This window comes from Balaenoptera borealis (genome assembly GCF_965194805.1).
Source record: "Balaenoptera borealis genome assembly, chromosome: 12".
NCBI lineage: Eukaryota > Metazoa > Chordata > Mammalia > Artiodactyla > Balaenopteridae > Balaenoptera > Balaenoptera borealis.
Genome location: NC_138869.1, coordinates 96,376,786 through 96,448,874, shown reverse-complemented (window position 1 = coordinate 96,448,874; position 72,089 = coordinate 96,376,786).

The following is a 72,089-nucleotide window of genomic DNA, read 5'->3' as shown; positions in this document are numbered from 1 at the left end:
TTATTTATGAGGCTAGTGAGTTACTTCTAATAAGGCCTGCTGATACCCCCAAGGAGAATGCAATGAAAGATAGATAGATGCATGCAGCATTTTCCTAAATAACATACTCAGGAATATGCATATAAAACAAATGCATTTCTCATTAAAAACATAAATCTCATATATGTTCTTAAACACGTAGAACGTGTACATTTTTATTCACACACACACTGATAAGGTAAACTCCACTTTTCTTGATCAATGACATGTATAGCCACGTGTCAAATAATGTTTGAAAGATACATATATTGTCTTTAAACATGACCTACCTTCAGTTATTATTTCGAAGTTACCTTGGCTATGCTGTTTCCTCAGCCTGCAACACCACCCCCCCCACCGCCCCTGCTCTTCTGCTGACAAAACGTACACACCTTTAAACCCCCCTCTTAAATTCTTCCTCTTCAGGAAACCTCTAGCTCCTGATTCTCAGTGATTATTTCTCTCCATTCAGAAACCCTGCAGCAATAAAAGTGGCTGATAGCACACACCTAGGAATAGCTTAGGTATGATGTGGCCGATATTTAACTGTTTATTACACCATAACTCCTGGAAAGCCAGGGCCAGTGTCTGGTATTTCAATTGTACATCATATGTACTTAGCACATATATTGCTTTAAGGACAATGGGAGAAATGAAAGGGACGAGGAAAAAAGAAAACTAACATTGATTGGATGCTTAGTAGGTACCAGCTACTGCACCGAGATTTCTATCGATTTTTTTTTTTTCATTTAAAACTCATAACAGCATTAGAGTGGAAGATGTGCTTTTCATCATTTTAAAGATAAGGAAGTGGAAGCTTAGAACAGTTATATAATTTACCCCAGATCAAACAGCCAGTAAGCAGAGGAACCAAGATTCAAGCACGGCTACAGGACTCCTTGCCCTTTGTACTACTCCCCGATTCCCAATCTTGGTTGATCAGCTTTTAGAAATTTCAGATGCCTAGCCCCACCCCTGAAGATTTGGACTCAGATTTCTAAGCCCAGGAGAGCAGGGAGTGTTTATTTCCTTAAGTGCTATGTTGCCAGCAAGGCCGGGCATATAGCAGCAGCCAGTACTTATTCGTTAAATGAATCAGTGAATTCAGTCCACCTGGAGGGGTGGTTCTCAGGCCTGGCTATATATTCAAATCACCTGGAGGGCTGATTAAGCAATGTCTCTCTCTCTAGGCCCTACCCCCCCGAGATTCTGATGCAATTGGTTTGGGGTGGGGCGGCCTGGCAGGCATCCTAATTCTCAAAAACTCCCCAGGCGATTCACATGTGCAGCACAGGCTGAGAACCATTGGTCTAGAGTGAGGTCATGGCATCTGCAGATTTTTTAAAGCTCCACAGGTAATTTTGAACTGAAGCCAGGGCTGAGAACTACCACCTACACATCATGCTGCCTCTCTCTGAGTTTTAGAAATGGGAAAGCATTACTTTCTAAAAATAATTCTGTCAACAAGTATGGGCGTGCTTACCCATGCACTGCAGTGTACCCGTTCTGGGTACATTCTAGAAGAAATAGTGGGGCCTGCTGTCACCTGATTTCTAATCTGTAATCGGTTCAGTGCTAACTTGCTCTTTGATTTTTGTCTGTCACGGACTAGTTGGAGAATGATTTATGAAACTGATAGATCAGGAGTCTTGTTTTGCAGGTAGGAGAGAGAGAATGAATATCTCGTCTACGAAGCTAACCTTCATAAGCTTCAGTAATCAATTTATGTGATGTTCGTGCACTGATGTGCATATTTTCGCTTAGGAATACATGGGGGGAGAGTGGGGAAGAAAACATATTAAAATGTACAGCTCTCTGCAAGTTGACAAATGGCAAGAGGAGGAAAAAAAAAGACCATGCCTTCATGGAAACCCCAGACACGTTTCATAAAGCCTCTAATGATCTGGAAATCAAGGAAAATTACATGCCATGAGTTTATACATTGTTAGCTTTAAACATTTCTTAAAGTGCATTATCTAGAATTTATCAGAAAACAATTTAATACTGGGGAGAGATCTTATTACTTGGTGTAATAAGCCCAACAAAACCTGATGCATTAAACATTTCGGTAAAAGTCGTCTTACCATTATATAATTATTATGAACACATAACAGCCACCGTTAAGAATCAAGCATTGGGAACATTTTAAAGAGCAAATTACCTTACAGTTGGGGAAAGCAACTTCTTATATGCGCCAGGGAATTTGTATGCAATTAATAAGAGGTGACATTATTGAGCCCTTAACTGTGTGCCTGGCAGTCTTTGACATGCTTCTCATCTACTCTCAATTAATCTTCACAACAAAGAGATGAAATAGGTACTATTATAATCTCCTTTTGCAGATAAGAAAACTGAGGCCCAGAGAGTCTAAGTAACTTGCCCAAGGACCCACAGCTAGTAAGTAGTAATTAAACCTGGATTCAGATTCAAGCAGTGTGATTTCATAGCGGATGATTTTAACCAGAAATACATGAGAAATAATATTTTCCTTATGCTGATTTTATGTTCTTTTAAGCAACTGCATCTTTTTCATTTTATGTGACCCTGACATATGGTAATCAGAGAAAACAGATTTCTGGAAGGAAAGCAACCATTGCTTCATCCCCAATTTCATTCCACACCCCACCCCCCGTTAGTTTCCGCTGCTAAACACAATTTCTAAAACACCTTACAGAACTGAAATGCAGTTCAACAAATATGTTAAGCACCAACTGTGTGTAATGTTACCAGGCAGGATTAGAAAATGAGCAAAATACAGCCTTGCCTTTAAGTATCTTTTAGAAATGAAGACAGATCCTGGCATCCCCATTTAAAATCCTCCTGTCACTTTTCTCTTTATGAGTTCCGAATCCCAACCCAGCCTTCGAGACCTGCCTGGCATGATTTGGTCCCTCCCCATTTTCCAGCTCTAGGTCCTTCCCTCCCCCTCATGGGAGTGAGCTTCAACCATATTGGGCTTCTCTTGGAGACATTAAATGCACCACATCCTTTCCAAGGTCAAGGTCACTGCAGGCGCTGTTCCCACCATCTCACACGTCCCTCCCTGCCCACTCCTGCAGCTGGAAACTCCTCTGCATCCCACAGATCTCAGGTCTAACATCACTTTCTCAGGAAAGCCCTCCCTGACCGGCAGGGACCAGGTCCCAGCCCTCTGCTGAAACCTCTCATAGCCTCCTCTTCTTTTCATTCATGGAACTTAACCACTGTCTGTGCTATTTATTTGTGGAGTCATTCGTTGAGTGTTTCTGTAAAGTCCCAAGAGGAGGGAGGAGAGTGTGTGTTACTCTGTTTCCTGAATTTAGCACCCTACATTCTACCATGTGATAGAATCCAAATATTTGTTTTAAGATATATTCTTCCATTTAAATGTCATCTGTCCCTTTGGTCCTAGGGCTAGTGATGGCTCTGAGGTCACTGATCTCAGGGTTCTGCTCAGCCCCTTGTTCTTCCCACATGCCCTGCTCACACCTCCTCAAATTATCCTGACGTTAGTGTGTCACTTGTTTCCTGCTGGGATTCTGATACAGGTAAGAATTAGATGGGCAAAAAATAAAATAAAATGAGTGGTTCAGATAAAAATAAATTAGTGGTTTTAGAAGCATAGAGAGAATTGAATACTCTTAACCATTTTAATCTTTTCATTTAAATTTCTAAACATCACAGTGGCTAAGCATTTACTTGAAAATTAAACGTATATTTGAAGAGTGAATTGATACCAAGTCAGGTTACAGCATTTTAGAGGCTGAAAAGCACAATTCAGTTCTTGTAAAACAGGCTCCAACTTAAGCTGAACCAGGTAAGGGGATCCAGATGCCCAAGTGCATCCTGGCTTCTACTTACAAAACCACTTGGGGATCAGAAGGGGGGCTTTTTAAAAATTATAAAGCAAATTCAACTTTATTTTTCTTAAGACAGAAATTCAATCTTTCCATAGTTTTCAAAGGCTAGAAATCTGAAACCAAGGTGTTGGCAGGGTCACGCTCCCTTTAAAGGCTCTCGTCTTTTCCGGCTTCTGCTGGTTGTTGGCAATCCTCAGCTTTCCTTGGCTTGTAGCTGCATCACTCCAGTCTCTGCCCTTGTTGCCGCATGGCCTTCTTCCCTCTGGGTGTGTCTGTGTTTCTCCAAATCTCTCTCTCTCCTTATAAGGACACCAGTCATTGGAGTTAGTCCCCATCTAATCCAGTATGACCTCATCTAAATTTGGTTACATAAGCAAAGACCATATTTCCAAATAAGGTCACATTCACACAGGTATTGGGATATTAGGACTTAAATACATCTTTTGGGGGGACACAATTCAACTCACAACACACATATACATGTATATAAAACCAATTCTTTTCCTCCTTTCTCCTTCTCCTATTTTATATAAGGAATGTTGGTGGTCGTTTGAGTCTCTCTCTCTCTTTTTATTGGTCAGTCTAGATACAGGTCTGTCAGTTTTGTTGGCAGTTGTTAACTTTACAATTTAATCTTCAGATTACAAAATATCCAGGTGGTATTGTGACTGAACTAGAAGCAGAATTAATATCTCCCAAATACGGATGTGGTAATGGACAGGATTTTGCACCTTCTCTTTTTGGGAAGAGGGTGAGGATATCTTTATCTTAATTCCAATAGTTGCATGCTGGTAGTGGATGCATGATGTTGCTACTGGTTTATTATATGGAAGTTTAATCAGGGTGAGAATGGTGCTAAGTAGCCAAAGGGGTAGACTATTTTGGTTATTTATGGGAAACTGATAGGAAATTGACTAAAGAGAGAAGTCTTTTTTTTTTTTTTTTTTTTTTTTCTGCTTCTGATGGAGCTTCTGAGTCAGGGCAGTTCCAGCAAACATTGTGGCAGAGTGCACCCTGCATTCATGGAGCTCTGATTGGCAGGTGACTTTGGGCTCATGGTCTCCTGCATCTTCTGTGTAAGTGTGGCTCCTGGTTTACTTCATTTACTCCTTCTCCAATGCTCTTCCTTTCTTTATATACACCTGAGTTTCTGACCTATATAATTTTCTTTTTTTTCTGAAGAATTTCTTTTAATGTTTCTTGCAAGGCAGGTCTACTTGTGACACATTTCCTAAATTTATGTTTGGCCTAAGAAAGTCTTTACTTCACTTCTGAAGGATCATTTCATTGGATACAGAATTCTAAGTTGTTGGATTTTTCTATCAACACTTTACGTATTTCTCTCCATTCTTTTCTTGCTGGCATGGTTTTTGAAGAGAAGTCTGATGTAATTCTTGTCCTGTTTCTCTGTAGGTAAGGTGATTTCTGGTTTTTGTTTTGTTTTGTTTTCATCTCCAGCTTCTTTCAAGAGTTTCTCTTTGTGTTTGGTTTTCTGCAGTTTGAATATGATATTTGGGGGTATTTATCTTGCCTGGTGTTTTCCAAGCTTCCTGGATCTGTGGTTTCGTATCTCTTATTAATTTTGGAAAATTCTCAGCCATTACTACTTCGAATATTTCTCCAGTTATTTTCTCTCTTTCTTCTCCTCCTGGTATTCCCTTTACATGTATGTTATACTTCTTGTAATTGTTCCACAGTTCTTGGATAGTCTGTTCTGTCTTTTTCATTTCTTTTTTCCTCTTTTCGATTCAGCTTTGGAAGTGTTTACTGACATATCTTCTAGCTCACTGATTATCTCCACGACCATGTCTAATTTACTGATGAGCCCATCAAAGACATTCTTCATTTTTGTTAGGGTATTTTTCTTTTGGCCACGCCGTGCAGCATGAGGGATCTTAGTTCCCTGACCAGGGATCGAACCCGTGCCCCCTGCATTGGGAGCGCTGAGTCTTAACCACTAGACCACCAGGGAAGTCCCCTTGTTAGGGTATTTTTGATTTCTAGCATTTCCTTTTGATTCTTTTTTAGCTGCTTACATTACCCATCTGTTCTTGTGTGTTGTCTACTTTTTCCATTAGAGCCCTTAGCATATTAATCAAAGTTATTTTTAAATTCCTGGTCTGACCATTCTCAAATCTCTGTCATATCTTGAGTCTGGTTCTGATGTTTGCTTGGTCTCTTCAGACCATGTTTTTTGCTTTCTACTATAGCTTGTAATTTTTTGTTGAGAGCTAGACATGATGTATGGTGAAAAAGAAATGGAGGTAGATAGGACTTTAACATGAGGTTTTATGTTTATCTGGCTAGGAGTTAGGCTGTGTTTACTCTTTGTTATAGCTGTGGTGTCAGAGGCTGAAGTTTCCTCTAATGTCCTTATTTTTGTCTCTCCTGTTATCTTTGGGTTTTCCTAGAGACTACTTAAATAGTGTCTGAGGTTTGCAGTTCTTTTCCCTGTAATACTTGTTATTTTACAGGAGCCCTAACTGATGTGGTGGTAAGGTATGAGGGGAGGGAACACATTTTATAGTCCTATCATTAGATCTCAGTCTTCCAGTGAGCCTGAGTGGGGTATTTCCCTTCCCCCATGTCAAAGGCTAAACCGGACTGGAGCTGGGTATTTCCCTTCCCCTGGGTTGGTTACCACCTGGTAAAACCCCAGTGAGTTACACTTAGTTAAACAGTGTCCCTTGAGAGCAGGCTTTACTGAGGGAACAGTATGCTCTGGGCTTATTTCAGAATGTTTACTTTCCCCCTGCCCCTGCTAGAAGCGTGAGGGGATTTTTCTCCCATTTTCACAGTGGGAACCTGGTAGAGCTCTTGGACGTAAAACTCAGGAAAGTGTGCGGGCCCCTAAACCTAGGCTGCCAGGAGTTTTTAACTCTAGAGCTACAATAGCCTGCGCCTCCGGTAATTTATAAATTACAGTTTTAAGTGTTCCTATAGATATTGGCTCCAGCCATGGGCTTCTGCTTCATATAAGCTGTGATTCTCTGTATCTGCCTGTCTGTCTCTCCAGTTTGGGGTCAGCAGTTTGCTCTGTGATCTCCATTCTCTGATGGATCTAAGAAGAGGCATTGAATTTTAGTTTGTGCAGCTTTTTTCTTATTGTGAGGACGGAAGTGAGAACTTCCAAGCTCTTTACAGGTAGGACTGGAAACTGGAAGTTCAAATACAACTTTTAAAGTTTTTAAGTTTTAAGATTTTAGAAAATCTGAAAAATACAGAAAATTCTTAAGTAGAATATAAAAATCACCAATACTTCCACTACCCAGAGATAATCACTGTTAAATTGTATATGTAATACACTTTCAATGCCTATAATGTGTATGTACTTAATATATGTAAAATACCTTTTAACAGAATTATGCTATGCTATCCATAGTTTTATAAGCTTATTTACCCACAAAACAATGTGTTACATATTTCCCCATGTCAGCAGCTGTTCTTACTTTTAATTGTTTATTAGTTGCAAACACTGCAAAATATTTGGTCATATGAGCATATCATTATTTAGTTCGCTTACTGAATTGGGGGTAACATAGCAGAGAGGTTAAGGTAATAAATTCTGGGATTAGATTGCCTGGCTCAAACCCTAGTTCTTCCACTTACATGATCTTAGGCAAATTATTTATCTCTCTATGCCTCAGTTTTCTCACCTGTTAAATAGAGACAATAATCCTTATTGTCGTGAGGATTTGACAGGATAATAAAGAGTATTAGAACAATCACTTATTCAAGCATTTATCATATTTCATTGGCAAAATTAATTTAATTTAATATTTTTCACATTAAGGTCTATAACTCACATGGAATGTACTGCTGTATTAGTGTAAACTGGGAGGAATTTGATTTCATATTTTTTCATATGGACACTTAGTTGTCCCAGAATTATTTATTTATTTATTTATTTATTTATTTATTTAGGCCACGCCATGCAGCTTGTGGGATCTTAGTTCCCTGACCAGGGATCGAACCCGTGCCCCCTGCCTTGGAAGCATGGAGTCTTAACAACTGGACCGTCAGGGAAATCCCTGGCAAGATTAATTTTAAAATAATCTATTTTGCATCTTGTTTGGGTACAAAAATGTAAAATATTTTAATGCATGCTACAATGTACTTGCCCTGTGGTAATTTTTCCGGGGTTGGGGGCGGGGGTAGGAGGGCAGTATTAGCTGTTTTAGCTGGCTTGCCAGCTTTAGTTGCTTCTCCGTCTCATTTTATGATCAAGGATATGCTTTGTCTTCTACTTATGGGAAAACTCAGTCCTGAAGACTTGTCAGACAAAAGATGTCAGAGGTCTGAAGGTACATACCTCCCACCTGAAACCATGAATAGTGTGGTGGAGAAATGATGGTTCTTTCAGAGTTGGAATGCTAATCCAGAGATCAAACTCAAACTCTGTTGTGTTATTATTGCATCATTTCCATTCTAAGGTTAATGACAATATTTTATGCAAACAAACAAGCATACAAAAATTACTAAACCAAAACAAAACAAAAAGCAAACAAAACCCTAAGCAAACAATAACTGCAAACTCTCTCAAAACCACTTTTTCTTAAAAGCTCATGGTTTCTTTGGATCATTTTATTATTCTCATGTCATTAATTTCTCACTGCCACGCAAAGTCTAAAGACATTAAGAATCTTTTTGTTTGTGGGTTTTATTTATTGAGCCCTTCTGACGTTCACTCACCTTTCCTAAGCACCACTTTTTTGTATAGCACAGGTTACCAGTGTCTGTAAGCATAAAAGAAACCAGTGTCCCTTGGGTCCCACTGTTCTAACCAAAACCTGAGTCTTTTTTTTCATGCCTCCCTCTCCCTGTCACTTCCCATATCTGATTGGCTGCCAAATTCGTGTGGGTTCTTCTTCCTCTGGAATGTCTCTCAAATCCATCCCCCCAGTACCATCCTAATACAGACCCTTATCACTTGCTACCTGGCCTGCTGTAACAGTCTCCAGGCCATTCTTCTGGCCTCCAGATTTTCCCTGTTCAAAACCTCTCTCCAGAACATTCTGGCCTCCCCCCAGTGCTAATCTGATCATGGAACTCTCCTGATTGAAGATGAAGCCCAAATGCTTTTGCATATCATTCAAAGCCCACTCACACTCTTATTCACATTTTCCAGATGCATTTTGTGGCAATTCTTCCCCTTTCCGACTCACCGTCCTCCCAATCCCCTGCTTTCCAGATCACCCTGCCTCACACTCCAGCTCCACCATCTTTCTTTACTTCATCCTACAAGGCCTGGTTCAGATGTCACCTCCTCCTCCTCCCCTTTTCCTTTCACATAGGATAAACCACTTGGTACCATATTATAGAGCAGATGTACATGTTCTGTATCCCCTGCTGGATCTGAGCTCTGAAGGCAGGGACCACACTGGTTTTTATCTTAGTAACTGCCCTTTACCTCCCAGACCCAAGTAAATAGTATGTACTAAGTAAAGCTTTTTGAATAATCGGCATTCATTCAAGCCCAGTGTGAGACACTGTATATTCTTGAAGGTAAACACGGATCTAATTTTGGAATCTAATGCTTATTGTTGTTGTTGTCATCATTAAGCTACTAGGAGTTTCAGGGACTGAAAATTGTGTTTCACTGGGGCAGGACCATCTAACTAGTGCAAGCTACGCTTACTTGCCTGCAAATGGCGATTCTTTTGCTTGAGGGCCACAGATAGACACATTAAAGAAAGTAAATACTGAGCTGGTAGCATCCCTAGAGGCAAGTTGGCTCAATACTCTTATTTTACAGGTGAGGAAACTGAGACCTGAAGAGGTTAATGATCTTGGCCAATGTGAATGGAGGAGGGAAATAGAATAGAGATCTCATTCCAATTCAGAGTACTTTTCGTTAAATCAGAGCTTTAAAAAACAAAAGCTGTGATTAAGACTTTTGCTAATTCAAATTAGTCTTTTCCCTAGTTAAGCTGAATTAAGGATCTATAGTTGTAGCTGATTTTTTTTTAACTTCTTCAATTTTTATTAGAAAGCACTGACCCACATATGTTAAGGTGAACATGGATCTTATCTTTTCTTACCACTTATCGTCAGAGGATGCTGGTAAAGTAAAGTGAAGTAAAGCACCCCCTGAACTTGAAAATATCAGCTTGGCAGCACTAAGAGTTCATACATAACTGGTGAGACCAACTGTAGGATTCACTTAGGAAAGAATATCTGAAAAACCATCAAGACTATTTGAAGTACATTGGTTATAATTTCAGGGACATGTGAGTAGAATGTGATTTTACTAAGCTGATAAGTTGTATTATACCATAGAGGATGGCCTGCTTAGAGTCTCTAAAAGGGAAGATTAGAGGGTTAGAATTGTGTTTATCCAGTATCATCCGAGGACCAAACCACTGGATCTGGGATTCACAAGCATCATGATCGCTAGAGAGGGGTACTCTAAGGTAAGGCACGGATGGTTCATCCACCAGGCTTTCCCACAGCCTAAATAAAGCTCTAAAGGATATCCAGCCACCCTCTTTGGTTCTGACTCTGTGCTCCCCAAGCAACTTTCTGGTTCCAAATGGACTTTTCTGATATTGAGAAGGTGATCTAGATCATAAACTTTAAATTTTTAGCCATAAGAAAGGAAGAGCTTCTATTACAAACTTTTAAATTGATATTACTGTTTATGCATCAGTCTCTTATGAGGTTGGTTAATGAGAACCAGACCTCCTGAATCTGTGTACACTGAAACAACTCAAATGTCCAGATCTGCAAAGTTGAAGACCAGACTTTAGAATGTCCTTGTTACTATAGGATATTTCCACTGATTGGGTACTCAGTGGTAGTTTTGTGTCTCCCTTCTCTAACTTCAACCCTAGGTTAGTACTATATTTTAAGTTGAAAGGAATCATTAAAAAAAATGGTAACAAGGGGGGGGCGCTTATTGATAGTATTTCCAATATCCACTTGCATTTTAGGTAGAAGTGTATATATTCTGCTGTTCTCTCTTCCTTCCTCCCCGGGACCCAAATTGGTAGCTGATTCCCAGTGTACCATGAATGGGTTATAGAAGAACCAAGAAAATTGACCTCCTTGGCCGATGTGAATGGAGAGGGAGGGCACTGAGCTCTTTGAACCAGCACCTGTGGTCTAAGGACTGCACCCAGGCTCCCTGATGTCCTTATACAAATACTGTTTGCAATGTTTTGTGATGGGACAAAAGGTGGAGGAGAAGCACTCGTAACCAGTCTTAACACACGAGAGAAGGGGAAGTACCAATACCCAACAGTCAGTCTCCTGGCCACGGCAATTCCTGAAGAAGATGGGCAGATGGCACCATTTTTCTCTTGAATTCCTACTGGCCCAAGGCCCACAACTTGAGGTTGGGCCTTTATGCTGTTCCTACCTCCTACTGCAATGGTGTCTGTGTTTAGCTTAGTTTTCCAACATCATTAATTAAACCACTACTCCCAGGGAAGGAAAAGCTATGGGAGCCAAATCATATTTTTCCCACCAGGAACCACAGATCTCTGAGTCTCTTAACTTTGCAAAAGAGCTCGTGGTGCATCAGATGCCAAGGACCGGGTACATTTGTTCCTCGGCACATGTACCAAAGGCCACTAGACAAAATGATTCCAACCTAGGCCTCCCTGGTGCTAGCTTCTGGCTTTTATTACATTTTTTTTTTCAAAAATAGGATTAAATAAATAAATAAATAAGTGGAAATAAATGAAAACCTCCTGGCTATTGAAATATGTTATGCAAATTCCACAGTGTTTTTATTAGACAGAATAAATGTCTGTGGCTGAGGCATCCAGGTTTGTTCCAACTACTAAACAGGCCTGGAAAAAAGCCATCTTTGGGGCAAAAATTAGACTATGACCAAGCATACAGAAAATTCTCCCTTGAAAAGGGTTCACTTTTTAATTTTTTTTTTTAGCTCTCCATAAAAATAGAGTCTTATGAGTAGAATTTCCAGAAGCCTTTAGTGAAAGTACAGGAACAAATTAGGACCATATACCCTAACACTGGAAAATCATAAAACATGAAAAAGATACCTTTTTTTCCCCCTTTGCGGAATTTTCTTTTATCATTTTCTAATTTGGATTACATAACACCATTATCTATCTGTACTAAATGCTACAAGTATTTTATTTTATACGCAATTTACCAAATGTATAGTAGAATACATTTTATGTGTAGCATAGAATTAGAGCAAGGATTGTCTTTTTTAATAACATCAGGGTTATGTGTCTCCTGCTACTTTCGCTATTTTAGCCCAGAGTAGAAACATATCCACTCACACACAGATCACCTTATTTCCAAATTATCAGAACTGTTTACTCAGTATGATATATAACTATTAGGAACAACCCGAAATGAAGTACACCTGAAAAAAGACTACAAAGGCTCAGTATTTTTTGCCACTTTTCTAGGCTCATAGATGCAAAACGATAGGAAATTCCGGAAGAAAGGAACAAAAGCACTGAAGTTATACAAAAGATGATGCAGTTGGCACAGCGGAAGGACCACTTGAAGCTAGAATCCAATCATGTCACTTTCAAGTCCAAGATCTCCATTTATCCAACGCATGGCTTTGGACAATTCATTAAAACTCTCTGAGCACCATTTTCCTCATGAGCAATACAGTATTAAGAGCTTGCTCCTGTCTCACAAAGTTATTGTGACACTCAAATATATGAATGTTCTAAATGTCCTTTGTAAAGTATGGAAGTCATTACTTAACTTAAAAAAAAAAAAAAAACAACCAACCACCCCTACACTAATTATTGAACGTCTACTAAGTGCCAGGCATTGTACCAGGTGCTTTGCCTATGTTTGTCGCACACAACAACCCCAGGAGGTAAGAATTGTTACACACGTGTAAGGACAGAGCTTATCTGTCACCCACAGGGCCCAAGCCTTTCTTTGCCTTCCGATCCTGGTAATCCCATCTCAGTCCTCAAATCTTGGCTCTGGGGCTGCTGGGGTTATTGGGAAGAAACACCAGGCACCTTGCACTTGGCTTTATCTCCTCTACTCTGTAGCGTTGTGCACACAGCCACTTGGCATAGCCCAGAGTGAAAAAGTTGAGCTAAACTTTAACTTTTTTCTTCCACTCGTCTCAAATGTGCCAGATGATGGAAATAGACGGTGACCTTTTCGTTAAGGCAAAGTAAAACCGGAAATGATGACACCGTCCTCCCAGGCAGTGACCTATGGTGTTGCAAGTCTCTTGGTGTTTCTCTTTCCCTTGGCTTGCCCTTTCTTCTTGAAGAAGCTGCTCCTCACCTATCAGTACAGGACTTGTTTTTAGCTCATGTTCTGAAATATTTATGTTCTAGTAGCCAACTCGGAATATGGGATAGAGTTTGTTCTTGGTGTTCTCCTGTCCGTATCAATTGGATCAAAGGGAGATCCATCTGGAATCCACTTAAGAGTCCTTCCAGATGGTAAGCTTGCTTCCAGATTGTATTTTAGTAGGAGAGAAAGAAATCACCGAACGTAAACATTGTAGCACCAGGGAAGGCCCTGTAACCTTATTTCTTTCAGGATTTTTCAGGGCTTGGAATGACTACACCTGCCTTAGATTTTCACAGGAAATGTTTCCTCTGCCTGAACCTCAGGCTGAAATTAGGGGCCTTTGGAGAATTATGGTGTTATTTACAGCCAAACCCTGCCCATCCACAACCACGGTTAGGGGCTGTGGCTTGATTCTTCTTATTTTAGAAGTTGAGATGAATTTAAAAAGCTGTTATCAAGGAGTTCAGGGACCTTTCTTGTCTAAGTGGCATCTACTGGATGCAAGCTCATATTTGGCTAATTCTGAAAAGCAGAAGATTTACAGCAAACCTCAGCTGCCCCCAGTGCATCATCATCTTAAAAAATGATAATTTCCACTCGCAAGATAAGTAACCCTAATAAAGATCACAGACGAATGGGTAAAGAAGATGTGGCACGTATATACAATGGAATATTACTCAGCCATAAAAAAGGAACGAAATTGAGTTATTTGTAGTGAGGTGGATGGACCTAGAGTCTGTCATACAGAGTGAAGTAAGTCAGAAAGAGAAAAACAAATACCGTACGCTAACACATATACATATGGAATCTAAAAAAAAAAAATGGCTCTGATGAACCTAGGGGCAGGACAGGAATAAAGACGCAGACGTAGAGAATGGACTTGAGGACACGGGGAGGGGGAAGAGGAAGCTGGGACGAAGTGAGAGAGCGGCATGGACATATATACACTACCAAATGTAAAATAGATAGCTAGTGGGAAGCAGCCGCATAGCACAGGGAGATCAGCTCGGTGCTCTGTGACCACCTAGAGGGGTGGGATAGGGAGGGTGGGAGGGAGACACCAGAGGGAGTGGATATAGGGATATAAGTATACGTATAGCTGATTCACTTGGTTATACAGCAGAAACTAACACAACATTGTAAAGCAATTATACTCCAATAAAGATGTTAAAAAAAAAAAAAGAACACAGATTAAAAAAAAAAAGATCACAGGGTTGTGTCTCGGAAGAGGCAACGTGGTGGGCTCTCTTTTGAACAAGGGGTGGACTCTGGACATTTGGAACCTGGGCTCCAAAGCAAGCAATTTTAGAAAGGACACACACTGACTAATTTCTTCCGCTACCACCCTTGTAAATGTGCTTTGCCCCAGACTTGCCAACCCATGACCTTGTGTGGTCTGGAAACTTCCATTCATTCAACAGAGAAACAAATATTCAGTCATTCATTCGTTCACTCACTTTATTGAGGGCCTACTATGTGACAGGACCTGGGCTTGGAGCTAGGGGTATAGGCTGGTGATGGGAAGCAAACTGCTGGCGGAGCCTGGATCATCTCTGTTGTCACTAGCTGGGCACCTTTCCTATTCTGACTCGGCTGAACTTCCTGGCAGTGTGCATTGGCCAACCCCCTCCATGCTCCTCTTCCCCAGCACACATCCCTGGGACAGTGGGAGTTGCTGGGTGGAATTTGCACTTCTGCCCTGAACTTGCCCTTGCTCCGTACAAACCCTGGTCCAGTCAACACAGGAGTCACTGAGGGGCAACCTCAACTGACCCGATAAACTACGTGAGCTTGCTCACAGGCCCCTGGCTTTCAACCCAGGAAAGGAAGGTCTGGACCTCGACTAAAGTTCTTATGGACCTCGACCTAAACACAGGCTAGTAAGCCTGTCAATCTTATTTAGCTGATCAGCCAGAGATGGCAGGCATTTTTCTGCAGCCCAGCTGTCAACTGCCCTGTGGTCAGAGTGAAGGAGTGACAAGTGAGGGGTTCCTACGTACTTACCCACACTCCCTCCCGAAAGGCCACAAACCGAGTCCTGTGGATTTTAATTGCAATTTGGGGGCCCATGGCCCTTAGGAATGCAGATTCCATAAATTAGAAATTGTGGTAACTGAGACAGACCTGAAGTTTACATTTGCAGCATCTGTGAAGATAGGGTTTGCATAGCAAATTAAAGGAATTCCTTTATGGAATTCTTTTTATACCTAGCTAAAAACAGAACAACAACTATACCCCCAAGATTGGGGTCAGAGACTGCAAACTAAAGGTTACGTTAATTACAAGAATAAACAGTTTTCAAGTACCCTGGAACGCTCTATAAACACCTACTCAGGTACAAGCAACTGCATGTAATTTTTATCTGTTTCTAAGCAAGCATCTCATAGGAACATTGGGTTATTTTAGGCCCACTTTTTAATTCCTATAAGGGCTGGATTTGATGGACTGATTGCAAAGAAGTCCAGCTCTTCACTAATTCAGGTGGGCTCCTGCCCCGTTATTCTGAAATTGATGAGATTGTCCGGTAGTCAGAGAGCATCAGTTAGAAGGTGCTTTCAGGTCATTTAGCCTCCAGGCAGAGCTGTTCCTAAAACTATTTTAGACCTGTGGTGGCTTATAGTGTTATCCTGCTATCTGCATAATCATTACAGTTAAATGCCACCCCTTCAGAGATCATGTTTTATTTTTGCCAAGTGCTTTAACCCTCATTTTAATGACACCTGAGACAGTCCTAAAATGATTATTTCCTGTTCTCCAATAGGGAGAACGAGGCACAGTGATCACCTCTCTCTCACTGGCTTCATGCCTCCGAATCTGCTATGAGCTAGGAACAGAATCCTTGCCTCTCGTATTCCACCTCGTTTTGAAAAGCGCTCCCCCCATTCCCCCAGTCCTAAATGCCTGTTGAAGTAAGCTTCAGCGTGTGCCTCTTCTCTCTGGTTTGAACCCTTGGGGATATGTTTTCTAGCTTCCAGAGGATGCCTGGCTTCCCAAAGTATTCAGAACACTATCATCTCCTGCAGATGTGGAAACCACCTAGGAGGAGCGGGGAAGAGAAGGAAGGGGTTAAGTAAAGGTGGGAGGGAAGCAGGGAGCATTGCCTTTCAGGCTCCTTCCTTCCCAGGCATCAACTGGCCATTCAGGACCAGGGCAAGGCTGCCCTCAGCGATCACTTCCACAGGCGCTGGGCGCTGGTCCAGAAATCATAAAGCTCGTCTTCGTTGAGTGCTTGTTAAAGGGACAACATGCAGCGCATCGTCCCGTTTCGTGTTCACATCAACCATGGAAGTCAGGAATATTACTATTTCCGTTGGATAGACAAGGAACCCACAGCATAAGGCGAGGAAGTCATGTGCTTAATGAAGCTCACGGAGCCCAGGAGCTTGTCTGACTCCAGAGGCCACTCATAACTGAACCACCTCTCCCGAGAGCCCAGCCCGGGGGGCAGGAACAACGTGGCAGAAGTTTCAGGTCTCGTGCTCCTCCGACTTGGGTGGCCCAGCAATAGGAGACGGCTGGCCATTGTTGACACGTCTGAGTCCATAATGGAGAAGAGACAAAGCTTTAAAAAGGCAGCGCTGTGCTTGTTGGAGTCTCTGGCACTATCTCTTTTTTGTTTTTTTTTAATAACACTTATTTTCCAGAGAGCCTGAAACCCTTGGATGTACACGGTGTATCATTCCCAGGAACTCTTTTGTCATGTCTACTGGCAGAACTTCCAATTGCGCATTTCACAGTCTGAATAGGTGTGCCAAAGTCCAACGTTTACAGGAATGAAAAACCCTTCTCTCTGGAGTTTTTATTCATTCACTCAGAAATTCATCAGAATGTGAGCAGCAAGTGTGTGCCAGACACGCTGCTGAGCGGCAGGATGTCAAGGTGAACATGATGGGTTTGGTCCTTCCTTCTCTTAGGGAGTCTATGGCCTGGGACCGCACTGGGGTTGGGGAGCTCTAGCTGTGGACCAAATCTGGCCTGCTGCCTGGTTTTGTAAATAAAGTTTTATTGGAACACAGTCATGCTTATCCATTTACACATTGCCTGTGGCTGATTTTACCCTATGACAGCAGAGTCGAGTACTTGTGACAGAGGCTGCAGGGCCTGTGGAGTCTCAAACATTAACCATCCAGCTCTTTACAGAAAAAGTTTGCTACCTCTTGTCCTAGGATAGCATTTATTTGTCAAGCCTGCATTTTTTTTCTTTTGGATAGAACATGTATTTAACCCCAAACTGGTTATCCATGAGGGTTCTTTACTATCACAATTGCTTCCTGTGAAGAAAAATGGTCATCATAGAGGGCTCAGCAATGCTGAGAAAAATGTAAAATTATGTAATAGAGTAACCATCAACATTTCCCGAGTGTTTGTTACTTGCCAGCCGGTTGTTCTAAGCACTGCACATATGTTAACTCAATTAGTTCTTGCGACAACTCTATGCAGGAAGCACAGCCATTATCCCCATTTTACAGATGAGGACTGGTTAAATGACTCAGCTGAAGTTCAGGGCTGGAAGGAGCAGAGCTGAGTTTAAACAGTGGCAACCCGGCATGCGCTCGCCTCCGTTACTCTACATGAGGACATGCAGAGGGGTGGGGGTCATGCCCAAGTGGGTTGGAGAAGAGGAGGAAATTCCCACCTCACCGCCAACTCCGGAAGTGGCAGGACAGTGCTGGCCTGGTGATTGTGAGGCCTATTTTTAGCCCTAAGAAAATCCTCATCCAGGAGAAGATGAGCCTCTCCTCTTGCTTTCTATACTCAGACACATTCTCTGATTAGAGGAGGATGGGCTCTGGGCTTCACTGTAATTAAAGTGCTTCTCAGATGCGGATGTGTCTAATGCCTCTGCTAACGCTGATCCGTGGAGGATGCTTTGAAATTCAGTGAAAAAAAAAAAAATAGAAGCATGGATTCATTTTGTCAGAAAGAGGAAACAGCGAGGAGCAAGGAGCCCTTCTGTAGTTTATTCCTGTGTCACTTTCTTGGGGATTCCCAAGACCCTCGCTGGCAGGCTCTTCCTTTTCCCCTGACATCCCCTGCATTCCTTCTCCCCACCCCCAAGATATCCTTGCCCCTCCCCCAACAAGGTTCTTTCTAAAACGTGGAGGCTGCCCTTGGGGTTCTTGATACATAACACTGGGACCACAAAAATCACACTCCCATGTCTGAGTAGGGGACAGTAGTTTACTGAACTCAGGAAGCATACATAACAGAGTTGAGAAGTCTATGTTCTTTATATATCTTCAGAATTATCATGAAGGCGTACCCCCAGGTTATTCAAACTTTCTTTCTGAACATGACATTAGTTGATGACAGTTTGGTAAGTTTCTGTGGTCTGTGGTTGTCCATAAAGAACCACTGGTGCCATTCATAGGACCCTGTAGAAATGTAAGTTGCCATAAGAACGTGTAGATGATCCTTTCTGGGTCTCCCATGCACTGGAGCAATTGGAAAGTGGGACGGAGCCTTGACTGATGTGGGAAATCAGAGCCACCCCCATGTAGGCCTTCCCCTGTTGTGGGAGTTTACACAGCCATAGCTCCATACGTACCTTCTAAAATCGGTATTTCCACCCAATACCTCTTGTACCAGGTCCTGTGCCATAGGTCCATATAATGGGACACTCACCAAATGAGTTTTCTAAGTTATGCCTTATTTCAGACATCAGTCCGAGTTCTTTTTTTTTTTGTATTTTTGAATTTTATTTATTTTTTATACAGCAGGTTCTTATTAGCTATTTATTTTATACATATTAATGTATATATATCAATCCTAATCTCCCAGTTCATCCCACCACCACCGCCCCTACCCACCCCTGCCTTCCCCCCTGAGTTCTGTCTTAACCCTGATAGAACCATAAGTATAACAAGCAAATGTATGCAATCTCTAAAACATGCATAGAATTACAAAAAAGTAAAAGGTACCTACTTTTAGGTCTGACAAGCTATTCCCTCCATAGAATTATGCACCGCAGTTCCCGCTGCCCTATAAAATCTTTGGGAGGCCATGCATATCATATGCAAGCAATACCAGCAGGCATTCCTAGAACATTTAAATAGCCTGTCTCTATAGAATTAGCTCGACAGCCAGCACTGGAGAAGTTAGGAGATAATTATGTCTTCCATAAAATGAAGTTCTGTTCTAAGGAGGGAAGGTGGCCAAGACGCCAGGTATGTTTTTCTTTTTCTTTGTTATCTTGGCCATCTCATGCCAAGACACATTCCAAGCCACCCTTTGGCTCATGTTTCTCTCTTTCCTGAAATGACTTTATTCTCTCGGCGTTCAATGGTAACTATCACAGTGAAAATATAGATTTCATTTATCTCCAGGATTTTATTTGGGACACACTTTGGGGCTCTTGCATAACCTCTTTGAAAAGAGATTTGCAAAACATAATGATCTAGTCCTCTGCTTTTCTTTCTGTAGCTCAAAATAATCAAATTAACAGGTAGAAGAGATTGGAGCTCTCTGTTTTAAATTTGTGGCAAACTGATTCAAAGTTAACATATTTTGGAAAGGGTTATATAAATAAATCTCAAAGGGCTCTTGCTTAGCCCTATTTCTCATCCCAGTTACCCAGTCAGTCTTTGAGAAACCAAGGAACTAGTGAATAAGGAGGTAAGGGAAGAAAGCAGGAGGGAAAAGAGAATTAGTAGAATAAATTCATGCCCCTTGTGTGGTGTCTTTAATATAACAGTCATTTTATATCAATCCCTGAAAAAAAGACATTATTTGAAAGAAATATGGGGCCACTCCCAATTACATCTTCTGATATCACAACTATAATGCAGTGCTGCCATGTACAGTTGTTCAGTTCGAGCACTGCACAACTAAAGAGGGTTCCATTCCTTTTTTTTTTTTTAAAGATTTATTGATTGATTGATTGATTGCTATGTTGGGTCTTCGTTTCTGTGCTAGGGCTTTCTCTAGTTGTGGCAAGCGGGGGCCACTCTTCATCGCGGTGCGCTGGCCTCTCACTATCGTGGCCTCTCTTGTTGTGGAGCACAGGCTCCAGACGCGCAGGTTCAGTAGTTGTGACTCACGGGTCTAGTTGCTCCGCGGCATGTGGGATCTTCCCAGACCAGGGCTCGAACCCGTGTCCCCTGCATTAGCAGGCAGATTCTCAGCCGCTGCGCCACCAGGGAAGCCCTCCATTCCTATTTTGATCTGTGTGTGTGGACTTGATGACTGACATTTCTTCTCTGGCACTGAACCCTGGCTTCCTGCCTTCCCTCCCTAGCTGTGATCTGTACTCAGTCCTCAAAGTGAGTCCTTTTTTAGCCACTCTAGTTATCAGCCCAGTCTGGCACAGTCTGCTTCCTGAAGGCCCATCCATACAATCCACTGCTCTCCTAGGCTTGCCCCATTCTGAAGACAGAAATTTGGACACTAGCTCTGTTCCTGGCAATGCCTAGTGACTTCTTGGTGTAGCCCTGGCTCCCAGCCAGAACTCTGGGTCATCAAGGAATCTATTGCTTATGTTTTTATTTCCAGCCATGCCCTTAACCCCCTACCCCAGGCTTTCCTGTCTGCCTAGTCCCTCTTTGTCCCTGGTATGTCTGGAAACAGGAAAAAGGTTCCCAGAATTCTCCCCTATTTAGAAAATAGAGGAGGAGGACAGAGAAAAGGAGAAGGAAACACTGAACTTATTCCCCCAAAGACCCAAGCCTGTCCCATGCCAGTCTACCTTGTCAAGTGCTGATCTGGCCCTTAACATAATTTTTGTCATGGAACCTGCAGACAGCTACAGAGTCTTTTATTTTGAAATAAAAGTCTTTTGAAATGGTCCTTTCATCAAAATCCATTTACATCTTCCTCTGAGATCTTAAGAAAGCTTGTTTCAGTCACCAATGGAGAGATACCAAGTGCTGCTTGTCCCACATATTTGATTCTGCTAAAAATATTCCACAGCCACCTCTAGAAGCCTTACTTTGTCTTTTGGAGCATTAGCTAGCTGGCTCTTCATCACACCAGACTCTTCTGATTCTTTCCTTTTCTCTCTCTCTTTTTTTTTTTCTGTTTCAAGGACTCATTTTCTCTAGAGATGAAAGGGACCTCAAGAAATCATCTAATTCAGTACCTTGCATTGAAATAAATAAGATAGGTTTATCCCCATTTTACAGAAAAGGTAACAAGCCCAGTCAGAGGAAGAAACTGGCTTCAAGGCACAAAAAACACGTTGATGCCATAAGCTGTGGCTATGAATTAGTATCATCTGGGGACTAAGCTTTCAGGGCAATTAGAATAGGATCTCCGAGGGGGGTGTTTAAGACTAACCTGCATCAGAATCCCCTGGAGTGTTGGTTAAAGGGCAGATTGCTGGGCCTCCCTAGAGTTTCTGATCCGGAGGTCTGGGTGGACCCAAGGATTTGCACGTATAACCAGTTCCCAGGTGAGGGGATGCTGATGCTGTACATGTGGGACCCACTGTGGGAACCACTGGTGCCGGGAAACACTTTTATGGGTGCGTTAGTAAAAGAGAGATTGGCTTGGAGGTGAGTCAGTGATTCCCTGGCCCACTTCAAAATGCTCCAGTCATTCCCTGGTCAGTGACCTAGGAACTCTGACCAGTGTGAAGACCTAACCACGTGTCTCCTGCAAGTTGACAGACAGGAAGTGCTGGACCAGATGATTCTCTGTCTCCTTCAGCACCTTCTTCCTGGACTTTGGTCTCAGCACTACCCTTCATCTTATCCCCATGACCCCAGGACCCTGCCATTCTTCTGACATCCGGGTCACTGTGTGTCCAAGGCCCACCCTCTGACCCCAGAGAGTCTTTCCTTGGGCTGTGTGCCATCCTGCCAAAAGCTAAGCCATGCCTCCCTTCACCTCTCCATGACTTGGTGCCCCTGGTGCAGGGGGCATGCCAGTCTCTCGGCCCTGCCCCATTGCTTCTCCTCGCCCTGTACTCTGTGTTGAAAATATTCACCGGCCAGCTGCTAGGCCTTTTTTGCCTTCAATATACTTTCTTACGGAGACCAGCCTAAGAAACTGGTCATTTCTGCTTGAAACATTCACATTCCTAATGGCTCACTAACTAGATTTCTGATTCTGGTCTGAGAGATATCTCTTTTTTAGTCCATTTGCAGAGAAGAGCTGATTAACATACTTAATTCATTCACCTATTTGCCAAACATTTATTGATGTGCCATGTGACTAGCAGTATCCTAGATTTAAAGACAAGGAGAGAAATGAGACACATTCCCTTCCCTCAAGGAGTAGGAGGGGAGATAGGCTTGCAATAGGAAGCCCAGTTCAGTGTGATGGGTGCAAAAATAGAAACATGTGCCAGATATAGTGGTTTATCAGGGTGGGAAGGTGCAGTTGAACTCTAGGCCCTGGTTGGGGTTAGCAGGTCCTCCATTTTCGTGGGACCTGGGCTTGCATGTTCCTAATCATGAGTGCTTGGCAATACAAGGTTGATTTATTTATAGAGGAACAACAGCAAGTACGTACAAGAGACAGAGTTATTCTCTCCCAGCAGTGTGCTGTGCGGGGTCAGAGAAAGTCCGTTCCTTGGAAGGGGTTTCAAAGAGAATATAAAGTGTTAAGTGAGAGTGGGGGGGCTTCAGATGCTATATGTGAAATGAGTGGATGGACCTCAGGTTAGGGGGGCACACCCACCCCCAGAGCTGGGTTAGGACGTGGAAGAGGCGAGAGCTGACTGCAGAGGGAGTGCTCACCACCAATAGGAGCTTCTCTTGGGTCATGGGAAGAGCTTAGAAGCACAGGCTGGAATCGCCCTAAGTTTGCTGAGGGCCTGTCCCCACCATGTGGTTTCACCCTAGGCTGCTCCGCATTTTCCATGGTGACTTGCTTGAGAAAACGGAGACAGTGCTTGGGAACCCTGCAGCTGGCTCCCCCCCCGGGAAGATGACCCTCAGGGTGGACCCCAGCTTTGCCTTGGTCAGTTGCAGGGGATGTTGGAAACAAACAAAACCATGGAAAATAGTATGGAGGTTCCTTTAAAAACTAAAAATAGTGTTACCGCATGATCCAGCAATCCCACTCCTGGGCATATATCTGAATAAAACAAAAGTCGAATTCAAAAAGGTACATGCACCCCAATGTTCACAGCAGCATTATTCACAATAGCCAAGACATGGAAGCAACCTAAGTGCCCATCAACAGATGAATAGATAAAGAAGATGCAGTATATACACACACATAATGGAACACTATTCAGCCATAAAAAAGAATGAAATAATGCCATTTGCAGCAACCTGGATGGACCTAGAGATTATCATATTGAGTGAAGTTAAGTCAGAAAGAGAAAGACAAATATTATAAGATATCACTTATATGCAGAATCTAAAAAATAGTACAAATGAACTTATTTACAAAACAGACTCATAAACATAGAAAACAAACTTACAGTTACCAAAGAGGAAGGGCAGGGAGGGATAAATTGGGAGTATGGGATTAACTACCACGTAGAAAATAGATAAACAAAAAGGATTTACTGTAGAACATAAGGAACTATATTCAATATCTTATAATAAATTATAATGGAAAAGAATTGAAAATATATATATATACATATGCATAACCAAGTCACTTTGCTGTACATCTAAAACTAACACAATATTGTAAGCCAACTGTACTTCAGTTGGAAAAAAAAAGAAACAAACGAAACCCTGCCAAGTGCCCAGGGCTGCGGGAAGAAGTGGCCTGAGAGGTGGATATTGAGACCACTGAGGATGTGGCTGGTGCTCACCGAGTGGTGAGAAACTAAGCACAATTCTGAGATGCATGCAGACGAGTGGAGAGAGATGAGAGTGGCTCACAAAGCAATCCTGTCATTACTTTTCCACAATTTGCTGACCCTTTCTGGGATCCAAGGTGCTTCCTACTATGCTGTGGATGTGGTTAAGTAGAATTTTTGTAAATAGAATCTTTTCAAAAATATGTCTGGGCAGTTGCTATTTAAGGGCAAAAGATAGCAAATCTTTATCTGGCAAAATGAATAATCACCTCCTATTTTACTGGTTTCTAAAGACTGAAACAAAAAAAAAAATTTTGAAGAGTGGTACAGTCCTTCAGCATCATTGTTCAGTGGACAAAATCTTCCTTGAGTACTTTCCCACTTTCTCTAGCTTCCTGAGGGAAACTCTAGATCCACATCTTCCTGCCTATTCATGAGGACTCCAATCAGTTTTATTCTTACTCACCCTCACTACTCCCACCCCAGATAGGCCCCTTCTGATCTGTACACTCTTATGGGAAAAGCTGCCTGTTCTGTATCTCTTTCCCTCAGTCTGCTATTCTTTGCAAATATGATGAATGTTAGTGGATTAAATTCTTATGAGAACATTTGGTGAAGGCTTTTGGGGAACTAGTACTTTAACCCAAAGGAATGTTTGTAATGATCTAATGGAATTGGAGGAGGTACTTCTGGCTTAGAAGGTTTTCCAACAGCTCCCCACACTGGACATGAGTTGAGCAAATTCTAAGTGCAAATGTATTATATGTACTCTGAGTTCCACCATGAAAATTCAGAGAATAGCAAAAAAAAGCCCTCTGTACTGGAAAAATAATTTAGGAGAAAAAGTGAAAAGAGTTGGGACTCTGCAAGGTGGGGAAGAGAATGTTAGAGAAGAAAGATTAACAGTAACTTAAAATACATCCAATAGAAATATATGTGAGCTGCATGAGTAATTTTAAATTTCCTAGTAGCCACATTAAACAATGTAAAAGGAAATAGGTAAAAACAATTTGAATAATATATTTTATTTAATCCAATATATCTAAATGTTATCATTTCAATATGTAATCAATACAAAATTATTTTAATGAGCTATTTTATGTTCTTCACACTAAGTCTTAGAAACCCAGTGTGTATTTTACAGTCAAGCATTTCAATTTGGACAAACCACGTTTCCTGGGTTCAGTGGTCACATGTGGCTAAGTGGCAATGTAATGGACAGTGCGGGTCCAGACCCTAAATGAGGCTGCTAGGAGGTGTATCCATGAGGAAGAAACAAGAAGGAACTTAAGCTGGGCAGGTGAAGGCAGCTATACAAATATGGAGGCCTGGGTACCACCACTTTTAAGATTCTGACTTCACCGGTCTGGGGTTGGGCCCGGGCATTAGGAGTTTTGAAAAGCTCCCCAGGTGATTCTAATGTGTAGCCAAGGCTGAAAGCCACTGAGCTAGAGGAGGAATTTCTCCAAAGTGAGAGGACTTCCACATTAAAATGAAAACTTTGATTGGGGGGTGAGGGGGTTCATCATCTCTTGTGTCCAAATTTAAGAACTGGAAGGAAACTTTCAATATCATGGAGTCTTCCATCTTGTTTCACAAATGATGGAAGGCCAGTATTGGGTATTACTATTTGGTGTTTATAAATGATTTTGTTTGCTTGTTTATTTGCTTACATCCTCGATATCTCCCTCCCACTTTTTCTTTCTTTACCTAGAAGAGATTTTTTAAACTCACTTCTGTCTGGACTGAACTTGGGGGTATGTGCTGATGATTCCAAAGCCCCATCCAGTTCTGAGCGGCCATGGTTATCTTCTCCTAGGCTGACTGCAGGAATCTTTACATATGACAGTGCCACTGGGTACACAGGATGAGGAGCTAAGTCCCCACCTTAGAACTGCCTATGGGAGGATCTCTGTCCATTCCCTGATTCCCATCCTCCTTCCCATTTCTCTGAGACAGAGAAGGGTTTAGACCTGTGGGTCTGATTTATAACCCATATTTTCAGGGCTGATGCATTTTCTCGAGTTCCTAGTAACATAATGGGTGATTTCTGCCAGCAAGTTAAATATTTAGAAATAAGAAGACATACTCTACTGCCCAATAAGAGCAGTTTTAATGAAGGTCATATGTGGGGTCCAATGTGTTAGACAGAATCCTGTGTATAGTTGATGTGTAAATGTCATCATGTAGGGAGAATTGAGTACATAGGGTGCTGTCACCCCCAGAGAGGATGGCAGGATCGGTGCTGAAAACAGACTTCGTCAAGAGCTCAGATAACAACCTTCTCACTTATGATACCTCGACCCCTTCAATATCTCTTTCATAGAACAGTAAATCACTCTCTTGCTGGTTCTTGTTTCTAAAAGTGGGTCATCTTCAGTGCTTGCCTTTCAGTTTCTGGGAAACGTCTATTGCCTTCTATCCTCTTGTTTAGCAGCTCCGGCCAAAAAGAATGAAATAGACAGAGACTAGCCACTTAGGTCATTGAAAGAGTAAGCTGGAATTTTGTCCTTTGCTCCTTAAGCCTTTGCAGTTGATTTGTATGGGACCAGGTTTGTACCAGGAGAGCACAGGAATAGGTTATTATTTAGCTTATTATTCTCTGGTTCTAATAGATGTAGAAACCAAAATTCTTAAGAATCTTCTCCAAATTCCTTTTTAAAAAAAGCCCCCAAACCCATGGTAATAGCTGTTTGGGGCCTCTTTCTGAGGATCCCAGGGGAGGTTCACTGGTGATAAATGCTGGAACCCCAGAAGAGAACAAATTGGTCTCACAAGCAGCCAGTGACAGCCTTTCTGAATACAGCTGCTTTCTTCATTAGAAAACTAAAAATAGCCCTGATCATTGCAGGCTGGTTTCACTTTAAGCCTTCTGCCACATTCATTTGTCTATTTCATTCAGGGTTTCTGCAAGTCTATGACACTGTGATACTATTTCAGCTGAAAAGTGCATTGAAGAAATGTTTTCTTTCCCTCCCCCATGTTCACTCCAGATGTCCCCAACTCTCCAACACTGTTTGCTATTAGGAGAACTCTCGGGAATCTTCCGGCATCCTTGCCATCCCCATCTGCTTCACTCATTTTTGGAAAAATAAACACCATCCACGTTGCAAGCAAGAATCAATTATTAGGGGTTTTTTTTCTCAAGGAAATGTTCATTACATGTCTGATTTTCTATGGACAGCTCATGAAATATTGAGTACAACTACCCTTTCCAGCTGACGTAGGATTTTACTAGATTCTCTGCTCAGACTTAGTTTGAAGAGACATTTTCACCCCTCTGGGAATTGGCGGACTCTGTGGCCGCTGGCAAAGCCAGCTTCCTTTCTAGCTTTAAGAATAATAAGGAAGCCCACTGTGGGGGGCAGCCTATGTGAGTAGGTCAGTCTGTGCCAATCAGGGAGAATGTATGCTTAGTCCCTGCCCTTCCCCATCTTGCCTCGCTAAGGAAGTTGTTTTGCATTATGCATGGAAGTGGCACCATAATGATAGGTAGGTGGGTCCCTTGTGAGGTCTACAGCAGTCTGGTCCTGTTATCCTCCCTCCTTTCAGCATCCAGGGTATTGAGGGAATGGAATATAAAAGGGGAAAAAATTGGGGGAAGAGCAAAAGAAATCAACCAGCTGTTTAATACTACCCATTTACAAAAGGTCCATTTACAAAATGGGCATACAAAGCCGTACCAGGAATCATTTATAATTAAAATATGGAAAATAAACCTCAACCCTAAACCTGATCACATCGTATATACCCTTGTATATATAAAAGTATGATTTTAATGGCTTTAATAGAAATGAAAATCCTAAAGATGAGAGCTAATGTTGCTATGGAAACTTTTACATGTCTTGACTGCAGAACTCTTAGTTTAAATTTGCAAACTTAGTATCACATTAGCTTTTTTCACATTGGATTTCTGGTTGGTCTTTTAAGATAAAAGGAGAAAAACTACATGCCATACTAATACTTCTTGTTATACTCACAGCCAAAGGAGAGAGTGGTTTACCATCATTTGACACTTTTTTTTTTTTTTTCTGTCTGCACAGGGAAACCTCCATCAAGGAGCTTACCTAAGGGCTACGCAGGATGAAGATTTTAGAGTCAAGCATGATTAATTCAGTGCCAACATTTTCAAAATTTGAATGATTTCCTTTTCTCATAGAATTAGATGTCCAAAGTGTGAATCAATAGGCAGGGGGGTCGTGAATTTAAAAACCCAAATTGTACAGAGCTCAAAGCCCTAGCAAGAGTAGAAAAAGCTCTGAACTCAGCACTCAAAAGGCATGGTGACGCCTGAAGCTTGTGCTCATTTGCTGCCACCACGCATGGCACTAGGCAGTTGGGCCCTTCGTGAGTAAAAGCAATGTGAAAAGAATGCCATTTGGAGAATTGTGCAATGATCATTTGGAAGGCTTGAATTCCCTGTCCCCCCTCTTTCTCCATCATCTCCTCCCTTACTCTCAGCCCAGCCTCAGCTGGGGGTTGGGGGAGGTATCAGTAGAAGGTTTGGCAAACTGGAAGCTTCGTAAGCTTTAGAGTCAGGTGGGCCTGAATATAAAGTGAGCTCCACCGTGGGGCAGGTTATTTAACTTCTCAAATACTGGGTACTTTACCTGGCACACAGCAGGCTCTCCATAAACATGTTCTCCTCCAGCTGAAAAGTGGGCACCATCTTTGGGGCCAGGAAGGGGCAAACTAGATCCAGGCTGCATCTACTGAGTCCTTGTAAAGTGGTCATAAACTCTTCTCCCGTCTCTACTATTACATATTTTGATTGTTTTCACCTAAATCAATCCATTTACTCTGAAACTCATTCACCTGTGCTGTGATGGCCTCGTTTTGGTCCCTGTTCTATTCTCAGTGCCTTGCATGAGGCCTGCATAATAAATACCTATCATATGCAGGTGTGAGACATGGGGGTATGAGGCATGTGTAACTTGGGAGGGGGGCTCTAATTCAAAAATTTTTTAAATATACAAATACAGAATCCGGTTCAGGGCTGAGGAAGGAGCCCATGCAGGTGTGGTGCCCTGAAACTAAAGCTTTGTGAGCATCACAGTAAATCTGCCCTTGTCTGAGGAACAGAACCGGGTCCTGAGAACTGTTAATGAATGATCACCTGCCTTTTTGTGACCTTGTATGGTGCTGGCACCTTGTTTTGGTCCTATGACAATTCAATTTAGGTCTGTTACTTGAGATGCTGACTAATGATGAGAAACCATCATACCCACAAAGTATGTCCAGATGGTGTGGGATGGATAGCTATGAGACTGTCATGGGAAAAATTCATAATGTGGCTTTTATCAATAACCTATGTATCCATCTGTTGGGGCCACCATAACAAAATACTACAGAATGGGTGGCTCAAACAACATAAATTTACTTCTCACAGTTCTGGAAGCTGGAAAGTCTGAGATCAAGGTACCAGACAATTTGATCTCTGGTGAGAGCCACCCTTCTGGCTTATAGATGGGCCCCTTCTCATTGTGTCCTCACATGTCCTTTCTTCTGTGAATTCCCAGGGAGGTGGGGGAGGGACAGAGAGGGAGAGAGAGAGAGGGAGAGAGAGGGAGAGAGAGAGAGACAGAGAGAGGGAGAGAGAGAGAGACAGAGAGAGAGAGAGAGAGAGAGAGAGACGGAGAGGGGGAGGGAGGGAGGGAGAATCTTGTCCTTTTCTATGAGGCCACCAGTCCTATTGGATTAGGGCCCCACCCTTGTGACCTCATTTAACCTTAATTACCTCTTCAAAACCCTATTTCCAAATACAGTCACATTGGGGGTCTGTGGGCTTCAGTGTATGGATTTTGCCGGGGATACAATTCAGTCCATAGCACTTATTGGGCCGACTTCTCTGGCTTCCTCTCTGGCTCTCATTTGAGGACTCACCTCTTTAGGCTTCAATACACTCATCAGACCTGAGGATAATATTAGAGCAGGGTGGGAGGAGAGTAATTACCTCCAGGAAGTAGAATCAAATGGCACCCTGCACAGAGCAACTTTCCCAGCAGAGTGTTGAAAGGAGGGACCAGGCATGTCACAGAGAAATGATTTCCTTGGCCCCTGATGAAGCTGTTTCCTTCCCTTTCCTGCTTTTTCTCTTTCATATTTTATTCCTCTTTTTTCTTCCTTCCTTCCTTCCCATTTTCCTTTTCTTCCTTTCTCTCTCCATTTTTAATAGTGTACAGTCAAACAGTGGTTCTTGGCCCTCTTAGGGATGGTTATCTGCTTTTGATTATCCCAAAATGAAAGGGTTGACTTATGGGTAAGGAGCAGGGAGGCAGAGAGGGCTGAATAGATGGGAAGTTGGTGTTGGTGTAAGACCCGAGAAACTACTGTGTTACCCCACGGCAGGGAGGAAAGAGGAATGACGGTGTGAAAACGGAGTGGTAGGTGCTAGCACAGAGCAAGAAATACCCCAGGTGATAACCCTGGGTCTCAATTTTCTCATCAGTACAAAAAAATAAAAAATGAAAAATGCTGAAGTAGAAAATCCCCAAGGTGCCCTCAATCTCTGCTATTCTGTACCTCTGTACCTCTTTCTACCTTACCTTACTGGGAAATGGCATTGGTAAATAAAACACTTTGGGTGCCTGGTAAGAAAATCATTATGCAAATTCAACGTATTGCTCAAATTAATTCTAATGAGGTTCAGGGGGAAAAACAAGTAACAACCAAAACTCTTTAATAAAGTGTTCTAAAAAGAAAAAAAGAATTATCGCCCACTTCTGCACTTCCTGCTTTTGGCAGGGACTCGAAGTGGAAATCTGAAAACACTGTGAGACAGTCTGTTCTCATGGTATTTCTAGCTGAGAACAGGAAGGAGGGGAAATCTCATATGAGTGAGAGAGCCTGTTTTTCAGTGATTAGCAGGCCAAAGAAGTTTCCCTGGGCAATCAAGCTTGACAGCACCTCTAAAAGTTCTACCTTTATCTGGTCAGCACAACAGATTTTCCCAGGAGCCCCACCACAATCACCAAGACACAACTCTCATTCGCCATTTTTGCTGAGTGGCTATTCTCCCTGAGGCTAGTGTTAGGTGCTGGAGACCTGGATGTGAGCCGTGTGGCCCCTACCCTTCTGTAGCACAGAGCAAAGTTGGAAGGATAAGGCATCTATAAATGACAAATAATTACAATGCTAAGCAGCATATGCTGAGTGCTAACTGAGCCATGCACACAATGCTAGGAAGGAGCCTTCCACACGCTGCACAAAATTCCTTATTGGTTTGTTTTTGCTCTCTACCTCACCACTGGGCTCTCATCACTCATTGCTGGCATATTCTGTACCTTTAGCCATAAAATGTTTCTTAGTTCCTTTAACTCTTTTGCCCATCTTGAGTCACAACAGACTGCCCTGTGTGTGATGCCGATGAGTCACTGAGGCTGAATCCTGCTCACATACGTATGTAAAGATTAATGCACACTGATTGGCTAGGCGTGCTAGAACCAGAAACATCCCAAAGTCTAGACTAGTTGCATTGTCCCTAATTACCTGCCAGACGGTTACGTGCACTGGTGTCTAAGGCTACAGCAGACACTCCAGGGAAACGCCCTTGGTCACCATGACTCCAACTGAGTCTCATAAATCACCTAAGGCATATGTCAATGGCATCTTTACGACCAGGGCCACTTGAGAGCTCCGGGGGAAAGGTGAGCTTTCCCACCCTCATCCCACCCCCAGAGAAGAACACGGGAATCCTCCATCTGAGAGCAATTCTCTCACTTACTGAGTGGCAAACTTTCCTGGAAAAAGATATAAATTATCTGATTTTCTCTTTGAAATAACGTAATGGTGAGGATTATGTTCTGAACAAGGAACTAACACTCAGTGTTTTGTTGAGATGACCACCATTACCATCGTTAATCAACTATTTATTTACACCTGGGTGATATGCCTATAAAAATGCTTATAAAAGGGTATGTAAATTAAAAGATATAGTTGGAGGCCATCACCTTGTATTTACTGTCATGTTTTAACCTACGTGACTGCTTTGTGCCCACAACAGGTGAGAGGTTGAGGGAGGTGTTGGTGGTGGCATGGAATTCAGGATTTCTCTGGGTTAATTTTGTATGCATTTTTGAGAAAACCTGGGATCGCTTCATGGGTTTTTATTTATTTCCTGTTGGGAATACGAAAATGTATTAGACACAGACTCAGCCATCAAAAGAGCATATGATCCACTGAGTAAGGCAGAGACCCAAATAATACAAAGTAGGTAAGAGGACATTGGGTAGGGAACTCTGTAAAATGGGAGTTGAGTGTAGAATGTGATCATCTTCAATGTCACAAATTAAAATGCCGGTATAAGGTTATCCTTTTATAAACATTTTTTTTTGAATGCAAGGTCATTGCAGGAAATGTATAAAATAGAGAAAGGCACAAAGACGAAAGTAAAAATCACTCCTAATCTCACCCGGTGAAAAACACTGTAAAATGTCTCTGAATGTCATTCTAGTTACTTCTCTATGCATATCTAGTGGAATTGTATTGTATACTGTTTTACAAACTGTTCTTTTCCTTTAACAATATGCTGTGAAATATACTGTGCTTATTTTCCCCACATGATTTTATGTCCTTCTACACTGCGATGTTTACTGGTTGCATAATATTTTGTCCTACAGATGCACTGCACTTTCCTATCCCATCTCCTAGAGCAGGCCATTAAGATTGTTTTCAGTGTCTCACTAATATAAACAATGCTGTGATGAGCATCTTTGTATATAAATATCTGTGCACCTTGCTGATTATTTCCTCAGGATAAATTCCTTAGATGTGGGATTGCCAGATTATAGGTATGGAAATCCAAGTCCAGCAGCATGGCTGATACTGTGATTAGAAAACAGACAAGATGAGAAATTAACCCACTTATTTCAGAGATGCTTGTTTTTCATTTTGATTCCTTTATACTGTGTAAACATTGATCCTAGAGATAAAAATGGTCATCCTAGGTCTGCCAGCAGAAAGCTTTCCTAGATTTTGGCTGCCATTTTATCAACACTAGTAACTTTACTCTGAATTTGGCTGACACAACTTTTTTTATAACCTGCCTTTAAAATGCATGAACAGACCCTTCCTTACCTTCAACTTGCTGTCTTTCGATTCCTTAGTGCATTGGTACTCCACAGGGTCAAAAATCACAATTCTAGCTGATATGTCATCAAACTCAAAAGCAAACAATGAATTTCGTAATACACCCACAGTGTCCAAAAAAAAAAAAAGTTTTATCTCAGCAATACGCATGGAGGTATTAATTTTAAAAAGCAGTTACAACGTCCACTAGAGCTCTCCATGTTGGTCATCATATTGAGGGCGAAAACATCATTCGACTACGGGCTAAGGATACTGATATTTTCACAAACATACTGGAAGATATGCATCTGAAATGAGGTGGCCAAAGGCATCTAACTCATCACTTTTTTAGCGGTCTGCTTTCAGTATTGTCAGTTCATGAAATCCATAAGTAATTCCGGATTTTCCACTTTAGGATCTCAACACTCTCATTTGTTTGTCCAGTCCCTTGAACAGCTATTGTCTGAGTGCCTATTCCGTACCTGGAACATGACTCAGCCGATGCCCTCAAAAGCTCATAATCTCATGCAGGAGCGGGTAAGTAAAAAAGGTGTCATAGGACACCTCTATTAGGACAGGGGTAAAATGTACTGATGGACCCCTCCCCCTCTTCTTCGCTTTCTCCCCTTTGCTCTACCTCCTTTGAGTCTTCCGCTCCCTGCCTCTCCCCTCCCTCACATCAGTTATTTCCAGGAAGGACCTGGACCAGGGGTTAACAGGGAGTGCAAGATGGCAGCAGGGGATTCTGCGGGGCTGGCTGGAGCCAGGGGACCAGGAAGCACAGGCTGCCCCAGGCTCCCTGGTGCAGCCCCACCCTGAACATTTGTGGAGCCTGGGGCCAGAGCACAAATGGAGGCCACTTACCATCTGCGGAAACACAGAAAAGTTGTAAATCAAATTAATAAGCTGTTAACTAAAATACAGCTTCAGATGGACAAAATCGAAAAAATATGTGTAAAGCTATGGTTTTGTATGATAGAAAGTTGGAAGACTATCAAGCAATTGGATTTAATTATTGCTGTTCATATATGCATGTTCTGTTGATGGGTTGGCAATGTTTGGATGAGAATGAAAGGATACAATACACTCCCGGGGAAAACAGTGATTGTCTCTGGGATTGGGACTGGTGGCATGAAGAGGGGGATCTTTTACTTATTGGCTTCGGTAACTTTTTAAAGACATGATGAGAGTATGGGTAATTTTATTTTCTTTTTCTCTGCTTTTCTCTAATTTTCAAATTTCTGAAATAATCATATGTTGCTTATGTAATTTGACAAAAATTTAAAAAGGAAGAAAAGTCAAGACTAGAAAACTGTTCTAGGATAGGAAACTGTCTCATTAAGCTGAATTCCTAGAAAAAGACTGTATTTCAGTTTTTAGGCTTATATGACTTAAGGAGTTGACTAAAATTAACCCCAGATACACCGAACTTTTTTCTTCAAGAGGTCACGGGAGAATTGGAGAGGTGCTCCACTATCAAAAAATGACAGATAGAGAATATATTTTAAAAAGAACATGCACAGCCATAGAACTTATTGCCTGACTTTTTAAGGCATATTATTTTCACAAATAATCAAATGTTTCTTTTACTCAGTGATTCCAGCTTTTCAAAGTGCTTCATGTTAGTCCTTTCATTTTTATCCTCACAATAACCCCACCACATAGGGAAGATGTCATCCCATTTTCCAGGTAAAGAGAACAAGGCTCAATATATTGCGATTTGGGCCCACATGTTACAACTAGTTCCCAGTGGAACAAAGACCGGAGCATCGGTCTTTTGGATCTGAGTACAGTTCTCTGGTTACTGCTATTAATAAACTTACACAATGAATTTTCTGGAAAGTACACTTATTTCTCAGAAATTTTCGTAAATGTCCCCACTCCTGTTTTTCCTTGTTTAAAGGCACTTATCTTTAAAAGGCTGCCAAAATTTCTCTATGAGCTACTAAAGAATACTCAGCACACTTTTAAGAGATGCCTGACTCCCTGTAAATAATTCCACAAATGAGGATCTTTATAGACAATGTTAATTAGTGCTAAGTACCTTTAGAGGTGCCTTCCAGGCTAATGTCCAAGGATGCAACACATGGGGGAGGAAATTATAATAACCTCTCCCTCAGGGACTCAGCTGATGTTTTGTGATGATGACAGATCATAAGATTATTTTACTCAGTGCTTAAAATATGCATAAGTACTATGTTAGTATTATTTTAAGATAAACAGCATCTCATTTACTTAATCTATTTTTTCAACTGGGATTATTTTGTAATAGCAAACATTTTACTCATACTCTAGAAAAAGTACACTTTTAAAAGATAATTTGGATGAAATGGATGAAAGGGGTCAAAAGGTACAAAGTTCCAGTTTAAAATAAATAAGTCACATACAGCACGGTGATTACAGTTAACAATACTGTACTGCATATTTGAAAGTTGCTAAGAGAGTAAATCTTAAAAGTCCTCATCACAAGGAACAAAAATATTTTTGTAACTATGTACGGTGACAGATGTTAACTAGGCTTATTGCAGTGATCGTTTTGCAATATATACAAATATTGAACCATTATGTTGTATAAGTTAAAATTTAAATTTAGAAAAAGAAGAGGAAAGCAGAACGAATAGTAAAAATGTCAGGAAGAGAATTAAAGGAATATAAAACACCTCTTTGTGGACGTAAGGAAGAAGGTCCAAGGCAGGTAGTGCATGCCACTGGGCCATTCCTGAATTTTAGTTCAGAGAGCTGGAGTCACCAAGGTGATAGGTGTGCTCCTCTGGCACGCAGACCTTTGCTTGCCTTTGTTTATAATGCCTGGCAAGTGAAAGGGCATCCTGCGTTACTACCTAGAAATGGCCAACTTTACAGTCTAGGGACACTCTTCAAGTCCTGTGTGGTGGCCCCAGGATGGGGCACTGATTGGGCAGGAGGAAGAGTAAGATAATAACGAAGATCTGGAGAAGCTGTCCTTGTAACTCTGCTAATGACCTCAACACTATCTCCTTGACCTTTTTTGCCAGCATGGGTGCCCCCTGATGCAAGTATTCTGGGATGTACCTGGCTTCTGTGCTTGTCTGTCTGAAGGTGAACAGCACTTTAACTGTAAGAATATGATTTTCGCCTCTGACAGATTGGAGATAAAAAATTAGAAAACAGACACCAGACCTCTCTCTCCCTAGGACAGAATTCACCAGTACTTAGGCAAATACGTTTTATTCCTATACATTCATATCCTTATCATAATTATGTTGATACATTACTATAACTAATCAGTCCTATTGGAGAAATTAACAGGCTCCTTAGAGTCTTAGAGAAGGAGTGCCTGCTTCTTCCATTCACTGATTTCATGCCACCTTCGACCACGGTAGCAAAATAATTACAGCAAAAAGCCGCCGGCAGATCTTAGCATTTGCAGGGTAGGGTCATAATTGAACAAAAACTGTTAAGAAGTATGAGAAGGTCAGCTTTCCACTGCCCTTAGCATTTCTGTAACACCAGGGAAATCTTAGCACATCTGTTATTTTAAGTGGGCACCAGTGATTCGGAAAGCTAAAAGCAGCTATATCTAAGCCTTTTAAAGTTTTCTTAGCCATTGACTCATGTTTTATCCCCTTGGTTGTTGGCAACCTGACTTTTAGCCAAGCAAACAATAAACTGAGAGCATAAACAAAATTGGTCCCTCACAGTTTTATAGTTGAGGAATATACTTAACAAAATCTATAAATTTCCACGGACATAAATCCCTGAGCACTACCTTGCAGCTGCTTAAAAATCTAATAACACCGGGAGTTACTCTTCTGAGCAGGCAGTAAACCTAAGCAGGGTGACTTTGGTATAATAGATACAGTGTGCAGGGAGATTTAAACATGATTATAAACAAGAGGGAGGGGATATGGGGATATAGGTATATGTATAGCTGATTCACTTTGTTACACAGCAGCAACTAACACACCATTGTAAAGCAATTATACTCCAAAAAAGATGTTTTAAAAATAAATAAATAAATAAACATGATTATAGTTCCTAACTGTAACAACTAACACAAAGCCGTATCCCCTTAATCAGAAAATCTGCGTTTCAGGTGCTGAAGTTTAGCGGGGCGGGGCGGGGGTAGCACTGCTCCATCTGCCAGGGTTCCCTGACAACCTACCTTCCGCGGATGAACAGCCTTGCAAAACAGGTACGGAGGTCTAGCTCTCTTTGTCCCTGTGTTCTACAATTTCCAGGAAGCTGGCTTCCCACAGTTCTTTGAGAAGGGCAGGTGGAAATCTAGGAGGCCAGCGTGGAACCTTAAAGCTGACATCGCCAAACCTCAAAGCCAGCCAAAGATTTCACAGGGGCAGAGAGGGCCGTGGCAGAATCACAGCGTGGTAGGGGCACCAGGACAGCTTCGTGGGAGGGCTCCGTTCTCCCAGACCACCCCAAACGAATAGAGAAGCGAGCTTGCTGTGCAAATGTAGCGTTAGGATAAGTCTCCTACCCCCTCACCCCAGACTGTCTCTCTTTAGTACTACCCACAAAGACATTGTGTGGTTAATAGTAAAAAACAACAAAAACAAAAAAACCTGACTTGTATAAATTTATTGGCAGATGTCCCAAACCTTGACCTCCACCTAGAATTTCCTAATGACATTCAGTAATAGAATAAGCCAGTCTGAGGAGTATGGTATGCATGTGTATTAGGCTAAATCTAATTTTCAATGACTAATCCATCTGAGCTACGCAGCTCACATTACGGGGGATGGAAGACTGAGCACTGCGTATTTAGAGACTCAATAAAATGTGTTACGTAATGAATCATGGGGACATAATGCCCTATGCAACAGTGGTGAATTCAACACTGGCAATCCTTCATAGAGCTCCCAAGCCGGGGAGGGAGAAGAAAAGAGAAAGAACTCTTTGATAGAAAAAAAAATTCCTCCACGATGCGGTAGGATCAGACCAGAGGGGCACCCGACTCAGGCACGCAAAAACTGGGAAGACTTCTGGGAGGAGTACTATGGAAGTGGGACCCTGAAGCATGTGTAGGCGGCAGCGATGGGATTGGGGGAGTGGGAGGAAGAATACTGCAGACAGAGGTGAGGCTAGGTTTAGATGTCAGTGGTGAGACCCCACGAAAAAGCAGGCAAGACACGATCAGTCACATAGGGCTTTGCAAAGTCTTGTGAGATTTGGGCTGGATCGTAACAGCAATGGGGGCCGTTGATGGGTTTAAGCAGATCCGTGATATGATCAGATCTGAATTTATGAAACATCATTCTCCATTTGGAGCTGATTTCATATTGAGACTCTCTACTTAATATTTTGCAAATGATGACTGCAGCTGGATGCATTACTACCTTTGTATAACACGGGAGTATACTATTGGCATTATTACGTAATACATGCTGTCATGTTTTAAATGACCCTAGTGCATATAAAACAGTAATAATTGTTATTATTATTTGATAAATAATAAGGTCATACAGGAAGCAAACAGCAGGGTCAGAATTGCAGTGCTGGCTGTTAAAGGAACTTCAAATTCGGACAAATTAATTAGGAATAATGAGAATAGAAAACTTAGTGACATTGGGATATCTTCATTTTATTGAAGAGTCTTGTGGAAAAAGTCATCTAAAACTGTTAAGAAGGTTCAAAATTAGCTTTGTATCAAGGATGGAAAAATAATTCCCCAGTACCACTGAACTGGGGATGGCATCTGGACAATTCAGCCCGTGGCAGAGCTGACCTATGTAATAATACCACAAGCCAACGTGGGATTTTTTTGTTGTTGAATTTTTAAATTTTATTTTATTTATTTATTTTTTATACATCAGGTTCTTCTTAGTTATCTATTTTATACATATTAGTGTATATATGTCAATCCCAATCTCCCAATTCATCCCACCACCCCCACCCTCCCCCCACTTTCCCCCTTGGTGTCCATACGTTTGTTCTCCAAATCTGTGTCTCTATTTCTGCCCTGCAAACCGGTTCATCTGTACCATTTTTCTAGATTCCACATACAGGCGTTAATATACGATATTTGTTTTTCTCTTTCTGACTTACTTCACTCTGTATGACAGTCTGTTTTATCCCATTTAGACAACTGAAGTTGCTTCTCCAGTGTGTTACCAGCCTTAGTTAATTTTATTAGTGCATGCCCCTATTTGAGAAATCACCCATCATCTCCTAATCTCATGTGTGATGTTTGCTTCAGAGGAAGATAACATTGTGCTTTTGTTAATTGCCTGCTTATCTGGGCTGACATTTCTAAACCCACACAGAAAGCCCATAACTTTCTGTTCAAGAATATTTTAGTGCAGCTAAATGAGCATATAACTGTTGACATACTAAACAAAAGGGTTGACACACATTACTCTGGAACCAGTGATGTATTCTCAGATGGTATCACCTTACAGAGCTCAGGTGTCCTTAAAAAGAATCTGCCTCTTCCCGAACTCTCACGAATTTCTACAATCCTGTTCCTCAGAAATCCAGAGGCCTGCTAAGTGGTAACAACCGAAATGAGATGCTGTCACGTGGGAATACTAAGCAAGATAGTCTAAAGAAAGCAAAGAACTTCCTCAAGAATAATTGGATTAAACGTCTTGTTCATAGAACAGACTTGAACTGGAGAGGTAGACAAAATTGATTTTTATGTAGCTTACTAGCTGTGCCTGCAGAAACCAAGCTCTCCCCCCACCCGCTCCTGCAGCAGTTGTGATCATGACATGACAGTCCTCTCTCTCCCCTCTTTAGCTCTGGTTGTAGCTCAGGCTGCAAATAAATTGCTAACATTTAAGTGCATCTGTTGCAAAGACAGAAGCTCAGAGGACACTGGGGAAATTTCAAACCAAATTTCAGGACTGAGCTCATAAAAGCATGCACCATCTGTGGAATTTTGCTCATATGCATCGCTATAATGGGGGGGGGACAATAGACAGGGGGGAAAAAGAGAGCGATAAAGGATTGCATAATAACTGGCTTTAAAACCGAAGTCTCTCTTTTCAGATCAGTTCATAGGGGGCGTTTGGGCCAGGCAGGATCCCAAATACCTTTCCTCACCCCAAGAGCTCTGCCCCATGGGGACTTAATTGCATGAATAGGTTACCTCCAATTTATTGTGCCCCTGTGTCTAAACACATCCCCCTCCCCATACTTTACTCGTGCAAGGACTCAAGACTTTCCATCTTTCCTCCTTCTGGTTTACTTGAGACTGAGGCTGAGTCTAGCTAGCTCTTTCTCTCCGATCATCCATGTGGCAAAACAAAACCAACCCAGATCATTTTCGGGTAAGTCTGTTATATTGCTATAGTGCAGGGAAAGGCAAGTTCCTTCAGAATGCCTTTATAGAGGACTGAACTCATGGTCTAACAAGCTTTTCATTGTTTGTGATTTTCATTTCCCTCCACAGTTTAGGGCACTTTGGAAAAAAATTTCTATTCAGCACTTCTCCACTCATAATTCAGGAAAAAAAGAGTCATGAGGTATAATAAGGATAATTAGCTCCGACTGAAGATAATAAGCTTGCTTCATAGAACCGCTCTACTGAACACACTCTCCATGTATCGTTTTGTGTACTCTCTGTCAAGGCTAATTACTACTTCTGTAATTACTAACCTGTTGAAGAACAAAGGAAAATGCAATGCGGTACGTAAATAAATAACAGTTTCTTCCAATACCATCTCAATAAAACTCTTTTAGAACAGAATCTATCCTTACAATCTTACAGTTAAAAACTGCTGTGGTGTGTCCTCAAAAGTATGATCAGCTATTAGAAGGTTGGTTTTTGGTGTGTATGTATGGAAGTGACAGTTGAGCTTCTTTCATTTAGATCCTTGTAAAATAAAGATCTCTGGGAGTGAAGATCTCATGCTTAATAAGGTTCAGCATTGATGTAACATGTTTCCTTTTCATTAATTTGTTAACCCTGGTGCAGTGAGGGAACAAGCCCTGTGTAAATGGCCACATGCTTCCCCTGTTAATGTGTCTTAATCCAGACCAGCAGATACTCATCTTCTCCCCCAGAGAAGAGATACCGTGGATTATGCCCAACCAAAGTGGAGAAATATGGAGACAAATATAGCTCTCTCTTTTTTCTAGGGGTGATGCACATTCGGAAGTTTTAAAACACAGGAGGATAAAGAGAAAAGGGAACCCTCCTACACTGTTGGTGGGAATGGAAATTGGTGCAGCCACTATGGAGGACGATACAGAGGTTTCTCAAAAAACGAAAATTAGAACTAACATATGACCCAGCAATTCCACTCCTGAGTATACATCCGAAAAAACCAAAAACACTAATTTAAAAAGACACATGCACCCCAGTGTTTATAACAGCATTATTTACAATTGCCAAGGAATGAAAATGACTTAAGTATCCATCAACAGATGCATAGATAAAGAAGATGTGGTACATATATACAATGGAATATTACTCAGCCATAAAAAAGAATTAAATTTTGCCATTTGCAGCAACTTGGATAGATTTGAAGGGCATTATGCTAAGTGAAATAAGTCAGACAGAGAAAGACAAACACTGTATGATATTACTTATATGTGGAATCTAAAAAATACAACAAACTAGTGAATAAAACAAAAAAGAAGCAGATTCACAGATAAGAAAAAACTAGTTGTTACCAGTGGGGAGAGGGGAAGGGGGAGGGACAATGCATGGGTAGGGAATGAAAAAAAGGGTTACTATGGGATTACATGAAATCATGTGTGTGAAACTTTTGAAAATTGTAAAGCACAATAGAATTTAAAGATCTTTCATTCAATTAAAAAAAAGAGAGAGAGAGAGTTCTGGGACCTCAGAAATAGCAGGTTTATACAGAAAGGGCTGTCCACACCAGACACACAGAGTTAGATGCCTTTATTCTTCAACCGAAATGGTTTTCCTCCCTTCATCTCTTATGAAAAGATAAAATGAAAAATGTTGTTAAAGAGATTGCTGAATCATTGTCATTCACCGGTGAGGAAATATAGAGAAAAAGGAAGGTTCAAAAACTGAGATGTCATTCTGATTTCCAGAAAGAGAATGAAAGTGACTTCTGGTTAAGATGCTAGAATGGATTATTTACGAAAAGAAGCAGTGACCACGAGGAACTAGCACTGATTCACTAAGAACAAATCCTGTCAAACAAAATTCATTTCTTTCACAGGCAGTGTATCAGGTTTGCAGATAAGGAAATCAGCTAGACCTGGACCTGCATTCTTAGTCTTTATTTGGACCTTCATCAAGAAAGTCACAAAATCACTCACAATAATCTTGTCAAGGGGTTGGCAAAACATTAGCGAATATTATAGTCATTATTACGAGTTATTACAAATAACACGGGAGATGTTTAGAGAGAAGAAAACAGGGCAATGAAGGATTTGGCAATATATCTATAAGAAACAACAGAAAAAAAAAACAGATAGATAAAATCAGATTTTTTGGCCAAAAAGAAAATTAAATATATACATATGTGTGTGTGTATGTGTGTGTGTATATATATATAATTATGATGTGGAAGGGTGATTAGACTTCTATGTGGCATTGATGAGTAGCACTTGGACCACACTGAGAAGAGTGACATGGACCCAGATTCCAGTTCAGCCGTCAAAGCTATCCAGAGATGGAATGGATTGCCTCGGAATGTTCAGTAAATACACTACTACTGCACAAGCCCTGAAGGAAATTTAAAGACCAGATGGATAATTCACTAAAACGACCTTTGCAGTGGCTACTTTACAATAGAATACAATAGAATTATTATACAGTTTAGAGCACCTCCACGTATCTTCTTGTCTTAAATCCCTTCCAGGCAAGCTGAAGCCTGAGGCTTTGGCCCAGGCAGAGTTTTAGGAGAAGGGGTTGAGCCCATGTTGAACTGGTCTTGTTTAGGGCTCCTGGGTATGGATCAAAAAGGGGCTGACTGGGCTTCCCTGGTGGTGCAGTGGTTAAGAATCCGCCTGCCAATGCAGGGGACAGGGGTTCGAGCCCTGGTCCGGGAAGATCCCCCATGCCACAGAGCAACTAAGCCCGTGCGCCACAACTACTGAGCCTGCGCTCTAGAGCCCATGAGCCACAAGTACTGAGCCCGCTCGCCGCAACTACAGAAAGCCCGGGCGCAGCAACGAAGACCCAATGCAGCCAAATATAAATAATAATAAAATAAATTTATTACAAAAAGAGGGGGTGCTGAACACTGCATTTTGGATGAAGGCCATCTTGGGAAGTTCCAAAGTACTTTGGAAAAGATTGTGTTGAAAAGAGTGGCAATGACGCCTAAGAAGAAAAGTCTGTAGCTGGGGTTGGGTGACACACAGCTAGTGGAATGGAGAGATGGACAAAAATCTACCACAACCTCTGTGGATAGAGGGAGAGAGGCTTTGGGGAAGTCTCCACTGGACTTGACTTGTCAAAGGCGGGCAGAGAACTCTTAAGGACACTGAGCCAGTTCCAAGATTATCACATGTTATCTTCATGACTACCCTCTTGGGAGGACAGTGAACACACTCATTTTTCAGAAGAGGACCTAGAACTCATAGATGATGTAAAATTTCCATACAGCAAGCCTAAGGCAGAGCCAGGCATACAACACTGGTCTTCTGATTCCAGTGGACTGTATCATGCAAAGGCGGATGTAAGAACACAGCAGATCAATGGTTAACAGAAATAAATGTTTCTTATTTCCCTGGCATCCTCTCGTCCGGATTTCTATAATTTCTGTAGCTGTAGGTAACTATAAAACCTTATGGATCTCCCCATGGATCCACTTGTAGGCCTACCTTTCTGATATGTTTCCAAGATAGAGTTCATCATGCTACCAATTCTTTTTCTGGACTCTGTTTTAAAATTGTACTGGATGGACATTCATTTGCCCTTGTTTATAATTACAGATGAAAGGAAATTGTCTCAGCCTCTGAGGAACTGGACATTTGCAGCTACTCATTTGCAATTAGACAACTTACAGCTATCAGTCTAAAAGTAAGATGATGTGTTCTTTATTAGTCTACAGTCAGATTCCGAAAGTGAAGGCTGAGCCTAAGTGTTCCGGAGTAGTTTGGCTTACGAAGTCACCTGGGCACCACTGCATTTATTGTGGAAAGAAAACTCACTCCCACATTTACAATTACATCTTTAAAAGCGAACCATCTGCTGAATCATTTATTGGGGTTAATCAAATATCACCATTAAGAAGCCACTGCTTACCCTTCTGAAAATGATTTTTTAAACTGGTAAAGACAGCTACATATAATAAATTAACAAAAAGCTATGAATATGCAAAGAGGGCAAACTGATCCCTCCTAGGCATAAATGATTTCAAAGGAGAAGCACAATTACTGTTTGTGATCATGAGAAGAGTTACAACCATTCTAAGTCGGGTGCCATGCTCTTTGGAATATGAATCTCAGTTTCCCAGAGGCTGTTGAGGCTCGCGTTGAGTTGGCGGAGGGAGGAAGGAATTTTCTGGCAGAGCTTTCTTCTCACTTTAGTTGAGCATTATTATGAGCTGACAGAGGGGTGAAGAGGCTTATAAGGAGGGGCTCTCAATCTTAATTCCTGGGATCTTTGTTGTGGCTGTTTTATCGGGGCATTAGGAATTCTTGGAAGACTCTTGTTGTCTCATTTGCCTAGTGTAGGTAATCATGTAACGAGGAAGGTGATTCTGAAAACCTTGTGGGACAAAAGAAATGGCAGTGTTTAGTTTAAACCAAGCTCTCAGAACGGCAAGTTGAACTTCCCTTGTTTATCTTCCTCACCCTGCCTCCAAACACCTTCTTCTTCCCTTTCCATCAATCCCACTCAATAGTCATGTTCTGTCTCAATTTCCAGTTCACTCCAATAGATAACTCATTGCCCCATATCACATTGTCTAATTGATGGAATCTATGAGACTATCTCCTTGTTACTTTATGTTCTGACATACTGTGGGGGATATAAAAATTTGTTAGACACAGTCCTCATCTAGTTAGGAAGACTATCCCTGTGTAAAAACAGTGCCAACAAGATAATCAAGGAATTCAATGCCAAACAATGGTAAATTTCTGGCACTTGGTACAGACAATCAGAGCTATATAAATTCAGAAAAAGAGACTCTTTGGGCTCAGGCAATCAGGGATAGCTTCTCCAAGATGAGATTTGAGTTGAGCCATCCATGGTGGCTGGAGTTCATACAGAAATCAAGTCCATGAAACTATTCCTGAGTGTTTGATACAAGTGTTACTCAAATGTAGCCATTTAACTGCAAAACGACTCAGCCCAACTTCTACATCCTTAGTTTGTGTGTACTCAACATTCTTTGTTATTCCTCTATGCTCCAGCACACCTAAATGGACCTGTTAATATAATATTGTGCTGTGATTGTAGCTGGATTCAGGTTGGAAAGCAAAGTCTAGGTGAACCAAGGCAAGGTAGAAACAATAACGGAAAGGTTAACATAGAGGTCATTTCTCTGAAAACAGCTGAGCTGTCAGGAGCACAACATAGAAATCAAAACAAGGGCAAGAGAATAAAACTCAGCAAATAAACAGGAACTAGGTGAATCAGGGTATCAGCAATCATGTAAACATAAGATACTGGACAAATGGGACACCTCAAGGCTAAATTTGCCTTCCACGGACAGTCCTATGGACTGTGGTGGAATAAAACTACTATGGCAACAATTGTATAGGCTAGACTCAGAAATAGGGAGTGATTACTTAGGAGAGGAGGTAAGATTATGCTGGTGAAGTGAAGTATATGGGGCAAAACATAAGGGCTAATCTTCATATTTAATGTGCTTTTGGGGTCTCCACTAGCTCATAGTTTACTTAGCTCAATTCCAGATAGTAGAGCAAGAAAATATGTGATATATTATATTTAAAAGTTGGTTGTGGGGAAAAGTGGTCTTATTGGTCCTGAAACATGCTAAGCTCTCAGAGTGCTGAGATTTGATCTAATCAACACCCCAGGAATATCAAATGCCTGCTGCAACTTCCAGGTCAATTTTTCACATACGTCTAACTAGAGCATTCATCTTCTCAATGTAGACAAATTTTATTATATTCAATGAAAATGCTCATGTAAGACCTTTAAAAACCAAGACCTGCATGTTCTTCATGAAAATGTAAGAGTCCCTGACATTTAGGGTAACAGAAGGAGTTGCTCTGATATTCTTTGCTAAATTTACAAGATTTGGCTAAAACCCCAAGCGTCTGTCCTATCACAGTAGAGTATTAGTCACTCTTGAAAGGATTTAGCGTACTGTACTCAGCTGTGTGTGTTAAATGCCATGAACTATATGACTGGTGGGCAGATCCAATTCCCAGATCCAAGCTCAAGCAATTAAAAAAAAATTTTTTTTTTTTTATTATTGACTATATATAGTCATTTAGTTAGATTAACTGTGCTGAGATCTAAGCATTAAATCCTTTGTGAGAGGAAGAGTAGAATGGCAGAAAGGAGTTATAGAGTGCCCATTACAATTAGAACACTCTTTTAAAGATTGTCTAGCGTAGCATCTCAAAATGATTTCCTGCTGGTTCTGAATGATAGCAGCATGTCACCAGGAGGAAGGTTCTGAGATCATATAATTTGAGGGACATCAAGTTAAGCAAAGCTAAACCAGTTTCTTCGCTGTAGAACTTCTTAGACACTTTCATATACTAATATGCATTATGAATTGAGAGGGTCACAAGCTTATTTCACTGAGACTATTTTTCATTTCATGGACATAGTGTTCTAAGAAATATTCACCTATTTTCTTTTCAGAAAAGAAAGCAAGATATAGAGTGGTCGAGGGCTTTGCCTAAAGTTACGAAACTACCTACATACAAATAGCTCTAGGATGATTTACTTGAATGATGGACTACAACGGTGGTATAACACTGCATGAAAAGTGGAGAAAGAAAGGGTGGTGGCCATTTCTGAAACACTTATAGGTTATAGATTTGAGTTTTTGAGATGTATTTGGAGAAGAGGCATAGGAACAGAGAAAGCAGTCCTGTGCCGACCAGACTGGGTGAGTGCGTGTGATCTATTGGGCCATGCAGAGCCCTGGGACAAGGCCACAGCTCTCAGCTCCCAGAGAAACTCACCATCAGCTATCTTCATATTGACTATAATCTGCATGGATATTTTGGCCTCAAGAATAGAACTAGATGTATTGACAGATGAATGGAAAAAGATGTGGCACATATATACAATGGAATACTACTCAGCTGTAAAAAAAGAATGAAGGAATGCCATTTGCAGCAACATCGATGGACCTAGAGATTATCATACTAAGTGAAGTAAGTCAGAAAGAGGACAAAGACCATATGATATCACTTATATGTGGAATCTAAAATATGACACAAATGAATTTATCTACAGACATAGAGAACAGACTTGTGGTTGCCACGGGGGAGGAGAGGTGGGGGAAGGATGGATGGGAGTTTGGGATTAACAGATGCAAACTGTTACATATAGGATGGATAAACAACAAGGTCCTACTGTATAGCACAGGGAACTACATTCAATACCCTGTGATAAAACATAATGGAAAAGAATATGAAAAACAATGTATATATATGTATAACTGAATCACTTTGCTGTATGGCAGAAATTAACACAACATTGAAAATCAACTATACTTCAATAAAATAAGTTTAAAAAAAAGAATAGGACTAGATGGATTTCCCGGGGCAGTGTGTGGACCTCCAATTAAAAGAGGGCACTACTCTCTAAAAACGAGCATTTGTGGTAGCTTCTAAATCTGGGAAATAGTAACCCAGTGTATACTAGTAATACATTTTTTGTTTGTTTTAAAATTTTCACGGGAATATTTTTCCGAGTATGTCTGGAAAAAACCCTATTAGAGAAGGACTTCACTTTCCATTAACAATTTTAAGAGGAAAAGTTTATAGTAGGATATGTGACCTATAGATCCCAACGTGTTACATAAATAATACAGGAAACTGCAAAATGTTCTTATGTGAAGTCACGGCACAAGATGCATGTTTAATTAGCACCTACTAATAAAACAGATGCATGTGAAATTATTTAGGGTGACATGTACTATTCTGAACAATACAATATCAGCTCAGGATGCCAAGGGCATGCAACATAACCTGTTTTTAATTGAGCATTTCAGCACCAAACAAAATAAGAGACAGCTTGTGTTTTATATATTTCTGTAGTACATCATTATCCAACAATAAATGCAAAAATAATTTACAAAAAACAAACTAAGCAGAAAAAAATTTAAAGGCACAGAATTTTTTTGAATTTAGCTGTTCCACAATTTTATGGGAAAACTAAGCAGTGGATCAATACCACACCGGTTATTTTAAAAGCAAAACTTTAGTACTTTTCTTTTAACTTGACCACATTATTTTCAATAAATTAGAGGAACTACCTTTGAAGAATAGCCCAGAGCATTCTTAAAGATATAACTCTCAAATTCAGAATTCATTTTGACATTGTAAAAACTCAAAAAGGAAGCTTTCTTTTAGTTGAAATGCGTTATCTTTCCCTACACACACACACACACACACACACACACACACACACACACACACACACACACACACACACACACAGCCAAAGAAATGACTGGCAAATCAGATGGTGGAAAATAGCAGAAAGAGAATATATAGCAAGACTGCCCTTAGGAGGTTTTAGTATCCAGTGCTATCCTGGGAACTTCTGAGTATGAGTATGGGGTTGCTTAATCACTCTTTGGCAACAACTGTGACATTTATAACTGGAATGAATGTCAAAGGCAATCTTGAAGGGGAAAAAAATCCACAGAGTATTGCTTCTTGAGATATAAATATGGAAAGGTCAAAGGGCAGCTCCTCCTGTTTGCCTTGAGACCATCCATCGTGGTGACTATGGTTTATCGTGGGTATCTGACCCTCATATCTTTTTTTAAAAAATAAATTTATTTATTTATTTTTGGCTGCATTGGGTCTTCATTGCTGCGCGTGGGCTTTCTCTAGTTGTGGCGAGCGGGGGCTACTCTTCGTTGCGGTGTGCGGGCTTCTCATTGCGGTGGCTTCTCTTGTTGTGGAGCACAGGCTCTAGGTGTGCGGGCTTCAGTAGTTGTGGCACACGGGCTCAGTAGTTGTGGCTTGCAGTCTGTAAAGCACAGGGTCAGTAGTTGTAGCTCACGGGCTTAGCTGCTCCGCAGCATGTGGGATCTTCCCGGACCAGGGCTCGAACCCATGTCCTCTGCACTTGTGGACAGATTCTTAACCGCTGCGCCACCAGGGAAGGAAGCCCTGACCCTCATATCTTTTTGATTTCAGGACCAATTGTGTCTCTTCTTTCAGACCCAGCAACTGCCTCTTCCTCTTGGCCCACTTCCCTGCTGTCAAGGTAACCCCGCTCTTATAAGTCACTGCTGAGCTGCCCAGGTTCTCAGTCCTGCAGCATCATAGTGGGACCCTGAAATGAATTTACTGCTGGGTTAAAATGCATGAAGGAATCTGAATCTTATTTTGACCTGTAAGAACTATGGATTCAGAAATCAATAGGGAATATTTTTCCCCTCTATTCTCCTTGCAAAATTCGGGAAATATTTTGGGTGCCTACTGTATTTGAGGTGCTGACCTGAGTGCCAACAGATGAAATAAGCCTGTTCTCAAGGAGGTTACAATCTGGCAAATATCACAGTAAGCATTTTTTAGAGGATGAAGAGGAAGGAGCTAGGATGAGAACTTAGAGATGTATGATTCCCTCCCTAGCAAGGCAGCATAGACCTTTGAAGTGGAATGCTGGCTTAACTGGAAAGACCTATGTCTTTGCTGTTGTCCAACTGGTTTCATGCCTCCTCATTCATACTTTTGATTAAATATTTCCAAGGTAGTTGTCAATACTGTACCCTATAAAGGTTGCTGTGCACTCACATCCTATACAATAAGGTATGATTTATTTATGCCTGTCTTAGCAGAAAGGATTTAAAACACCATATATAGATACATTGAAGTTTTGTCTGCAACAACATGAATGTATTTTAAATGCAAATGCCTCATTATTTAAAGGAATATAGTGCTGAATTGTTTTGCAAAATAAAAAATACTTCTGAAATGTAAAAATTAGCCTAAGTTCTCTGGCTTAAAAGTCTGGATTTGTGTATGTTTAGTTCTCCAAAAGTAACACACACTTATGCATATTTCTTAGGTGAACTACTCTAGCATTGACTTAAGTCTTTGTATCTTAAATTTTATATAAACTTTATACACTGCCCTCATTCTCCTCTGGCTTCACTTTTCTCACTTACTTCTTCTGTTTTATTTGTCTTCTTCTTATACTATAAGTCTCTATGGAAGCTGCTTTAAATCCCTTCTGTAACTAGATGAGGTATTAATAAATAAAATATAAATATATATTTTCTTTCTTCCTATGACACAAGATGTCCTCATGTTGATATGCTAGACCTAGTTCAGAGGCAGGAGAACCCTATTCAATTCCACGGTGCCTTTCAAAATATTCACTAACTAATGTACGAAGATGTAGTATGTATACAACAGAATATTACTTGGCCATACGGAAGGATGAAATGTTGCCATCTGCAACAACATGGATGGACCTGCTGAGTTTTAAGCTTAGTGAAGTAAGTCAGACAGAGAAAGACAAATACTATATGTTTTCACTTATATGTGGAATCTAAAAAATAAAAAAAAAAAGGAGTGAATGTAATAAAACAGAAGTGGACTCACAGATCTGGAGAACAAATTAGTTACTAATTTGTAAACACTAATGGGGAGAGGGATGGGGTGGGGCAACGTAGGGGAAGGGGATTAAGAGGTATAAACTACTGGGTATAAAATAAAGAAGACACAAGGATGTAATGTACAGCACAGGGAATAGAGCCAATATTTTGTAATAACTTTTAACTGAGTATAGTCTATAAAAATATTGAATCACTATGTCGTACACCTAAAACTAATATAACATTGTAAATCAACTATACTTCAATAATAACAAACAAAAAACATTCACTAACTGGGCACTGGCAAAGCTCTGTTTGGTGTATAATTTAGTAACACACTAAAAAAGCAGGGCACCCGTTTTCACTCTTGAAGACATGATTAACTTGTTAGGTCAGAAGGGTGTTTTTGATATAACTTTTGCATCTGAATAAGAAAAAACCCCAGGCTGCCAGCTCTTTAGCCTCCCTGAACATCAGAGGCCGAGAAAACAACATTTTCAAACCTTTTATGTATCAACAGAATAAAATATTTTGAAGACACACTAGTCACATATGGCTCTCCCAGAATATCACAATCCATGAATATGAGTGTTATTGTTTTTTGTTCTGCAAGAAAGCTTCACACGCTCTTTCACAGATATGCCAAGTATAGCTTGATTCATAATAGATTCATAATAGATGCTGAGAGATGAATACATGAACTGACTGCAAAGCAGTTAGCCGTGTTTTATTTGCTGTTGACAAAGCTAGCAGCATTTTCTTTGCTTTGGAGTGGGAACAGGGAAATTTAACTATGGGTCTGAAAAACAAATGAGAGGAGTGTAGGAAACTAGCTGTGTGATGAGGGGATTTCAGTGTTTTTTCACCTCAGTGAGCCCTTTACGAAGTGTTGTGTTTTTCTATAACAATTTCTCTTCACACTGGAATGAGAATGGTAAAGGAGAAATTATCTGAAAAATCCGTTTGTATGCTTTGAGGGAAAATATGATAAAATACATAGAACTATTTTAAAGCCAATATTATATACTTTTGCTTTTGTAATTCAGAAAACCCAAGGAATTGGAAAACCCGAGTTCTGGTTGCCACCAGCTGTGTGACCTTGGACTTCACTCTGTTCGTCTGGCTCATTTAGTCCACTAGCATTTAGTAGGACCTTCAAGGCCCCCTTCTGCATAGAAGATGCATATAGATGGAGCCCAATTCTCTTGGAACTTACAGTCACCAGGCTATAAGAGAGAGAAGATATATATAAAACCAGACTACAAATTTGTAAAACTAAGTACTATCGGAGTTTAGCAGTTTGAACTAAGCCATCTTATAAAGTCTTTTTGAGCTCTATGATGCTACAAAAACCTTGTCCTGACTAGGAAGACAATTTCTATGTCTTAAGAAATAATTGACTAATACATAGGTTGACCATATTAGGAATGGGACATGACCCTTACAAACTTCGTGCTGGAGCTGGTAGGAGTTAGTAGGAACGAGCACTGGGTCTCCAAGCAGGGGCCGGGTGTGGGGGTAGAAGTTGAGGCTCACCATCAGGGCAAGTAATTGGGAGTGGGAAGTCCAAAAAGAGATGGCAGAGCATCCCACTAATTGGCCAGCTCAGTGTGGAAAATTCAAAGCAGGAGACTCAGACAAGCAGGACAAGAAGCTGAGTGGAAGAAGGTCATCAGAAGGAACAGGTTCACAGCTTCCGAGAGGGGGTCGCAGCCATGGTGACAGCTGGGAACGGAAGAAGCAAAGAGTCACAGTCCTGGGGCAAGTAGAGAGCTGGAGCGTTCACTAACCAGGAAGTCAGCAGCAAGGATCAGGAGAGAAGAGGCAAACCGAGGCAAAGGGGGTGTGATGCCAAAGACTCAGCTGTTCATCAGAAAACTGAAGTCTCCACCCAAGCAATGACTGAGAAGTGAAGACAGGGCAGAGTCTGAAGTGAGAGGTCCTGGCGGTGGGGCTATGGGACGAGGAGGAATTCAGGGGCAGGAGACGAGGCCAAGGGCTTCCCTGGTGGCACAGTGGTTGGGAGTCCTCCTGCCAATGCAGGGGACACGGGTTCGAGCCCTGGTCCAGGAGGATCCCACATGCCGTGGAACAACTAAGCCCGTGTGCCCCAACTGCTGAGCTTGCGCTCTAGAGCCCGTGAGCCACAACTACTGAAGCCCATGCGCCTACAGCCTGTGCTCCGCAACAAGAGAAGCCCCTGCAATGAGGGGCCCGCACACCGCAACGAAGAGTAGCCCCCGATTGCCACAACTGGAGAGAGTCCGCATGCAGCAACGAAGACCCAACACAGCCAAAAATAAATTAAAAAAAAAAAAGAGACGAGGCCAAGGTCTACTTTCATAAACTAGGCTTCCTCAGATATAATGAATCCTCTCTTCACTGATGGATGTCCATTTGTCTTAAATGTGGTATATTAGAGCTCTCCAGAGAAGAGAACCAATTAACTGTGTGTGTCTGTATGCTTGGAGAGGAGAGAGAGAGAGAGAGATAGGCAGAGAAACAGAGAGACAGAGAGAGAGAGAGACAGAGAGAGAAAGGGAGAAAGAGGGAGAGGAGTCAATGTCTTATTAAAGACATTGGTTCACAGCTGGCCATCTGTATGCTGCAGAACCAGGAGAGCTGGTATAATTCAGTCTTAGTCCAAAGGCCTGAGAGCCGGGAGAGCCCATGCCTGAAGGCAGGGGGAAGTGGATATCCTCGCCCAGGCAGAGAGAGCAAATCCGCCCTCCCTCCACATTTTTGTTCTCCTTGGACCCTCAGTGGATTGGATGATGCCCTAACAGAGGTGCACAGGAAGAGATACTCTCCACTTCTTCCAACCCTGTAGAGTGCTGACAGGAGTCCTGGTACTATTAAAGCCTTTTCACTGCTGGTTTGAGGACAGCGAGGAGGGTGGAGCCATGGGGGTCACAAGGAGACAGATTAGGAGCTATAACAAGTTACATACAAAGTAAGTCTAACTTACTTTTAGACTTCCAATTAAGTGAGCCAATGAAATTCTTTACTAAGTCAGTTGACTTAGATTTTCTGTCACTTGCAGCCAAAAAGCATCTTATCTGACACAGTAGCTTAAGTGGGGGCCACTTCAACATTAACAAGCTAGTCTGCAAATCACATCTGATCCTAGATAATTCTAAAAGCAGAACCAAGTCATTAAGAGAGAGTCAATTTAGTAACATCGGGCCTGCTTCAATTTTGAGGCTATGTGGTATACAGCAATGGACCAGACTTTGCTTCTAGCTCTGGTTCTGCCTCACTACCTGCATATCCATGGACAATCCACCTGGCTTCTCCGGTTCTCTTCTGTAGTACAAGCGGTTTGAGTTACATCCTCTGTAGATTGTCTCTGCTCTACAGTTTTTTTTTTTTTTAAACAAGTCACTCAAACTCAACAATACGAGTGAAAGCACTTATACTCCAGGCATTGTCTTAGGCACCAGAAATAGACGGAAAATCAAAGCAAAAAAATATGAAAATTATAAAACACTTTCTACAGTGTGCATTCCTACTGTGCCATAAGGTTTTTGTTTCCTTAAAGCATTGACAAGACAGTAACAAATATTTGTTGAATAATATTTTTTGGCAATGAAAATGATAATTTGCTAGAGCAACAGGAAAGCAAAATCACATTTTAGTTGGAAAAAAGAATATCTAAAGCTACAATTATCTCATGGTCTGTCACACCCAGAAATTTCAGTTGAGGTAAGAATAACTAGTCACGTCCCATTCTGGAGTCCTGGGGGCAAGAAGGAGAAAATAAAGTGGTAAGATAGAGGAAATGAATGAGGCCCACAGGAGACTGAAGCCTAGTGAGCTAATAAAAGCTGCCATGAACAACTTCTGCAACCTTTCAAATGTTCTGCTCTCATGTCTTACCTACCAACGGATCATAAGGAAATAACCATAACATCTCTGTAAATTTTTGCATAACCATCAATGGTCATAAAAAGTGGCATAATGATCAATTCTCTCCTCTCCTGTCTCCAGCATCTTTCCTAACAGCCTTCTAAATATGCTCAATTGAGACTGGGTTAAAACCCAGTTGGGAATCTGCTCTTCCACTGTCTCATTGGAACTTATGACAGGTAGCTTCAACCCCTACACATGCTTGTCTGGAATTTGCAAGAACAGATGTCCTGGGAACAAGGCTCTAAAATAGAGGTATTCATTCTCTCATGGGTAATGATGGTCTTGGGAGATATTAGTACCTGAAGGCACAGGATAAACTTCATGGTGTTTGTCTTATCAATTTTACTCAAAGATTTGGTAGATGGACTATTTTAACTTTAGTACAAACATGGAGGAGTGTTTGTGTGTGCGATAAATTTTGCAGCAATTTTTAAGATAAAACAAGATACTTAAAAAATGTTCAGGCTTGCCCATGCCTCCTTCATGCTCTGACCCCAGACCCTAAGGTGTACTCTTTGACTCTCCTTTGCCATTAGAGGATCATTCAGTAGAACTATTTAAAAGCCATGTCCCTAAAGAATGTAATTTTCTTTCCCCACCTTACCAACACTCAGTTGTACCTTCCAACACCCAACTCACCCCAATATTCGTAAGTGGAGAGTTGTTGCTGAGCTGTTGTGATTTTTGAGAGCAGTAAGACAAAAATGGATTTTCTAAGATATACTGGGGGGTGGGGACAGGAAGAAAGAGAAGAACGAGAAATAATGGAGGGAAGTGTGCCTCTGAGAGGTGAGAATAAAACTGACCTTCTCACATCATTAGAGTGTATAAAATTCTATCTCCACTTCTCTGGGAAGAACTTTTGAGGTAGGGGTTGGGATTTTCCAATTCTAGAAAATTAAATTAGCTCCTCAAGTTTAAAACTTCATAGAAGTCACTGCAGTGAGTAGAAATGGAAAGGGGTGATGGGGAGACTTTTATTCCCCTGATTTATCTGTTCTTTGTTTTGGTTCCTAACTAGGTCACCGTATTGGCAGGGGGCCTTCAGCTTCAAACTGTGTCTTTTCACTGTTTCCAGTCATTTTCATTGAAGAGGAAACCTTTTTCTTTAATGAAGGGTCCCAACAACCTGTTATCTGGAAGAAATCTTAGTGAGAAGTGGGTCATCCTTAGAAAGAATCTGAAGGAGGGGTGGGTGGGAGGAGGAAAGGACTTCTTGAAAGGAGGTCAAATCACACTGGTAAAACTCAAAGTGTTTTTGGAGATGAGTTCTCTCTCACAATCCTTCTTTGCTCCCTAACACCACTATCATCATGCTGGTTCCAGCCATTGTCACAGGGAGACCTGCAACGTCACCATTTTTTTCATCCATTTGTACCAGAAAAATTTATTGACCACCTATACATGTTGGCATGCATGCTAGAGAGAAAAAGATGAATGGATTCTTTTTTTCAGAAAGGTCATTGTCTAGAGGGTAACCAACACACAAAACGATAGTCATAGGTGGCAAAAGAGTAGTGAGAGATGCAAATTCTGGTTACTATGGAAGCTCCAAAAAAGGTCACTGAACTGAGCTGGTCGTGATCATGGTGAATATTTAAGATGGTAGCTTCCAGGAAGAGACGATGGCTGAGAACGATCTGGCTCCATCTACGTAGTCCTTCAATTCATCTAATTCCGCTCTCCCCTACTCACTAGGCTCTAGCCACAATGGCTTCTGGTTTTTTTTTCTTCTAACATCCTACCCTCTTTCTTGGTTCAGAGCCTTTACTCTTACTGTTCCCTCTGCCAGAAGTACTCCTGCTCTTGGCTTGGCTGGTTCCTTCTCATTCTTTATTCACAGGGACTACGTCTTAGACTTCTGACATCATTCATTCATTTAATAATTTTTTTAAATTAATTAATTTATTTATTTTTGGCTGTGTTGGGTCTTCGTTTCTGTGCGAGGGCTTTCTCTAGTTGCGGCAAGCGGAAGCCACTCTTCATCGCGGTGCGCGGGCCTCTCACTGTCGCGGCCTCTCTTGTTGCGGAGCACAGGCTCCGGACGCGCAGGCTCAGCAGTTGTGGCTCATGGGCCCAGTTGCTCCGCGGCATGTGGGATCCTCCCAGACCAGGGCTCGAACCCGTGTCCCCCACATTGGCAGGCAGATTCTCAACCACTGAGCCACCAGGGAAGCCCCATTCATTCATTTAATAAAATTAACTGTGTACCTGAAAGCCCGGGATCGAAGGTGTAATCTGTTCTGTCACCCACCCCTAGCTGTGCTTCTGACAGTGACAGATACTGGAAATGCAAAATTGCATAAGACATCTTTCTTCTTGAGACACACACACAGCCTTATGGGGGAAATAGGTAACTGCAGCACCAGAAATAGGGAGCTATTTTTTTCAAATCAGGATTTAGGAAGTATGTGTCCCCATTGTGAAAAGGGTCCATTGGGCCACATATCCACTTGTCACTCCTGACAGTCTCTCCTACAATCCATTGGGTAGGAAGAGAAATGTTCTGAAGTCTAGCTAATGACTCCATTCACGTTGCTGGAGTGCTTTAAGGCTTTCAAAGGAAACTAAACTTTCAGTTAAACTCAAGGAAAAGCACATTACCACTACCTGCTGCATCTGCTGGTTTGTGATCAGGAAGATAAACCCATTGGTTCGCTTGGGTCTTATTGAATCCACGGGAAACAAGCTGTTGGCTATTCACTAAGCATTAGCCGCTGGCTAGGTAGAGATGATGGCCTGAGGACCACTTTTGGGCCTGCTGAATTATCTGAGGCAACCTGTGCTCTGAAAGGAGCAGAACTGGCAGTGATTGCACTTTCCCTTTTTCTCTTTCCCAGCCTGGCTTTCCAATGCGGTATCATTGCTGGTTTTGACATACTGTGCTTTCTGAAGGGGAAGAAGGAAATGTGGTGGTGAGATGATCTGGGGGAGTCCCGTAGGAGGATGGGATGGTCTGGTTCCCTCAATAAAGTCATCTTGTGTCAGATATAAATGTCACTGTGGTCGCTGTGGTCATCCAATTCTTCTATACTATAAGCCTAAGTAGATACCCCTGAATTTACTTATTTAGTTATTTGCAAGAGTGAAAAACAGAAAGAGTATGGGTGAGTGAATTCCACCTTCATTTCATCAGGAGTTATGATCTCCTCTACTGGGCCTCTGACAAAGAGAAAATGTCTCTATCCTTTTCTACTTTTATCTCTTTATCTTACTCAGCCTACTCTCCAGTAAACTGGAGGGGATGGCCAGAAGGAGAAGGAGGAAATTAAATGGCTTGGATAATTCCTAAGATGGATATTTAGACCTAAAATTGTCAGCCAGGCGTCTTGGATATTCTTGCTTCCTCTCTTCCGTTTATCACCCCCAATTCACCCATCTCGCGTGTGCCCTGCTCCCCCAACATAATTGCTTACTGCCAATTCAGGGCTGAGGTCTCCCAGCCTTTAGCCTTGTTCTTCATTACACACATGTAACAGGGACATTCAGTGCTCACTAAATATTCCATGTGTACCCCTGTATTCCCAGCCTCCTTTGAGTTAGATTGGGACCATATGACTGGTTCTGACCAACGGATTGGGAATGGAAGTGAAACTTCTAGGTGAGACTTCTGGGGTAAGGCTGCTAACAGCTCAATGTCTCTTCTATCCCTCTCTTTTGTTGGGCAATGCATACTCCAGATGATGTATCTTCAAGAGGAAATTATATCACATTTTATATAAGCAAGCAACAAATCTTTATTGTATTCAGTCTCTGAGATATAGGGATTTGTCTGGTGCAGCAGTTAGCTTAATTATCCTAATAAACCCCATAACTGAAAGCAGTATTCTCAGCCCTTATGTGTTTCAAAACTTATTTTAAAATGCTGTTTTTTGGAAGCACATTTAAAAGACTTTAAAAACATAAAGCAAGTCAGCAATAATTACTGCACAGACATAGCAGTGGCATAATTATGTCTTGTAACACTTAAAAAATCATCCACAGTTATTGCACTCCTTTCTCTATGCCCTTCACCATTGTTCTTGTTTGAAAAAGAGTGTTTTGTATCTGGCCAGGTTCTCCTATACACTTATGGGGAAAGTTTTACATGTTTCAGTAAACATGCAATTTTTTGTGTATACCAGCCTATTATGTTATACCTCTCAACTCTTTTTTTCCCCTAAATTAACACCTGTCTTTCTGACTTAGTGCTTCCAGGTTAGATAAGAAAGACATGAGGAGAAGCAGGAAAAGGATTTCTGGAAGGGAATGGTGGAAGAGGATGGCTCATTCATGAATTTAAGGTGTTCATGGGATATAAGAGCTACACCTCTTAACATTTAATGCAGCCAATTCGTGCTCTGTGCTATATTTCGTGACCTGGTCAGTTCAATATTTCTTCTACAGGCATTTCTATGCTAGCATATATTTTTGGTTAAAACACACTTAGATGTTACATAAGGATCAAACATGCAACAGTGTCTGTGGTGTCCCAGTATGTTCCGTATGTATCGTATCACATTCTTTTTCCAGTCTTTCCCAAACTCTCCATTCCCACTACTGTCATGCTCAAAAATCCAAACTTCCATTACTACGACTTTCCCCAAAATCTTTGCTCACGTTATCCTCTCTTGTGTTAATACCCTCCTTCTTTTCTCCTTTTACATTCCCTATTCTCTCTCTCTCTCTTCAACAGGCCAATTTCTACCAATATTTTAGAATCTAGCTCAAGTATCACCTCCTCCACAAAGCTTTTCCTAACTTTCTCATCAGCTCCCAGAGCATCCTGTGCTTATTTCTAGCATAGCAAGTATCCAAGTACAATTCACTGGGTTTTAGTATATTTGTGGATATGTGCAACCATCACCACCATCAATTTTAGACCATATTGTTCACCTCAAAAAGAAATCCCCTACGCTTTAGCTATCATTCCCCCTACCCTCCCATTCCACACCCTCCCTTCAGCCCTAAGGAGCCACTAAGCTACTTCTGTCGCTATAGATTTGCTTACTCTGGACATTGCATATAAATGCAACAATATGAACAGCTTCTTTCACTTAGCATAATGTTTTCAAGGTACCTCCATTTTGTTGCATGTGTCCGTATTTCACTCTTTTTTATTGCTGAATAATATTCCATTGTATGGATAGCATATTTCTGGATGAGATTAACATTTGAATCAGTAGACTGAGTAAAGCAGATTGCTCTACCTAATGTGGGTGGGCCTCATCCAGTCAGTTGAAGGCCTGAATAGAACAAAAATGCTGAGCCTCCTCGAGTAAAAAGGAATTCCTTCAGCCTGACTGCCTTCGAGCTGGAACATTGTTTTTGTTCTGCCTTCAGACTTGAACTGAAACTTTCGCTCTTCCTGGGTCTTAAGACTACCCATCTTCAGACTAGAACTACACCATCAGGTTTCCTGGTTCTCAGGCCCTCAGACTCAGACTGAAACTACAATATTGGCTCTTCTGTGTCTCCTGCTTGCTGACTGCAGATCTTGGGACTTGTCAGACTCCATAATTGCATAAGCCAATTCCTTATAATAAATCTATTCTCTATCTATCTGTCATCTGTCATCTATCTACCTGTCTCTTAATGGTTCTGTTTCTGTGGAGAACCCTGACTAATACAGGAGGGAACATGCCAAGAACTAACATTTTTGACATATTTACATATGTCAAGATGAACATTCTTGGCATGTATGGACTTTCATGACACTGTCTCTTCTAGTTATCATAGCACTACAAGTAGCAGCCTCGCTATATGCGTGGTCTCCTTTGAATCATTAAGCTAGGCTATCTGAACATTTTCTATACCTCTTTTAATAAAAGACCCCTTTTCAAATCAATTACTCCTTGATTATCCAGGTGAAATCAGTGATAATCATATCCACTATTGTTTATTTCAAGCGCTACCTTCAAAACATGTGCAGTTTAAAAACATAGTGTAGATGAGTATTTGTAGGAAACACATACCAAGTTTTGTTTATCAGCCTGACTTCTTGAGAGTTACACTGGTTTTGTTTTTAAAATAATCTTCCCCAAAACTTTGAGAAACCACAATAAAATGGCAGTTGAGAGAGTGGCATTTTTATATTATGTGCCCCAGTAAATGAAAGTCTCAGCTGCATAATTTCTAATCTGCATTATCATGCACCGCCCCCCTTCTCTCTCTCTCTTTTGTATTACATTCACATAGATCCTATTATCTGATCCAACAGAGATCATGCTTACAGTACACAAAACTTCCCTGGAGGGTTTTCCATTTAAAGCAAAAGAACCACATCAACAGTACTCTAGTGCAATGCTCTAGAAAGATGCAAAGGCTACATTTGACTTCCACTGTGGGGGACTGTATGGCATTTATCTGCTCACCAGCCTCAGTTCAAACTCAGCAGTAAGGCTAAGCCAAGAACTGGGAACTGGCTTCTGAGAACATCAGGGAAACAACAGCCTTTGCTCTACCATCTATTTTTGCCCAGTTTTAACACTGAAGGGCTTAGGAAGAGAACTGACAACATTTTCAACATGAAGCTTATTCAATGTTTCTCTGTTGCTACAATTAAGCATTTCAGAAGCATATGTGCTGCCTTTCAGTTCAAACCTAATCGTCCATTCTGACAGGTCACAGACAAAAACCAGGATAATGACATTCTATCTTGATCACAGGATCCAGACACACCAGTCTGGTATAGATCAGAAAAGAAAACAACCACCCAAATGCTGATTTAATTTCCTTTTCCTCAAATATTGAATTCATATTGAAACTGAGCATACCAAGTGCGAATTTTGCTAAGAATAGCACTCTTAGTGTTATATGAAATCTGCAAAAGTTCCTCCAGGTAATCATAAAGTCCTAACATATTATGGCCCACGTTCCTTTCCTTTTCTATACGTTCAGACCCTAGCTTGTATATTATCCTATCTCTCTAGAGAAAATGAAGGGGATAGTTGAGAAGATTATCTAGGTATTTTGGAAATTTAAGGAAAAATGACTTTCAAAGATACAGAAAACTGAGGGGAGAGTGATGTAAATTATTTTGACTAAGCATATAACCTCAATTAGCTTGATCATCTCCTCAATGCTCCCTTTTCTTTTTGTGTTGGTGCCATTCAAAGTTATCAATAATCTAGTTGGAACAGTCCCATTCAAGATAGAGTGAGACCAAATGTCTTTCTGGAACCATCGTTTAAAAGGGAATCATGCTTTTTCAAGCACTGCATTACAATAATTTCTTCCCATTGCCCAGATTTGGTTCCCATCCAGTAACTTCCATGAGGATAGAGGCTTGGAGGATGTGATAAGTAAATGCCCACTTTCAATTTCTGGCTAGCTCTTCTGCCCTGAACCCCTGTCTATTCTAGCAAATGGTCCTCTGCTAAGTAAAACCCTTCAAGCACCAGGTGGTAGTTTGAATAATGGCCCCCGAGGATGTCTACTTCCTAAATCCCAGAACCTGTGAACATGTTACCTTCCATGGCAAAGGGATTTTGCAGATGTGATTCAGTTAAGGATCTTGAGATGAGGAGATTATCACGGATCATCCAGGTGGGTCCACTGCAATCCCAAGGTCCTTATAAGAGGCAGTAGAGGGGGTCAGAATCAGAGAAGGAGATATAATGATGAAAGCAGATGTAGGATTGAGCAGGGTGTGACTCAAGGAGTTTGAGCAGCCTCTAAAAGCTGGAATAGTCAAGGAAAAAGATTCTCCCTTAGAGCCTCCAGAAAGAACACAGCCTGGCTGAACAATTCTAGGCTTCTGATCTCCAGAACTATAAGACAATTAATTTGTGTTGTTTAAGGCACCAAGTTTGTGATGATTTGTTACAGCAGCAATAGAAAACTAATACACATTCCTTCCCCATTTTAGCCCTATAGAAAAAATAGACCTAATAAAGCATCACTCCTTGCTGTCCCTCCCTTGATTCTTCAGAGCTGAGCTCTGAAATTGGGTTAGAAGTGGCGGTCAGCCTTCCAAAATTGTATTTGTAATTTTGTGTCACATGCATTTTTTTAGAAAAGGAATCCATAGATTTCATCAGATTAGGAAAGCAATCTATGATCTCAAAATTAAAAATGTTATTCTTGATTGGGCACTCCCAACTTCACATCTTAACCCCCAGCAGGCTGTGGGTGGAGTAAAAGAAAAAGTGTGAGAAAGAGAACTTTTAAAATATCTTCGTTCCTTCACACGTGGTCCTTCCTCCACTCCTAGGGATGAGGCTGAGTGGGGCTTTGCTCTCAAATGGTGTTCCTGTGTGTCCTGTTGGTGCTGTTGTTTCTTACACATGCCAAACTCTATTCCTCAGAAGGCCTTACTGATTTCACTGAGCTTGGGGCTGGGTGATTCTGCTGGACCCCTCACTGCTCCACAATGCATGGTGGTGGTGGTAGTGGACAGGGGTGTCCCTAGGGACACAGCATCACTCAATTATTCTATGTGATCCTCAGTTGACGTCTTGGCTGTTACATGGCATCTAAGGGCATCTCTGTGATGTGTAGCCCTTTCCCATGCCTGTAAGGATGTGGAGGAGGTAGTAGAAGAAAGAGTTTCTCCTCTCCAACCCCCTAATGATGTATTACTAATATAATCTCAAACACAAAGTGGGAGAAACAAGTTATTCAGAAATAGAGACAAGGTATTATCTGAAGAGGATTCTATTCACTGTCAGTGTAAAGCAAAGCAGAGATGAAGATTCTATACCCTTCATTGTGTAGCAGTTGTTACTTTGGCTAAGATGAGCGTAATTCTATTTTCTTGTGATTCTTTGGTGCCTGCCAGGACAGAAAGGCTCTGCTCACTTTACATCTGCTGTACCTTTAAGTAGTAACATGTGACGGAATTGCTGTGTTGTTTGTGTCAGACAGCCATTTCCCCCTAAAATACTTACTGTTACTCCATATTTAATGAATACCCACTGGGTACTGGGCAATGTCCAAGACACATTGACAGTCCCTGCCCACACACATGCATGTGGCAAAGGCAAGTTGGCAATTGGTGCTGGGATGTGCTTCTCGGACCGTTGTGGATGGCATTCTTCTGAGACAAAGAGTGTCAACAGCAACTCAGCTGTAGACTTCTTCCAAGAAAACTGTAAAAGAAACTGTTTGCATTTTGTTTGCTTAGCAGCAAATTATGAAAGAACCCATAACAATGACTTGACAGTGCATGCAGAAACATCGCCGTTGCCAAGGACTTTCACATCGGCTCTGTGTCATTGATTCTTGCTATTTTTTGAGGCATTCAGGGCAGTTGTTACTATCTTCCCAAGGATATGGTCTCCAAGAGGTTAAGTGACTTGTCCAAGGAGAATATGCCAGCAAATGTCAGAGCCAAGAGCAGAACCCAGCTATTCTGACTCTTGATTTCAGTGACTTCCCCCGCTACTTGGATATGACAGTGGCTCTTACCAACTAAGGAGCTTCCAAGCAGAAATTATGAAGTCTTGTATTTTAATCCTGCTTTCTTTCATACAATGGGAGAGCCTAGAAGAAAGTCATTTAAAGTGTCTTTTCCATCAGTAAAAAGCTTACTCCATACAATCTTTATGTACACATCAGTAACTATTTACTGATGTTTTGGCATACATAAGGCAACTAGGTAACTGCTCAGTTAAATGGAATTAAAATTCTTTTTGGCTGTGAATATCTTTAAAAATGGGAACATTTTCTAAAATAGAGTTTTGTTGTTAGGCATTAATTTGAGTTAAACATTTAGAATCACCTTTAGTTATATACTGTGTGTGTGTGTGTGTGTGTGTGTGTGTAAAATCACTGAGTTCCCTAGAGCTCCACAGAACATGAATAAACATATGGACTGTTCTCTTACACCTACCCCACAAGTCTGAGTATTGAGGATTTATATAGTTAGAGACTATGTGGTGTAAATATGTATAAATTTATATTGTGTTAATTTATGGCATGCGCTACAGAAGGCTGTTTGCAAGTTGCAGTGTACTTCTTCTCACATTTCTGCTGAAATATTCATTTCTGTGTTCCTTCCCCATGTTTCCTTTTGTCTCCCCACAGATGTTTAAGCGACTCGTTTTCAGTGGAGTCCATGCGTCTTGGAAGTGTGCTTACTGAATGCAGCTCAGGTGAAGAATACAGGGCCCCTATCTGGATTTGGCTGAAGGATACTCACTCTTTCCCTTGGGATCTGCTTGCTTCTGTTATGAATACTATTGCTCCAAAACAGCGGCTCTGGGTGGCTCCTGTTTGCTGGCCTGATGTCCTTAAGCTCCAAAGAGCAGTTCTAAGTAGCTGAGCAGCATTTCATTATTTGTAAAAGGGAGGAGGGGGGACCCTTACGCTTTGTGGCTGTTTGCCAAAGAAGCTGAATTTATATGAGAAGGGCTCCAATTCAGTCCACCTCTAGTTACTTGTGGTTATGGTGAAGGGGAAAGGATGGTCAGAGATGAATGAAATTCACAGAGTGCTCACGAACCACATTTTAGTTGACCTGCTCTTTCACCAGTTTAAATTGTTACAAAGGACTCTTACTGACTTCCTTGAGTTAATCAATGTCTTCTTTCCTGGTCCTCCCTTGGGGAGGTGTGCTAATGGGTAGGGGATGATGAGGAAGGAGGCTGTGGGCAGGAAGAGGAAGAAAAACAAAGCCCCAAATGGAGTGAACAGTCCCTAGATAATCAAAAGCTGGCTGTAGATGGAAAGAAGTTTGAAGTACCCAAGAGTGCTCTGAGGCAAGGCAATTACCTGCACAGATAATACCTGCTCTCCAAATTTAGGGAAAATTAGTGTTTTTAGATTGTTTAACTGCTTTTCCTCTGCCCTTAGAATGGCACTGCTTATGAAATTTTAGGACAGACCTATTGAGGGAATAATGGAATCATCTACCCTAGGGGATTACACAAGGATATGTTGATCAAAAGAACTGCTCTGCAGGTGTCTGTCAAGCGCTGTGAATTCACCTGTCCTCACAATGACCCATTAATGGCAAACCAGCATTTGTATAATCCTTTAACATTTTCCTTTAACTTTCTTTATTTTTAACATACACTGCCTCATCAACTCCTCTCAACAATCTGGTAACATTCAAAGTTTTAACAGAGAAAGAAAGGAAATCTTAGGTAGTTAAAGTGAGCATCCTAAGGTCACACACTTAGAAAACAGTGACAGCCAGAAACCAAGCCTTGATCATTTTTTCCAAGATAAGGATGCTGAGTTGGTACACTCTACCATCAGGAGTCGAGTGAGAAAAAAAATCTACGTCTAAAATGTTTATTTAAATCTAAGTTTTGCCAACTCATCTGGTGTTCCTGCCACGTTTCCTCAATGTCCTGAATTTCTCTGGATTTTATTTTTTCACACCAGCCACACCCACTGAGAATGTGGGTACACATGTCCAGCTGGAAAAGAAGGTTCATATCTGGGAGTAAGAGAAAGTCAAAACAACAAAGTGGTGTTTGGGTGGATTTTGGTCTTGGAGTTGTTTAAATGCCAGGGTAGAGTTTGAACTTTAGGTAATGAAAAGCCATAGAAAGATTTTGAGAAATAATGAACACCTGCTAGGACTTTTTAGAAAGCCCTTCATGTACAGTCTTTCAGTGAATCCTCCTAACAACCCTTCAAGGAAGAAACAACATTATTATCCTATTGTTACTTTTCAGGAAGGTGAGGCTCAGAGAAGGGGCGACATTAACAGATTGGGCAGCCAGTCAATGGTAAAACGGGGTCTCTAGGCTGAGCATAAATTGTGCTTTCAGAAGTTTGATCTGGGAGTGGCCTGTAGAATGTATAATAGAATGTACTAAAAGGAGGGAAACATTTAAAAGCTACTGCACAAACGCATGTAGCAGATTAAGTTATAAATCTGAATGCAAACAACTCTCAGAACCATGATGTAGATCACTGCTCTTCTCAGGAGGAGAGAGGAAAAGGAGTGGTCTGTGGATCTAAAAACAGGTTCTACTCAACTATGTGTCTTTCTCTTCATCTGACAGATATGTGAGTAACTGCCTTCATTTACCAAAAAGTCTGAGCACAACGTAAAATCATGCTACTCAACTGAACTGAAAAATGTTCCCTATTTTCCAGAAGTCTCTGAGCACCATGTGTGAGAGAACACGACAGAATAGAAACTGATTATGCAAAATGTGTGAGAGCGAACTGCAGCTCTTGGTGACATGTGGCAGCCTCGCTGGGAAGGGAGAGCCGTGGAACTCTGGGTGCAGGCTCAGGCTGACTGCTGCGTGTCACAGGCTGAGTGGCAGGAGAGGGTTAAAATAGGAGTTTATGGGCTGTAGCTCATAGCCCTTGGAGGCATTCATGTGCTGCGTGCACATGCAGGAAGATATCCTGAGAGATGACACTCAGCTGCAATACTCACATAGAGGTAAAGAGGAAAATGCCATTAATTTTCTTTGTTTGATGCTATGTCCCAGGGTCCTTACTTCTAGGCTTTGTAGATCTCTCTAAAGATATGACTATTCCATGAGAGACCCTCCCTCTCAATGTAGAAGCTCTTAAGAGGATTGTATTTGAGTTCTCCAGAAAAATGGAACCAAAAGAATATCTATCTATCAATATATAGATTTATTATAAGGAATTGCCTCATGCAATCACAGAGACAGAGAAGTCCCAAGCTGGAGACCCAGGAGAGCTGATGGTGTAAGTTCCAACCCCAAAGCTGGTAGGCTCAAGACCCAAGAAGAGATGATGTTTCAGCTCATGTCTGAAGGCAGAAAAAAACTCTGATGTGCGTAAAAAAGACAACCCCCCCCCCCCGAAAAAAACAAAAAAACTCTGATGTGCTAGCTGAAGGCAGCTGGTTAAGAGGAGTTCCCTCTTATTCAGCCTTTTTGTTCTATTCAGGCCCCCTATTGACTGGATGAGGCTCTTTCCCAACCAGGGAGGGCAATCTGCTTTACCCAGTCTACTGATTCAAATGTAAATTTCATCCAGAAACACCCTCACAGAAACACCCAGAATAATGCTTGACCAGTTATCTGGGGGCTCCACGGCCCAGTCAAGTTGACACACAAAATCAATCATCACAAGAATGGAAATGATCACAAGGTTGGATAAAGGAAGGATGGGAACACAAAGGGGATAAGAGCTTTGAAGTACCTGAGAATCCCAGACAGAGCAGGAAATCAAAATGTCATTCTGAGGAAAAGCCTCAATTTGCCCAGCAAAGCTGTCTTGCACAAGGAGCTATCCAGGGTACTAGGCTGCTTCCACCTCTGATTCTCCCTGGCCTAGAGGCCAGAGCCTTCTGTTTTGTACCTGACATCTAGTCTCTACCCTGGACTTGACTTCAGTTCTAATTCATTGCAGCTTCCTCCCTCATCTGTGTCCTGATGGACTTCACTGATCCCAGTAGCAACGACTTGCAAGCATCAAGCTTAGTCTGGTTTTGATAACCAACTGCACCCAATGCTACTTTCACTATGGTTTTAATAAGGGACAGCCTGTTCCTTGGATGGTTTCCAACAATAGTGGACATGCTCGCATGTGTGCACACATATATACACACATCATTAGACTGTGCAGCCATAAGGCTCGTATTTTTAGATGGATTTTTGCATAAGCACGTTTGAACTTATGTTCAAAATGTCAGATCTTGCTTTATGGTGATCTAACCAAAAAAAAAAAAAAAAAAAGAATCATATGTACAGATTTCTCTAATTTAGATACACATGAGTATATACAGAAGCTTGTAGCAATCAGTATACAAAAGAATATGTCATCAGAAAAGACTTGAAGAAATATAGAATGAACTCAGTAGATTGCTGTCTAATGCCTATTCTGGCCATGGGGAAATATACAAAGAGAAAATGATGGTAGCTTCTAGAACAGGCTGGTGATTTGAGCTTAGGAATCTTATTCTCTGCATCTTAATTTTGTTGTAAATGAGCAATTGAATGTCAAGAGAGGGTGTCTCAGATTGAAAAGGCTCCCCACTGGACAGGTCTGGGAAAATCTGAACATGAAAAAAATTAAGTATAATAATGAAATGTAAACTATTGAAAAAACAGGAAATCATGCATCATGTACTGATAACAAATGGATAAATAATTCAGGGAGAAAAGAAAACTCTTGCTTCTTACAGCTGAGCGCCAGAGACCAAGTAGTAAAAGTTGGAAAACTATTTTGCAAGCATCATGGTAAAGATGGAATCAGTCAAGAAACATTACTAAATGATATATCTCATAGGAAAATTTGAACGGCAGAATATTTTCATGGTCTTAAAGTGTGTGTGTGTGTGTGTGTGTGTGTTTGTGTGTGTGTGTGTGTGAAAGAGAGAGAGAGGAGAGAGAGGTGGAGGAAGGAAGGGGAGTTTTCTGAAATACAGGGAACTCTTCCCTGAAATTTTGGCTAGCAGTGATGAGAAGGAGGCTGGTCATATTGGGCCTCAAAGAAAAATTGGGTTGGCACCAGACTACTTCTCCACTATTTAAAATATAGTAGATTACTGAGCCTGCGCGTCTGGAGCCTGTGCTCCGCAACAAGAGAGGCCGCAATAGTGAGAGGCCCGTGCACCGCGATGAAGAGTGGCCCCCGCATGCCGCAACTAGAGAAAGCCCTCGCACAGAAACGAAGACCCAACACAGCCATAAATAAATAAATAAATACTTTAAAAAAAAGTTAACAATGAAAATTAATGTGACATTATCAATAATAAATTGTGAAGCTGAAATAAACTTAAAAAAAAATTTTTTTTAATTAATTAAATAAATAAATAAATAAATAAATAAAATAAAATATAGTAGATATTGGAAAAATCATGTAGAGAATTTGAAGGGATGGTGATTCATGAATTTTATACCAAGCCAAAGCATTGTTTTGAGAAGGAAACAGTATGATATTTTAAGCTATGCAATGACTTTTAAAGTATACAACTCATATATTCTTTTTGACAATCACTCTAGGTAACTGAGTGATTAAGCAAAGTAAAGTATTCAAGAATGGAGGAGACCCAGTATAAAATCACTAAAAATGAGCCTTCAAACAGTTTAAACAAAAGTTATTCTAAATAATATTAATAAGTATGACTGAAGAAACGAAATGCAAATGTCACTAATATTTCCTGCAGACAAAAATCTCAGCTTAAAATAAATGATAATAATAACAATTGAAAACTCTGAAATTCCATCTAAAATTCCATATTAACTAACAAAAATTATGGTTGGCAGGGGGAGGGGGTGAGAAAGTGTGAATTAATTTCAACACTATAAACAGACATTATATGAGTCAGGAAACTACCAGGAAATAGGTAACTCACTCAAATGGTGAAATCAAGGAGAGATTAATGAAGAAATGATTTATCATAAACCTTATACAGGGTTATGTGGAACCAGCAATAGATGGTGAAACACCTTGGCAGTGGTAACAGCAGGTACCTGTTACCAACCCCTAAGCCTGAAGAGATAAGGGAAAGGAATGGTTTCTGGAACCTAGAGAGAGCTGGAGCTGGAGCAGTAACTGTAGAATTGGCTTTCCATCAGGAGCTGCTGCCTTCAAGAGAAGAGCACTGTCAACCCACAGCCTGACAGGAAGGGAACCAGGAGAGTAATAACGGGCTATTTCCTCACAGCCTCCCATCTTCTGCCAGAGCCTCCCACTGGTTGACCCAGCTGAGAGCCTGAGGATGGGGGAACCCAGTAGAAGTCCATAGAGGACAGCCTCTGAGCCTTCAAGCAGATTGGAGAAGGATGGAAAATGGACCTGAGGAGAAACAGAATATCTCACACAGACAACGATGAGAGATACTTTTAATTTATTAATATTCACATAAATAGAGGTGCAAATTTTTTAAATACTAGGAAATCACTAGCATAGCATTTCTCAATTAATTTTTATAGAATAATTGTTTCACTAAAGGTTCACTGAAAAAGGGATTCTGTGATCAAATAAATTTGGTATATCCTGTATTCTACTTTGGAGCCTAAAATTCATTAATAAACTAAAAATTATAAGAAGAACTACAATAAGAAGCATTTTTAAATTTATATCATCCTGAATTCCCAAACTTACTTAATGAGAGAATTCTTTAGTTATAAATAAAAACCCTTACAACCCATGAAACCTTAGGAAACACTGTACTATCAGGTTTAAGAGTATGATATCTACTTTACAAATCACAGCCAACAAAAAAATTCATAATACAAAAGTTTTTAAGGTAATTACAGCAAGGAGCCCTAAAAAATAGAAAACTTAATAACAGAAGTAAGATAAGGATATCAGTTATGCCCATATGTAAAGGACAAAACTCACAGAAAGACAAAAACTTCAAAAAAGAAAATCCAAAAGAATACTGTCCTCAAGAAATACATTTAAAACTAAAGAAGGTTAAAAGTCAAGTTTTGAAAATCATATGTAATTGTAAAATACAAAAGGAATTTTCTTTTGAATTTGCCTTTGGCTGGGCATGGAGAGGGTAAGGGAAGAGTTTAAATGTTATAGCTAAAGTGTAAGAAGAGAGAGTTAATATTAAAATTGTGATATGTACATCTAGAAAGCTAGGCTATATTGGTAGGGAAAGTATTATGATTTTTTAAAGTGTCCACCTTTTATGCTGTAAGAGTTATACCTGGTGGGTCAGTTTTAGTTTATACTTGAGGCCTGTAGTAGAAGCACATGATAGAGAAGAAGTAAAAGTCAAAAATTCCACCTTTCTCAGCTCCCCCAGAATGGTGAGAAAATAAGGAGCCAGGAAGAGAAGAAACCAATGGTCAGACATGTGTCAAGAATCGGCCCTTCCCAGGATCAAGTTTCAAGTTGGAAAGATATATTAGGTTAAGAAAAATGCTGATCACAGATGAGCTTGACTGAGCCACTTTCCTTTTGAGACTGTGTAAGGTGATCATTCACTGCCTGTCCTCACAACAAGCTGAGGGTGACCACATCAAGCTAAACTCCGATCGTGTGGTGAGGCAGAAAAAGCTCCACAGGAACTCCCAGGTTGGGGATAAAATAAAGTATTTCCAGCGTGCCTTATGGAGAAAGGCCAAAGGTAGCTAGGAGTGCTACCTGGAGAGCTTGCCAGTGTGGGCTTTCACGCAGTGGCCCTATACTTGAGGCTGTGGGGCAGGTGGTTCGGGCTGGGGGAAGAATGGGAGTCCTAGCCCATGAGTTCATGGGAACATGGGTTCCTTGGGCCACTGAGACTGAAGTATATATCCTAGTCATCAAGAGTAGATAACAGATGAATGGATAAAGAAGATGTGGTACATATATACAATGGAATATTACTCAGCCATAAAAAAGAACAAAATAATGCCATTTGCAGGGACATGCATGGACCTAGAGATTGTCACACTGAGTGAAGTAAGTCAGACAGAGAAAGACAAATATATGATATCACTTATATGTGGGACCTAAAAAAATGGTACAGATGAACTTATTTGCAAAACAGAAATAGAGTCACAGATGTAGAAAACAAACTTACGGTTACCAATGGGGAAAGGGGGAAAGAGATAAATTGGGAGATTGGGATTGACATATATACACTATGATATATAAAACAGATAACTAATAAGAACCTACTGTATAGCACATGGAACTCTACTCAATACTCTGTAATGACCTATATGGGAGAAGTATCTAAAAAAGAGTGGATATATGTTTACGTATATGCATATGTATAACTGATTCACTTTGCTTATAGCAGAAACTAATACAACATTGTAAATCAACTATACTCCA